Raw genomic sequence first — 72,089 nt, 5'->3', positions numbered from 1 at the left:
ATAATTGCTTGAAATGCAAATAGATTTCACAGTAGACTCTTCTCTATTTAGTAGATGTTGGTAATCTGCCCTTGAAATATAATGGCCCAGGTCTGCTTACAAGCATTCATTATTAATTGAGAATGAATATTATGTGAAGGAGCAAATAAATTCAAACTTTAAGAACATCAAGATAATGCACTGTGTGGTTGGCCATTGTACACCCAATATGGCGTTTCAATATATTATCATGTCTTCTGACTGTTTAGACTGCAAGTCATGGAAATCTAAATGGACAATTTGGGCCCCATATCTGAGGAAGGATGTGCTGGCTCTGGAGATGGTCCAGAGGAGGTTTACAAGAATGATTCCAGGAATAAGTGGGTTAGCTTATGATGAGTGCTTGGCAGCACTGGGCCTCTACTCACTGGAGCTTCAAAGGTTGAGGGGGGACCTCGTTGAAACTTACAGAATTATGATAGGTATAGGTAGAGTGGATGTGGAAATAATGTTTCCACTGATGGCAGAGTCTGGGACCAGAGGTTATAGCCTCAGAATTATAGTAAAGGGCACTCTTTTGGAAAGGAGGTGAGGAGGAACTTCCTTAGTCAGAGGGTAGTTAATCTGTGGAACACATTGCCACAGAGGGCTGTGGAGGCCAAGTCAGTGGCTATTTTTAAGGCAGAAATAGACAAGTTCTTGATTAGAACAGGTGTCAAGGGTTATGGGGAGAAGGCAGAAAAATGGGATTAGGAGGCAGCGATCAGCCATGATTGATGGCCGAGTAGATTCGATGGGCCAAATGGCCTAATTCTTCTCCTATAACTTGGGAATTTATGAACTCGTGAATTAACAATCACTAAACCAATACTCCAAACAACCGGCAGCTGCAAGTTTTTTTACAAAGCTAAGGGTAAACATGAATTATGGAGGATGCAAGCTGTTCAACAGGCTAATGAATGGCAGATACATTTTAATGTTATAAATGTAATGAAAGGCAAAATGTTCTGTAGTTGCAAGAGGATTTATGTACAGCAGCAGGAAATCTGGAGCAGAATTTGGATCTCCTTATCTGCGGAAGGATTTTCTGCCTTGGAAAGAATGTGACAAAGATCTACTAGATGGACGACTGGGATGATAGGGTTGAAAAGAGTGGGTCATTTAAGGGCCTGTCCTACTGTACGAGGTAATTCAAGAGCTCTTCCGAGTTTAAAAAAAAAATCAAACTCGTGGTAAGTACGTAGAATGTACGTAGAGGGAACGTCGGAGCTCGGGACGTCTCTTAGCGGCTCGTAACACTAACGCCAGGTACTCGGGAAACGTGGTAAGCTCGTGAAGATTTTTCAACATGTTGAAAAATGTCCACGAGAGCCCCGAGTACCTACGAGTGGCTATTACCGTAATTCTCCGAGTTCGAATCGGGGAAACTCGGAAGAACTCTTGAATAACCTTGTACAGTGGGACAGGCCCTTTAGGCCTACACTCATTGGGGTATAGACGAATTATGGGGGGTCTCACAGAATGTTATAACATCTACGAGGTCTTGCCAAAACAGCTACAGTGAGGATGTTCCCAATGCATGACGAGTCCCAAACATGGATTTGTGGCCTTTTCTATCATTGAATGTAGTGGAGCATGGGCATATTTCATAATGCTTAAACCCCTGTCCCATGGTATGAGTTCATTCCAAGAGTTCTCCTGTGTTTGCCCTGATTCGAACTCGGAGATTTACGGTAATGACCATTCGTCGGTACTCGGGGCTCTCGATGACATTTTTCATCATGTTGAAAAATCTTCATGAGTCTTCCCGTGCTTACCTGCCGCTAGCAAGTCTTCCCGAGTTCCTGCCGTTAGCGCTAAGAGACGTCCCCGAGCTCCGATGTACCCGCTACGTTCATTCTCCGTGCTTACCACAAGTTTGATTTTTTTTGAAGTCAGGAGAGCTCTTGGAATGAACTCGCACCGTGGGACACGGCTACTAAGGACCAAGTGTTATGGGGCAAGGACATGATAAGAATACTGTAGCAACAGGCTTGAGGGCTGAATGGCCTGCACCTGCACCTATTTGTATGCTTTGGGTAATTTTGTGTCATTCTATTCTATTCAATTGGAGCTGTTACGTTAAATAAGAGACAAAAAAAAAATGTTTTGATAGTTAAAAGCTTTAATGTGGAAAAGTAAACCGTGAGGAAGAGAACATCACACCTACATCACAGTCCTTCGCTAGTTCCCTGTCACAATCTGTGGTTATTACATTTGTGAAGAATGATTCAGTTAAACAGTCGAAACCTGAACTCGGAGACAGACTGATAAATATGCACAGTGTATGGAAGATGTTGCAGGTCACCTTACTTTAGAACACCCGGAAAGTTCAACAGCATTCCTGTCAGGAATGATTAAGTAGCCAGAGAGAATAACACTGGGAATTAGTTTCACTTGCATGGGGAACACATTTTAATGTCAGTCATTGTCAGGTTTATGTGGAGAAGTTAATTTTGACTGGTCTAAGCAGCAACAGGAAAATTAGCATTGACAGCATCTGTAATAATGATGGGTCAGAGACACCGTGTGCGGACGTGGCGCCGACGGACGAGAAGCCGAAGCAAAGAAGTAGAAGCCAAATAACCAAATGGAAACAAAGCCGAAACTTCAAATAACCGAAAGCGTACGACGCCGAAATACCAACTAACCGAAAGGGTGGGACGCCTAAATGCAAACTAACCGAAAAGGTGGGACGCCTAAAATCCGACTAACAGAAAGGCTGCGTCGCCTAAAAGCAACTTACCGATTGGCCGCTCTGCCGAAACGTCACCTACCCGAAAGGCAGCGTCGCCTACAAGCCAACGAACCGAATGCCGCTCAACAGAAAAGTCAAATAACGGACATGACGTTGCCGGGGGCGGGACTTATCAGCGATTGGTCCAGACCCCCACGTCCATCACATCACTGTGGAGGGATGAACATTGTCCCACACCTCCGCACCACCCGACCCACAGCCTGTCACAGTGAGGCCACATGGGGGAGACGAGGTGGAGGGTATCCGTGGGAGAGTCGGGGCTGTCCCAAGGGATGAGCACCTTCGGCCACTTACAACATGGTGCTTGGGTTCACCTATGGCTTGTGTGGGGAAAATGACCCCTACCCTCCTGCCGGTGGAAGGAGCGCATCCCTCGGGACAGCCCCACTCTCCCACTCTCCCACGGCCATGGCCGCTCTCTGCCTCGTCTCCCCCTTGCGGCCGCACTGTGACGGGATGTAGGTCAGGTGGAGCAGAGGTGTGGGACAGGCTGGTCCCTCTGCCCATCCAGAGTCATTGACCGTGATGCACCGCCATCGGACCCCAATCCCCACACCAGGGTGATTCCCCCACCCCCTTCCGACCCCCAGACCCTGACACCCACACCAGGTGATTCACCCCCACCCCGGCCGCGGGGACAGACAGCTCGGGGCATAGTAAATCACTTTTAAATCATGGGGGGACACACACATTCCCTGGCAGGCCGATGACAAGTGTGCATGACAACAAACAATTTTATCCACTCCCCCCCCCCCCCCCCCCCCTTGATAACAAGAAGCACATTTTATTTATTACTGTCTGGTTGCCTGCAAACGCACACAGCGAGCTCCCACGCACAAAACACCAGATAATCTGTAAACTATTTTAACTGAAGATGGACACAAAAAGCTGGAGTAACTCAGCCAAACAGGCAGCATCTCTGGAGAGAAGGAATGGGTGACGTTTCATGTCGAGACCCTTCTTCGGACCTGAAGACTCAGACTGAAGAGTCTCGACCCGAAACGCCACCTATTCCTTCTCTCCCTGAATATAAAGTCAGTTAGCTTTGTACAACCCAGTCAAGTATATAAAAATAACAACTAAAAAAGGCTAGAGTCTAAACAAATATTGTCATGGACTCCCGAGACAAAGCATGTCTGAATGCCGTTTGCCGGGATAGCGACAAGTCAGGTCTCCTTCCATTGTAACTTGGATACTGGACTGGTGTGAGGTGTGGAGGGAAAACAGGGAAGGAGGAAATCACAATTCAGTAATTATTCCATCCTCATGATTCATTGTAGAAATTATAGATGTCACTTATTTCAATGGAAATACTGCCCGAGCAAGCTATCAAGCAATTCAAGACACCTTCTTCAGGAGGGGTGGTGTCTTGGAGAGAGAGGATCTACGAGTACCTCCCTCATCTCACCTGTAAACAGAAAATGCTGGACTGTGAAGTCTGTGTGGAGGGAATTAGAGTTATCGTTTCAAGTCAATTAACTTTCATCAGAATTAAGAAAGGTTAAGTTGCAAAGTAAGGTAATAGTGGTGGGGGGGCCAAAGGGAATACCTCCGTAACAGGATGCAGACAGGGAGTGGATTGGTAAAATGCAGCAGTGCTTACTAAGGGAGAGAGCTGAAGATTTGTGAATCATAGCTAATCTGTCTGGAGGAGGTGTAGCAGGAAGTGAATGAGAGATGAGTGAGAGTGTGAGCGAGTGAGAGTGGGAGAGACAGAGAAAAGTTCAGTTAGTGTTTAATAATTGCACTGGTGTAATAAGTGCTCAGGATCTCAAAACTGTGTTAAAATCATAATTTTAGGGTTGCAGCTCACAACCTGGTATGGCCCAGTGGTATGAATATTAATTTCTCTAATTTCAAGTAACCCCGGCATTCCCTCTCTCTCTCTCTATCCCTCCCCCACCCGTCACACTAGCTTCTCGATTCCACCCAACAAACAACTAACAATGGCCTGTTTCTTTTATCATTGTTACATTTTTGCATATCTTTCATTCGTGGTTCTTTATCTCTCATCTTCTATTTCGCTCGTTTTCCTTATCCCTAACAAGTCTGAGAAAAGATCTTGACCCGAAACATCACCCATTCCTTCTCTCCAGAGATGCTGCCAGTCCCGCTGAGTTACTGCAGCTTTTTGTGTCTATCTTCGGTTTAAACCAGCATCTGCAGTTCTGTCCTACACAAAGTACTGCTTCAAGCAATTTTCATTTTGGTTATAGAAACATAGAAACATAGAAAATAGGTGCAGGAGTAGGCCATTCGGCCCTTCGAGCCTGCACCGCCATTCAATATGATCATGGCTGATCATCTAACTCAGTATCCTGTACCTGCCCTCTCTCCATGCCCCCTAATCCCTTTAGCCACAAGGGCCACATCTAACTGCCTCTTAAATATAGCCAATGAACTGGCCTCAACTACATTCTGTGGCAGGGAGTTCCAGAGATTCACCACTCTCTGTGTGAAAAATGTTTTTCTCATCTCGGTCCTAAAGGATTTCCCCTTTATCCTTAAACTGTGACCCCTTGTCCTGGACTTCCCCAACATTGGGAACAATCTTCCTGCATCTAGCCTGTCCAACCCTTTAAGAATTTTGTAAGTTTCTATAAGATCCCCCCTCAATCTTCTAAATTCTAGCGAGTACAAGCCGAGTCTATCCAGTTGTTCTTCACATGAAAGTCCTGACATCCCAGGAATCAGTCTGGTGAACCTTGTCTGTACTCCCTCTATGGCAAGAATGTCTTTCCTCAGATTTGGAGACCAAAACAGTATGCAATACTCCAGGTGTGGTCTCACCGAGACCCTGTACAACTGCAGTAGAACCTCCCTGCACCTATACTCAAATCCTTTTGCTATGAATGCCGACATACCATTCGCTTTCTTCACTGCCTGCTGCACCTGCATGCCTACTTTCAATGACTGGTGTACCATGATACCCAGGTCTCGCTGCATCTCCCCTTTTCCTAATCGGCCACCATTTAGGTAATAATCTACTTTCCTGTTTTTGCCACAAAAGTGGATAACCTCACATTTATCCACATTATACTGCACCTGCCATGCATTTGCCCACTCACTCAACCTATCCAAGTCATCTTGCAGCCTCCTAGCATCCTCCTCACACATAATGGAGAGTTTGTATACTTTTGAATGTGATATAGAAGCCAAGAGGTGTGACTAGATCTGTGTTGCACGGAAGTATCATACATACAATCATACATAGTATGCAGCACATACTATCAAGGATAGTATCATAAAATGCTGTCAGAAAGTGGTGGAGATTAATTTACAAATATAACAAGTTATGTTGTGCTGGATTACTGATAACACATGCTCTTACTCAGCAAACTCAAATGCACATTAGAGCAAATAGTTTAATTTGTTGATACTGAAAAATGTTGCCAACCTCGATACCTTGAATATCACGCCTCTTAATTAATCTGTGCCTGAATGCTTCCGAAATACTGCTTTTACTATGCTTTATCATATACAGACATATACATGACTAGAATGGGGATGTGTTTCATTGGAAAGCTTCTTACAGTTCTTAAATAGCATTAGAACAGTTCTAGGCCTGCATGTTACACTCCAATGGTTTGTGACATATTTCTCTTCTTAAAACATTTAATGAAGCCTATCAGTTGAGTTGCCTATCATGATGATGTACTGGGTCAGCTTTTCTAATTCTTCCACATTTCTTTGGGTAACTGTCAGAATGACATACATCCTAAGAGCAGACACACCTCCAAGCAACCTAACCTATCCTCTGACAAGAAATCTCCAATAGACACGTGCTTTGCTGTGTGTCTGGAGACACATATAGGTTAGACCTTGAAGGCACTGCAGATTTCCGACCCCAAAGGGCTAAGTAAATCAAATCCGTTTTTACAATAAGCCATTTATTCTGAGACCACTATGTGTTACTGACTTCTTATTCCAGTGCTTATTTAATGAAACCCCTAAATTATCAAGGTGTCATGTTGGGATATGAACTCGTATGTACATAATTCCAGAAATATGAATTCCTACCATTGAAGCTATCAGGTGGACAGTTCATACATTTCCAGGACTATTTATCTTCTGCTCTAATTATTGTTCAGCAACATTATCCCAATGTCTATTATTGTCAGTTTGCAGCAAAGCCTTAGACATGGACCCATGATCGAAGATAATGTTTAATAATGAAGAAACTGAGAGCTTTTACTTTCTGGAACAAAATTAATGGTTTTCATTTTAAGGAGCGAGTGGGATCAAGATTGGATGCAAGCCCATTAAAAGGTTCGGGAACATATGTTGTAATGATAATTTCCACTTTAATTATCCTTTCACAGTGAAATTTGCCTTGAAGTGTTGAAATGAGAAAGAATAAAGGAAGGCGGAGGGAAAGAAATAGGATGAATAACTTTGTAAATAATGGCTAACAGCAGCAGGGGACGCAGCAAGACAAAGGGTGCAGCAAGGGGAAAGGTGTTCAACCACTCAACATAAAATGGCATTGGTAATGCTGGCCAAATTGGAACAGCCAGGACATTAAAATTGAGTAAAGGCTTCCGTGCTGCTAAGCCATTTTGGTCAAGTTAAATGTGCCTTTTGCAGAACTGGGACAAGCTGCTGAATGGTGCCAGTTTGTCTGTGGCTTAGATGAGAGCTGCATGGAAAGAATGGGACATCTGCAGAATCTTACAATAAGGTGCAAATTGCATGGAACTGATTGAGTCAATGCCAACCAGATATACATTGTGCAAATAATGTTGCAAAGCCTTATTTGGACAGTTGTTGATTGGTTAAGATGTTGAGCTTTATCTGGGTTGTCTGAATCCCCGGGCACATCTTGAATAATTCATCTCTGTTAACTTCCATCCAGAAGCTTCATCAGATACATTGTATTAGTTACTGTATTATTGGGTTAGGGAACTGTCTAGCATGTACTGTGTTAATCAATATGTGTTATTGGACTGTATAGAGATCACCCCCATGTGGTTCGGCCCCTCAAGGTTTGGGAACCTATAAAAGGGAGCTCTCACGAGGTCCGATGTTGATCTTCTAGAAGAACGCTTGGGACTGCGTGACCTTTTGGAGTGTTTCTGCTTGCACGAGGCTGGAAGGGCTTGACCAAGCAGATACAAGGATTGAACCTGTGGTGGTTAGGTATTGTATAGGGGAATTTGTGTTGTGTTATCCAAAATAAAGTTTAGTTGTTCAAGTGCTTGATTCAGTATTTTATCGACTGAAACTAGACTTGCGGAAGCTTAGAACAAGCTATTTACAGTATCAGAGATGGCAGGGAATATATAGAGAGAACTGGTACTTATGGAGTTAGGCTTGTAATTCACTGAATGTCTGGGGAATGTTAATGTACATTCAATTGTTTTATTTTAAAGTGTAAAGCCGAATTGTTGTTTTATAAATGCCTGCAGGCCATGTGTGCTACACTTACATGGAGTAATTTTTCACGGGGAAGCTTTGATTTCAGTTCAAAATTCGCGTACTGAAATACGATCCAGGTTAATGAGCAAACAGAAGGCCACATGGACCCAGAAGGCCGACAGGTCTTCCAGACTTCCTTTCACTATTCTCCAAGTGATCATGTAGAAACCTTTTGATGCCACTAAAAGAAGGTAGCATCAAAGAAAAAAAAATCAATGGCACCTGGCACAAAGGGAATTGCAAAGCTAAGTATCAGCAAGAAACAAATTAAAACACTAGAGCCTTGAAAAAGGCACAAAACATACAGAGAAAAGCTGCCAACCTTATAATAAGTCTGCTTTGGTGTAGATTTGCTCGCACAATTGTGCTTTTAGATTGGAAACACCACTCCGGTAAAGAGGGAAAATGATTCCCAGTCAATTTATTCTCATTTCCAAGCAAGATATTGGAATCTGCCATTGGACAAAAGTTACTCCAAACTTGAACAAAGATGAGCTGATTAGAAACAGTAAGCATCGAATTTCCGAAGTTTATTCAAGACTGGTTCATCTTGTTTAAAAATATTTAGACGATACTAATAGGTTATCCATATGGACTGCCTCATGCTTTTGCAAGAAATATAAGCAAACATAAAAAAAAACACAAGGGTTTTGAGATGTCCTTGTGTTGTGGGTTGGAAATTGATTGGAAGACATGGAACACGCTCTAATAGATGCGGTGTCTCAAATGGTATAATCCCAACAACGTTTGAGGAATGTTTGAGGACGAGGGGGGTTGGTGAGAAACAATCCTTTCGTTATTAAAGCTATAAAACGAGAGCAATGAATAGGTTTGAGCACAGAAATGCACGTTGCAAACTGAAACACCAAAGGACATGCCTAGTAGGTCAAGGTGGGTGAACAGCTGAGCAAAGATGCATGATCGGGAGCAGAGAGAGAGTGAGTTGAATAATTCAGTATCGTGACTGTCAGGCTGCAATGGCCTGGGGAGAAGGTCTGTTGTTGTAGCTCCAGATTATGTTGAACTAAAATAAAAGCAGAAAATGTTGAAAAAAAACTCAGTAGGTCAAGCAGCACCGATGGAGAGAGAAACGGGTATTATTTTGAAGTATTAACTGTTTCTCTTTCCACAGATGCTGCCAGACCTGCTCAGTTTTTCCACACTTTTTGTTTTATTTCAGGTTTCCAGCATCTGCAATTTTGTTCTAAATATTAATTGATGTAGGCCCTTGTTGTAACAATGCACAAAGCCACATACAGGCAGGTCAAAGTAGGTGTTCAAAAGGGAACTGCAGATGCTGGAATATCGAAGGTACACAAAATTGCTGGGGAAGCTCAGCGGGTGCAGCAGCATCTATGGAGCGAAGGAAATAGGCGACGTTTCGGGCCGAAACCCTTCTTCAGACTGATGGGGGGTGGGGAAAGAAAGAAGGAAAAGGGGAGGAGGAGGAGGAGCCCGAGGGCGGGCGGATGGGAGGGTGGGAGGAGACAGCTAGAGGGTTAAGGAAGGGGAGGAGAAGTAGGTGTTGGATGGAGAATTAAAGGGACAAGCACAAAAAGAGCACATCACCCCTGCAGGATGAATACAGGTACTCTCCAAACAAGAAAGCACAGATTAGCTGACTGCTTGGTGGAAGACCTGCATTCAGTCTACTCAAGCACAAACAGGAATTAGCAAAAAAATGGTGACCTTGTCCACAATAATCTGAATGCAAATATTCCGTATCCCGGACTCACAGAATGAAATGGTCCAAGGAAGGTTACAGTTTGTGCTGACTTGAGGGTCTCATTCAATTAATCTTGTTCTCTTTTTCTTCCCCCAAGCCAAGTAATTCTTTTCATTTCTGTATTTATTCAAATCTCTTCTGATTGTTGCTATTGAATTTGCGCCCTCTCTCCTTTAAGGTCATGCCATACTGATCACAACAATTCTCTGCACACCTTGTCACCTCTGATACTCTTGCCTATCAGCTTAAAGCTATGTAATCTAGTTACCGACATGTATGCTACTGAAAACAGCTTCTCCTTATTTACTATTTCAAAACCATTTAGAATTCTGAAGACCTCTATTATCCTGTTAACCTTCTCAGCTCAATGGAGAGCCACAGCAGATTCTAAAGCTTCGCTCTTGGAGAGAGCCTCTCCAAACCTCTGCAAAGTCATGACATCCATCCTAAATTGTCCAGAACCGAATACAATGGCCCAGCTGATGTCAAATCCATGTTATATAAAGGTCAGCTTCCTTGCTTTTGCGCTCTATTCCTTCCATAATAAAGCAATGAATCCCATATGATTTTGAAAAGCTTTTAAAACTTTTTACAACACCCACAAATATTCATATGCATTCACCACAAGTATTCCTGCACCTTCTCTAAAAGCATTTGTACCTCTTTGGGTCTTGTTTAGTTCTAACTTTGCCAATCTAATAACTGTGATGTATTTCCCATTCAGGTTGGTGAGCAACTTTGAAAGGAACTTACAACAGGTAATGCTCTTGTGAATCTACTAATGGACTTATTTTGTAATTTGCCTTTTCAAAACCCATCGATTGCATTGTTACTTCAAGAGTTCAAGCACATTAGACGAATGTTACTTACTTAAAAAATCTTACTTACTTACTTACTTAAAAAATCTCTGAACATTCACTTCTTAGCATACTCAACATCCTTAATATGGTATTAATGAGCTGAATAACAGAAAAGACTTGTACAATCAAGCTACATTCAAGAGCACTGGCAGGTTGTGTAGCAGGGACACGATATACTATACACAACTACATGGGGTAACTAACCAGGAAAAAATATGACAGGTGGAATTAAACATGGAGATGTTTAATTTCATTTACGTGAGATTCAAAGAAAGACAAACCGCTTTCATTCCTGAATTATAAAAGTACTAACATGACAGAGCAAAGGGATTCGGGTGCCCATGTACTCAAGTCAATAAGAGCTAAAGCTGAGGTATGATGGGGTCCAGAAGTAATAGAACCTTGGCTTTCATCCTAACCTTTCTTCATAAAACAGTTCCTGTGTGATGGAACCTTCTCTGCTCTGGTTCCCAAGTTAAAGCAATCGACCAAAACATAGGCAGCATTCCAGGTCTGCTATCAAACAACTCCTGCCCTATTGAAATAAAGCTTCTCTGCATTTTCAATGACAAAGTACCAGAATAATACCAGCATGCAAAATTATGGGAAACTGTTACACACAGATTTTTTTGTTTGTTTCCTTAAAATGAGAGGAATAAAGTATGAGGCAAGTTGTTTGAATGATGAAAGAATCTGTGGGTGAATATATTCTTGGTGGAACAGTTGGAAAAGGATTAAAATCAGAGCTGAGCCATTCAAGAGTAAAATCAGGAACCAGGTTCCCACAAAGAGTGAGGGGAACCTGGAAACCAGTTCTCCAGACCTCCAATAGACTGAGACAATTTGACTTTTCAGACTGAGACTGAAAGGTGTTTATTGAGTAAGGTTAAAAAAGGATACGGATACACCTTTGTTAATGATTCCAGGAATGAGTGGGTTAGCATATGATGAGTGTATGACAGCACTGGGCCCTCTACTTGCTGGAGTTTAGAAGGTTAAGGTGGGATCCTCATTGAAACTTACAGGATAATGAAAAGCACAGATAGAGTGGATGTGAAAATGACTCTCCACTGGTGGGAGAGTCTAGGGCCAGAGACTACAACCTCAGAATTAAAGGGCGTTCTTTTAGAAAGGAGATGACGAGGAACGTCTTTCGTCAGAGGGTAGTTAATTTGTGGAACTCATTGCCACAGGGCATTGGAGGCCAGGTCAATTGACATTTTTAAGGCAGAGTTAGACAGATTCTTGATTAGAACAGGTGTCAAGGGTTATGGGGACAAGCAGGAAAATGGGATTAGGAGGCTGAGATCAGCCCTGATTGAATGGCGGAATAGATCCGATGGGCCAAATGTCCTAATTCTACTCCTATAACTTGTGAACCTGTGAACTTGTTAAATGTATGTGCGGCCCAGTAGCGCAGGTGGTCACAGCACCAGAGACCCAGGTTTGATCCTGACCTAAATGCAGTCTGTGTGGAGTTTGCATGTTTTCCCTGTGAGTGCATGGATTGCTCCAGTTTCTTCCCACATCCCAAAGAGGAACAATAAATTCCCCATTAGTGTTTAGGGAGTGGATGCGAAAGTGGCATAACATAGGACTAGTGTGAATGGGTGATCGATGGTCAGCGTGGATTCAGTGAGCTAAAAGCCTGTTTCTATGCTGTATCTCCAAACTAATACTTAAACTAAATGAGGGACTGGCCTGGTTTGGTGAAATAAACCACTGTTGTACGACTCTCAGCCCAGCTTTATTCAGAGAATCATACAACCATGACCTTAGTATCAGTGCTTGCCTGCTTCAATTTTTCATCTGTACATCAGAAGGTTTTATGCTTTATTCCAGAATTTAAACTGACACTTCAGTGTAGCATTAGAAAGTGCTACGTTACTGAAATGTTGTCTTTGAATGTAGTGTTCAATTAAGGTCCTGTACGTTTTGTTCAGTTGAACATAAAAATATCAATTTTACTTTTTGAAAGAAGAGTATTCTTGATGTCTAAATCAATATTCACCCATTGACAATTCTGCCCAAACCAGTTAACTATCTAAACACCTCATAGCTGTTGTGAAACTGACTTGTCACATTGATATAGAAGGCAATTGTGGCTTTACTTCAAAAAATAATTTATTATCTGAGAAGAACTTTGAAATATCCTAAAGATGTAAAAAGCAGCATAATATACAAGCATTTTCTCTTTCGCCCACAGTGCATGCTAAGCGGGTAACATTTTTAGTATTCAAGATCTGTACAGACGTAGGCAAGTATCATGCTGGATAATTATTTGTTAAAGCTATGATGAATAAGTAATACAATTAAAATAATTACAGTTTACTGGATGTTCAACTCAGTAAACTTGTCACATTCGAACAAAAATGACGCCAACGTGAAATGTGTCACATTGATAGGGAGAAACATATTGTCTTTGTCCTTAAAATTTTGCTTAGTGTTTATCCCTCAATGTCATAGTTAGATTTAATTAACATAGTAATTAAGATGCTCAGTTGGCACCCATGTATTGCCAATTTATTGACACTAATATCTGTTAGCCATTTCTTTTGAAACATAGGAATGAACAAATTGTCCCTGAATATTGGAAGGGTATGTACTTTAACACTCGGTTGCATTTAAGAACAACTCATGTAAAAACTTCCAGCATTAACTTTTTAATGTCACACTATTTGCATTGATTTTTGCCATACAACCTCTGCTTTAAAAAAAATTTACTTTGCCTATGAAAAAATATTACTGGACGTTAACACCTATATTATTTATTTTTATTTGCTTTAGGAAATAAATTAAGAAGTGTGGGTGAGTGGGAACTGAGCACTTTATCTTTTAGTTTAGTTTAGAGATACAGCACGGAAACAGGCCCTTTGGCCCACTGGGTCTGCGACCACCAGTGATCCCTGCATAATTTGAATTGAATTGAATTGAATTGATTTTATTAGGGGCAGTGCATATTAATAAACATTTGCATGTAATATGCAAGATTGTAGCCAGTAGCTAATTTCCATCTTTTGTCCCAACACAAGGTAAACACATTCCAAACAAGGTAAAAACAAAAGACAAAAATAAAAACAAAACAAACAATAAAGTAAAAAAATAGCAATTAAAGAGTACCATAGGTTATTTTTAATGTAGATTATGATTGCAATTTTGATTTTGCAATAACCATGTTTTTAGATGTTTGTTAAATGAGGTAAGGGTTGGCAGATCCCGTATGACGCATGGTATCGCGTTCCAGGTCTGCGACACTCGATATGAAAATACTGACTGCCCAAAGACACCTTTCCTAAACGGGACTATACAATCACCCCTGGAGGCTGCTCTTGTCGACCTATTTGTGTTTTTCTTTATGAAGTCCTTTAACGGAGGTGGGGCTAGTCCACGGAAGATTTTGTAAACCAAAATCGAGTCCGAATATTTTATTACGTTTTCCCAGCTCAGCAGATCAAATTTCTTCAGGATGCTACAGTGATGGTACATTCTGGGCTTTTTGTCAAGAGTTTTTAGGGCTTGTTTATAAGCAATTTCAACAGGCTTTAGTGTGGACTTACATGCCAGTGACCAAGTTGTTATACAGTAGGTCATGTATGGCACAATCATTGCATTAAAGTATAGTTTGGCTGAATCAATAGTTAAATTATTTCTAATATATCTAAAGTTGGACAAATTAAATGTTATTAAATTTACTGTTCTTTTCACCTAATAACACTATCCTACACACACTAGGGACAATTTTTACATTTACCAAGCCAATTAACCTACAAACCTGTATGTCTTAGGAGTGTGGAAGGACTGACCATACAAACTCGGTATAGACAGTACAAATAGTCTCACTTCAAAAACTGCGTTTTGTGATAGATTTAATATACAATGGCACATTATTTTCGAAGGGAATGCTTTGACCAGAGAAAAACACTTTTTTTTTTCAAATCTGCCATTGACTTAACCACCCATTAATTATATCTACACAACTACATTAATCACCTCATGGAAAGTTCTGCAACATTTATTTCTAACAATGTAAGGTAGTAAAGGCAGCTCCACATATATATATTTCCTTTGTTCAATTCTGCAACTTTGCCCTCCTGTTTCTCCAGAGAAGACATCTACGTGTTTCCAATAGCATGAGAACCATTGTATTTAACGCATTTAATCAACTCTGTCTGTACCTCTAACCTTCAATTTCATTCTGCTTTTGAAGCAAATAATGAACTGTCTTTAATTATATTTGCCGTGTTTTTACTCAGCAACACATATTCAGTATGCTGCAAGAACAAAAGCATCCAGAATCTAGTTCAGCTTGAGGCTTGCTGACTCACAAAGACAATTTACGAAGGCTCATTATGTCATGAGCTATTGAACAAAACCAAGGTCTTGATGTCATATGTTTTGCCATTATTGAGTGCAAAGATTGGGTAAGTACTGAATCTGGGTTCTGAAGATGCAACAGAGAAGATGCGTTCAGGGCCGATTCTATTACAGTGTATGTATGAATTAACCTCTGCCTTAATCAGTCAGATAGATGAACAACATTGAATAAAAAGGATAGACAGGCCCCAATTGTACCCGCTGCTCAATCCGGGTGTACCAGACAGTTTCATGTTAAGCTTGCAATGACAGCTCAGAATCTCAACATGTGAGTAGTGTGTGTGCTGTCTCAGAAATCAAATCCTTTTCATATGAAACATAGTCTCAAAATGCTGGAATAACTCAGGCAGCGGGATAGGCAGCATCTCTGGAGAGAAGGAATGGGTGACGTTTTGGGTTCAGAGTCATTCTTGATGTGTTCTTAATGTGTGATTTTTTTATACATGTTGTTTCAATGCATTTATGAAGACATTCCAGTCTTACTTTATTCACATGTGATCATGGCCTTGTATCTAATTAATTTGCAACATTTAAATGTGACCATGTACTTTGTGGTGGATTGAACTGTTCATTTTCACTGAAGTGCAATGAACAATTTCGGATGAGTTGTTTAAGTACTCATACCATCGATTCTTACAAATATAATCTCAGTAGCCTGACTTGTCATGTATTAATAATCTAAATTTTCTATGTTTACATGTACGGATTTCATAATTACAATTTAAAACTTTACATTGGTATTACTTAGGAAAATCTTCTCAGTCCACAAAAAGCGAAAAGCTATTCAAATTCAGTGCCATAAAGTGCAATTCAACAAAGGAAGCAATTCATTTCTTCTATAAGATATAATTATATCTTACACTCTTGATTTTAATGAAGTAACCAGAATGAAATGAAACAATTTGAATATGTGCCTCTGGCTGCTTTTTTGGAAAGGAATTAAGGGAATGGTGACTATGATGAAAAACACTGTTCTCTGTTGCAATGATTAGGTGGCATCGTATTCTTGTAATCAGGTTATATTTTGGGTGGTGGCAGGATTTTCAGCCTGTTGGAACATGATCTGCTGGTAAGTATAGCTGGTGAAATAAGTGTCCAAATCAACACTGCCCTCAGTTCTTTGCCATCATACTTCTGGGGGGTTCATAGGAACTCATTCTCAGGAACATAAATGCACAGAACAAGAAAATATAGCAGGCAATAACATGCACTTTTCTTTTTCTAACATCAGTCAGAATCAACAAGAGGCCAAGTTTTCAGGGTCCCACCAACCCCACAAATTTCTTATTCAAGGCATTGTGTTAATCTACTCCATTGACCACAATGATCAACTGACATGCAGCCATGTAAATATCATGGTAACAATGCTCTCTTGATCTCCTACAGTTGTACGGTAGAGCACATATCGATAGGTTGCATTTCAGCCTGGTTCAACAACTCAAATGCCCAAGTACAAACGAGATTGCAAAAAGTGGAGACACTGTCTGGTCCATCATGGGTACTAACCTCCCCACCATCGGCGGGATCTATAAGAGGCGTTGTCTCAAAAAGTCAGCCAGCATCATCAAAGAACCACACACCCTGCTCTAATGTCACTCCAGCCATCAGGAAGAAGGGTTAGGAGCCTGAAAACAGTAACAAACAGGTTCAAGAACAGCTTTTCCCAACAACCATCATTGAACATAATTAACTCCAACTAAACTACTGACTACCTGGATTGCACTAGGGACTTGAGGCTTTGTTTTGTTTTTGCACTAAATTGGGTGTATATTTATTTTACTTTTTGTTTGTTTGTTGTTATATTATCTATTGAGTATTGTGTTCACAAACCTTTTGTGCTGCTGCTGCAAGTAACAACTTTATTGTTCCGTTTTGGTCCATATGATAATTAAACATTGCCTCTTTCTCTCAACTGAATTCTATGTCTGGTGTGCAATCTGAAGAAGGGACTCGACCCAAAATGTCACCCATTCCTTCACTCTTTAGATGCTGCCTGTCCCGCTGAATTACTCCAACTTTTGTGTCTGGCTTCGGTGCAATCTTCCTTATCTGCACAGAGACAATGAATACTAAATCTAAAAGTGGTCAATGTGACTCACAATTAACCCAAACGATGGAGTACAAGGAGAAAGCCCGATGAAGCATTAAACATGCACTGGCAGGCTGAATGTGCACCCCAATGGGTCCTCATAGATCTGGAGGAACCCTTCAATGCCTGCACCTGCACCATCCAGGATGGTTACAGTAGGCTAAATGTTTAGGAAGGAACTACAGATGATGGTTTAAACCAAAGATAGACACAAAATGTTGGAGTACTTCAGAATTCTGAAGAAGGGTCTCAACCTGAAATGGCATCCATTCCTTCTCTCCAGAGATGCTGCCTGTCCATTGAGTTACTCCAGCATTTTGTGTCCATCTTTTGCCACAGTCAGCTGTTTTGCACAGCAACAAGGCTTGCATCCACAAGGAGGAGCAAGTTATAGCATGTAGAGACAAGCCAGAGGAGGTGGAGCAGCACAATGCAGCCAGTGTATACTCAAGTCCAGCATCCCTTCTTATTGACACCGTGGTCAGATCCAAACAGGTGACAATTACATCCAAAATTCCCTCCCAACAATCTGCATTCCTGCAACACAAAATACACCTGCAAACAATCAAGAATTAAACCATCTCTCATTGATAAAACATATAACCAATGGGAAAGTCTCGGAATTAGAAGGATCGGGGATATGTACGAAATGGGAAACCTACTATCATTCCAACAATTACAATTAAAATTTAAACTGAAAAACAACCAATATTTTAAATATCTTCAGATTTGCGATTTCATGAAAAAATATATACAAGGATATCAAAAAATAACTCCTGAATTATTGGAAGAAGCAATGAATATTGAAGCTGACTCACAAAAATTAATATCATATTCTAAATATAGACCTACCATCGACAGAGGTACTTAGAGAAGAGTGGGAACGGGAACTAATGATAAAAATTACGAAGGTCATAGGGGAAATGTATTTGATATATATTCACAAATGTTCGATTAATGTAAGACATAATCTAATTCAATTTAAAATTTTACATAGATTATATTATTCAAAAACAAGATTGAACAAATTTTATCCAAATATATCCCCCATTTGTGATAAATGTCTATCCCAAAACGCAACTATAACACACTCCTTAGTCTCCTGCACAAAACTTTATAGATTTTGGAGTGATATTTTCGAAATATTTACAAAATTATTCAAGATAAGAATGGAACCTAATACTGAAATGATTATATTTGGAGTAATGGAAGATGGGAATAAATTGAACACATCTCAAAATTTATTTTTTAACTATGGTTTAATAATAGCAAAAAAATTAATACTTAAATTTTGGAAAAATACATCAATACCAACGCTTAAAATGTGGATTGCAAATATGTTGGACACCGCACATCTAGAGGAAATGCGATTCCTCCTAATGGATAAATTAGACCAATTCATAACGAGTTGGTCTCCATTTGTCGTCTTCTTGGAATCATATGGTGCAACACAATTGTAAAAACTAACTGTTTCAGGACTGGACGAGGTTTGGTCAAGATTATAAACAATAATCTCCTCTTTTTTTTCTTTTTTTTCTCTCCTTTTTTTTTTTTTTTTTTAATGTCTTATTCTCTTTTTTCTATTTCTTTTCCTCAACTTTCTTCACTCATTCTTCTTTCTTCTTTTTCTTCACACACTATATATCTCACGCTTTTCTATCCTTTACTATCTAATTTCTTTTTCTTATTCTTTCTTTAATATAACAACAACAAAAAAGGAAGTTGTACATAAAATGTATTATGCAATATATATTAGGCACTTTGGTGCCATATGATTGTACTTACTTCTAATAAAATAAAATTTAAAAAAAATTTAAAAAAAACAATCAAGAATTCCTTAAGCAACATTCCACCACTTCCCCAACTTTCACCTACTTTCTTTTAATTCATTTTCAAGATCTGGCTGATGCTATCAGAGTGAGCACAATGCATGCCCCCAATAGTTGGTTGAGTTGGTTGCACGTCATATTTTTGACCTTTTCACAGTCTTTCTAGTCAAAGAGCCATAGAGTGATACAGTGTGGAAACAGGCCCTTCGGCCCAACTTGCCCACACTGGCTACCCCCCCCCCCCCCCCCCCCCCCCCTCCGGCTATACTAATCCCACCTGCTTGTGCTTGGTTCATATCCTTCTAAACCTGTCCTATCCAAGTAACTGTCAAACTGTTTCTTAAACAATGGGATAGTCCCAACCTCAACTACCTCCTCTGGCAGCTTGTTCCATACACCCACCACCCTTTGTGTGAAAAAGTTACCCCTCGGTTTCCTATTAAATCTTTCCCCCTTCATATTGAACCTATGTCCTCTGGTCCTCGATTCCTCTACTCTAGGACGACAGATGGCACAATGGGCTAAGTGTTCGGCTGGCGACCGGAAGGTAGCCGGTTCGAATCCCGCTTGGAGTGCATACTGTCGTTGTGTCCTTGGGCAAGACACTTCACCCACCTTTGCCTTTGTGTGAATGTGTGTGAATGATTGGTGGTGGTCGGAGGGGCCGTAGGCGCAGATTAGCAGCCACGCTTCCGTCAGTCTGCCCCAGGGCAGCTGTGGTTACAGAAGTAGCTCACCACCACCGAGTGTGACTGAGGAATGTATGAATAATGCGATGTAAAGCGCCTTGAGTATTCTAGAAAGGCGCTATATAAATCCCATCCATTATTATTATTATTACTCTGGGCAAGAGCCTCTGTGCATCTACCCAAACTATTCCTCTCATGATTTTGTACACTTCTATAGGATCACCCTTCATTCTACTGGGCTCTGAGGAATAGAGATCCAGCCTACTCACTCTCCCTTTAGCTCACACTCTCTAGTCCTGGCAAGATCCTCATGAATCTTTTCTAAACCCTTTCAAGCTTGACAACATTTTCCTATAACAGTGTGGCCAGAACTGAACACAAATTTTATAAATGCGGCTCACCAACATCTTATACAACTGCAACATGACCTCCCAACTTCTATACTCAATACTGATGAACGTTAATGTGCCAAAAACCTTTTTAACCACCTTATCTACCTGTGACTCAACCATCAAGGAACCATGCACATGCACTCCTAGATCCCTCTGCTCTACAACACTCGCCACATTTATTGTGTAGGTCTTGCCCCTGTTCGGCATCCCAAAATGCAGCACCTCACAGTTCTCTGTATTACATTCCATCAAACATTCCACTGCCCACCTAGCCAGTCAATCCAGATCCTGCTGCAATCTTTCACAACCACTTCACTATCTGCAAAACCACTCACTTTTGTTTCATCAGCAAACTTGCTAATCTTACTCTGTATGTTCTCATCCAAAATATTTATGTAGTTGACAAGCAGTAACAGGTCCAGCACCGAACCCTGAGGCACGCCACTAGTCACAGGCCACCAGTCCGAGAAGCAACCTTCTACCATCACCCTCTGCTTCCTTCCATGGAGCCAATTTGCTATCCATTCAGCTATCTATCCTTGGATTCCATGCGATCTAACCTTCCAGAGCAGCATTCGTTGTCGAATGCCTTACTAAAATGCATGTACACAACATCTACAGCTCTGCCCTCATCGACCTTTTTGGGCACATCTTCAAAAAATCAATCAGATTTGTGAGACACAACCTCCCACATACCGACTATCCCTAATCAGCCCTTGCCCATCTAAATGCTTACATAACCTATCCCTCAGAATACTCTCTAGTTAACCTTCCAATTACAGATGTTAAGCTCACCGGCCTATAGTTCCCTATTCTCTCTGCAGCCTTTCTTGACAAGAGGCACAACATCTGCCACACTCCAGTCTTCCGGCACCTCTACTGTATTTGAGGATGACTCTAAATTTCAACCAGGGCTCCCGCAATTTGCTCTCTAGATTCCTGCAATGTCCTCGGAAATATTTGATCAGGCCATGGAGATTTGTCTACCTTCATACACGATAATACCTTCAGTCCTTCTTTGACGGTAACGCTGACTGCTCTCTAAACACTTCCATTGACTGCGCCATGTTCCTCCGTCCTACTGTCTTTCTCCTCGGTAAATACAGAGGAGAAATACTCACTGAGGACCTTGCCCATCTCCACACAGAAGTGACTGCTTTCCTGTCCCACTCTCTCTCTAGAGACCCTTTCCCCTCTTTTGTATTTATAAAATCTTTTGAAATTGTCCTCAATGCTACCCGCCACAGCTATCTCCTGGCCCCTTTTTGCCCTTCTGATCTCCTTTTTCAGTTTACTCCTTAGTTCCCGAAATTCCTCCAAGGATTTACTTGATCCCAGCTGCCAACACCTGTCCCATGTATCCTTCTTGTTTTTGACCAATGCTGGTGAGTCTAGTTCCACAGTCCGCATGGGAGGGAGCTCCGCAATTTATCTCCAATGACGATGAAATGTTGTCTCTCCATTTCCCTCCACAGATGTGACCTGACTGGCTGAGTACATACAGCACTATTTTTATTATTCCCAAATCAAGATTGTGTACAACTTGGAGTAGTTGCAAATAGTGGCCCATGTTCTTCTTGGGGGTAGAAGTTGCAGTTTCAGACAATGTTAGACTAGTAACTTCAGTTCATTTTAAAGATGGCAAGCACTGCTGCTACTCAGCAGTTGTGGTTGAGGGAATAAATATCTGTGTTGTTATTTTGCGGTGCCAATGAAGTGGCCCATTTTGTTCCACATGGTATCAAGTTTTGAGAATTGGAGTTGCATTGATGCAGGTGAATATAGGATCTTATGTCATGCAGACTCATGTGCTGGGATTTTGAGCAAAGAACAAATTGCTGGAGGAAGTCAGCAGGCCAGGTAGCATCTGTGGAAAGAAAGTTTATCCTGAGACCCAACCTAATCTGAAATTTTGCCTGTCCATTTCCCTCTACAGATGCTGGCTGGCCCACTGACTACCTTCTGTGGTTCGTATCTATCATATTCCTGACACATACCTGTGGGAAGTCCCTGTAGGGTCAGAAAATAGGCCACTTGTCAAAGGAAACTCAGCCTCTGGTCTGCATGCATAGCCACAGTATTTATGTAATTGGTCCTGTTGAGACTTTTCATGACCCAGAATGTAATGGTGGGAAACTTAACAATAGCAATGCCACTGCATGTCAAGGGCAGATGTTGGAAATGGTCGTTGTCTGGTACTTTCACAGGGATGATGTTATTTTTAACTTATCAGCATATTCCTTAAGGCTTTCTAAGACTTGCTGCATGCAGACATGGGCTGTTATATTTGCTGCAAATGGAATAGTGCATTGCGTTATTGACTGAAATCAACCCAAATTCGGATTTTATCATGACAAGAAGATCACAGATTTAGCAGCCACAGAAAATTGGCGTTATAACTTTGTTAGATGTTAAATTACAATTCCAAAAGACCATTTGGTAGCCATTAATCAGAAAAGGGCAAAGCAGGAAAAGGGAGGAAGGAGGTAATATTTATATGACTCAGAAATTAAACAGAAACATAAGAATCCTCAGGTGTGTGACAGTACCATGTCCACGACCTTTCTCGTTGTATGGATGTCCATGTGATTCAAACCCTTTGCTGCAGCTGTAGTGACAAATGGCCAACGTCCAGGCATTATACAGTTAGTTTAAGTTATCATTCCTTGTTTATAATCCATTATAAGTTATTGGCCAATAAATTCCCAAGCATTGAACCAACTCCAGCTACATCTTCTTTCACTGGTGGAGTTCTTCCTGCAATCAGAGCTTCCTGCTTCCAGAATCACATGACCTTTAAACATCCAAACAACTTCCTGCCAATTCATTCCACTCTGCTTCAGTTTCCCGTTAAAATTGGGGACAAAATCAACTCATGTGGGACATCATCACATTTTCCCATGCTAATTGGTCAGGAAACCTGGACATTATATGACTGTAGGTTAAGGAGGCGTTGGCAAAACAACAGTTCTGGGTTTCCCAAGATGTGCCGTGTGTATAGATCATTCCACTGCTCGTGCTTCAGCTCATTCTCATTATATATTCCAACTTAATGTTGCCCACTATATGCCATTTACAGGAAGATAGTTACTTGCTAATAAGTATCTCATAACAACTAGTCGGACTTAAGTGTTTCCTATGAAAACAATCTCCCTGCAATTGTGTGTTTTTTTCACAATTTGTGTTCTGACTACATGATGCTATTGTTTTGAACTCAGTAAGTACATTTTTATCATTTAAATGTAACACTTCATGCAGATGTAATGAAGCTGAAATGTTCTCATGTGTGTATTTATGCAATAACTTGTCCTGTAAGCACAAGCGATTCTCCAAGACATTTTACATGTTTTTTGCCTCCTTCAGCAAATTGGTAAATATCATCACAAACTGGATAATGTTTTAAATGCTTAAATGCTATATAAAAAAGGCTTAATGGAGATGTGTCAGCACTCAAGTTCATTCTTCATAGAATTTTGCTCTGTAGATTTAGATGGGAAAAAAACAAGTTTATTAAAAACTGAATTGCATTAAAAATAATACCTATCCTTCCATTATATTGAATTAATTCAGAAAGATTGTACCATATTTCATTTCTAATTCCATCGTACATTTTCATTCCAAATGTTGTAAAAGACAGGAACCAGCTTAATAGGTTCAAAATGACTGATGTATTAATTTTAAGCCTTAAAATGCAGTACATCAATTAAGGCAGTTCCTTGCCATTTTCTGCTTGGATTTTCTTTTGCAGAATAACATCCAGCTGCCTGCTAGCCAGTTATTATTTCCTAAGCATAGATTAATAACATTCCAAAAGCCATTCACCATTATGCATGTAACTGGGAAAATAACAGTATTCCTCTTGAGGTGCTGGAATCTTGAGGAAAAAAAACAAAGTGCTGGAAGAACACAATAGGTCAGGCAGCATGTATAGACGGAAATGGACAGACAATGTTTTGGGTTGGGACACTTTCTTGACTGATGGAATAGGGTTACAAAATTTACAGGAAGATAGTTTTACAGGAAGTATTTTTTAATGTTGCTGTTTTACCTGCTTTTAACTATTTATACTGTTTCATCAGGGACTGGATTGTTTTTGCTGTTATTATGTTTGAAATGTTCTAAGTTTCATGTGCGATGCCCTGGGAAACGTTTTCTCATTTTGCACTGTACAACTGTTGCTTTGCAAGATGACAATAAAGGTTGATTGATTGATTGATTGAAAGCTGGAAAAAAGAGGTGGGGTCATGCAAAGTCTGGCAAGCAATAGGTAGATAAAGGTGAGATGAGTGGGGTAAGTGACAAAGGCTAGTGGTGAAAAAAAACCCAAAAGAATATCTGACAAAGAAGAGGAGGAGAAAAATGTAAAGCTAGTGATTGGGATATGGTGGAAGGGGATAGGGAGATCCCCTTACAGAGGAGGGAAAAGGAGCAGGGTGACTGGGCATGGTGGGAAAAATGTATGTACACCAGGATGAGGGTGCGGGGTGGTGGGTCGGGGGTATTACTTGAAATTGGACAATTCAACTGTTGGGTTTTAGGTTACCTAAGCAGAATATGAGGTGGTGTTCCTCCAGTTTGCATTTGGCCTCACACTGACAACGGAGGAGGCTCAGGACAGATATGGAAATGAGAAGGTGAGTTAAAATGATTAGCAACCAGGAACTCCAGCAGGCCTTTGCGAACAGAGCACTAGCGTTCAGTGAAACGGTTGCCGAGGTTATGCTTGGTCTCGCCAACATAGAGGAATATTTCTTGCTAATCCTCCTGTCAATCAAACCCTTTTGAGTCTTGAAGTTGATTTGTGAGCAAATTAAGAATATTTAACAAAGCTACCATTTGTATTTGTGTTACCTAAGATTGAATAAGAAAATGTTCCATGACTAATTTGGTGCCATTGAAGGAGCATTAATTGGTGCACAGTGGGACCAAGTATTGTTCAGTTTACAATGCCATCACATCATGTTTCAGTTACACATGTGATTCAAAGCAGGTGGCTCAGTGGAGCAGCTGGTAAGTTGACTACCTCACTGTTCCAGTGACCCATCTTCAACCACAACCTTGGGCACTCATGTGTAGATTTCTATGTTTGTATACTAGTCAGCATAATACAGGTTTCTTTACTCCAGTGTTCTCCAATTTCCCAAAGATGTGTTGGTTGTTTGTTTGTCCTATTAACTGCCACACTCTGTCTTGCCTTTTCTCTCTCCTAGCTCCCACCCACCCCACAGAATCAGTCTGAAGATGGGTCTCAATCCGAAACATCACCTTTCATCTTCTCCATAGATACTGTCTGTCCCACTGAGTTACTCCAGCACATGCAAGTACAAGAGTGCAATGATTCTGGCACCAGCCCATTTCCAGTTTTCAGTAAAATATATTATTAAACACATAACGCGACATATTTGCGACAAAGTTGGTGAAGCACTTTGATGGAAGGTATGGAGTGCCATCGCCAGGAGGGTCAGTAACTGGATCATGCAGGTTATAGATAATGGATGGGTTTGGAGAGTGATGAGAACTGTTTTCTATTCAACCAAGTGTTGTAGTTTGGAACGCAATGCCTGGAAATTGTGCTGAACAGTTCTGAACAGGAAATTGGATACATAACTCAAAAGAAGAAATTTCAAGCATTTGGAGAAAAAAGGAGTGAAAGGGAGTGAGATGAATCAAATCCGTTTTAAAAAGCTTACTTGGCAGAATGGACCAGATGGGGTTTTTTTGGTTAAATGTTGTTTGTCTCATCATTTAATATTTCATGGATGTCCGTTCACTGAAGTAACACATAGCGCTGTCTTTGTTGCATGTTATTAAATGTTGCTAATTTGTTGACCCATTTTAAATTCAATGTTGTTTCACTCCAAGAGTATGGTATTACTGCAGCTAAATTACTGGAGCAGTACCCATTCAGTTCAGGACAATTAAGGAATAACAATAAATGCTAGCCTTGCATCCCATGATTACACATATTAGATTAAATTAGTGGCACGAGTCACTGTCCTGATTGCTCTGATTTATTGGAATGCACAAGATCAATTGTATCCTCCCAAGTTCAGTTTAGATTAGTTTTGAGATACAGCGTGGAATCAAGCCCAGCGGTCCACTGAATGCACGCTGACCTGCGATCCCCACACACTAATGCTATCCTACACACAATAGGGACAATTTACAACTATGCCAAGCCAATTAATCTACAAACCTGTAAGTCTTTGGAGCTTGAGAGAAAACGAAGATCCTGGGGAAAACCCATGCAGGTCAAAGGGAGAACATATAAACTCCGTACAGACAGCACCCGTAGTCAGGATTGAATCCGGTTCTCTGACATTGTAAGGCAGCAACTCTACCGCTGCTCCACCATGCTAACCACCCTGCTACTTTGCTTTTGTGGTAGGAAGCTTTATTTGGATATATAGCATTTTGTCACTGTTAATTCAAGGAAATCTTCCTCATGGCAAACTTAATCAATAATGTAAAATTGAGATGACATTGTTCTGTGCACTGAAATAAATGACATAAAATAGACGATAAAATGAATTGAAGGAAACTTTCAAATAAAAGTGAGTTATTACATTTCTCATTTCACAATTTTCACCATTTAAGTATTTCAACGAGGGAAACGTTTTTTAACAGAAAGTCAGTTTGCATTTGATAGGATCTGAGATTACTTTTAATGAATGGTATATTTTTACACCTGTGAGCCTCATTTGATAATATAACCAATCTAACACAAGTGACTGCTGTCCAGCAATAGAAATTTAGAGAATATAGCAAGTCAAGGATTAATTTCAAAGAAGCCACAAGATAGTCCTTAAGCAGTTCAGCAGATAAATCTCGTACTGAATAGACACATTTGTAGCTCTTCTTTTGAGCCTTGCCGTACTTATTAAAACATGTGTTTCATGGAAGATTGGAAGTAACATTCACAAAATGCTGTAATACACTAATGAATTGTAATAGCGGAGCTCCAGTCGTAGTAATATATGGTGGATGCATAATATTATGAATGAAGCCTCGATACTCCAGCTGGTTTTGTAATGTTTTGCTGGAGCCACTGCCCTTCCAATGTCAGACCGTCATAGCTGGTTTTGTAATGTCATAAGTGAATGATCTGATGACCTGGAAAGTCACCTTTTCCTTTTCTCCAGAGTTGCTGCCTGACCCGCTGAGTTACTCCGGCATTTTGTGTCTAGCTTCGGTGTAAACCAGCATCTGCAGTTCCTTCTTACACAAAGCTCAATGATCATCTGTCCTTGGAGAATGCTATAGCTCAGACTAAGCCCCCATCCATGGACTTCTGGGAAGATAGACACAAAAAGCTGGAATAACTTAGCGGGACAGGCAGCATCTCTGGAGAGAAGAAATGGGTGACGTTTCAGGTCGAGACCCTTCTTCAGACTCTTCTGCTGGGAAGCTGAGACCCAACTGATCAGCAAAACCCAGCATAATGAAGAATCAGACCCCAGTCACAGGGAATTATGGTGTCAAAGCAGTTATTGTGCCTGACTGTCTTTGCATGACTTCAACGTTCATAAACATTCAAAAGCACTCAAAGCTACTTAAAAATAAAAAAGACAGTATAACATGAAAAATATATCTGGAAACATTATAAATGAACACACTTGAAATTAAATATAGCAAATTAATGAAGAAATTTGCACTCTCTTCAAGTCCTCCCATTAGAATCAGTGCCGCTAACATTGAGTAAAGTTTAAAGATTCAGTGGGCATATTTCCCAACGAAAGTGCTGGAGAATCCGCGGACGTCTGCACTTAGGAGCCCTGATCTTCTGCTCAGTTAAAGTCAGCAGAACTGTTGGATTTTAAGTGGAAGATAAGTCTAACATATCTGCATTGTTTCTACCATTCATGTATGAGGCATGAAGTCAGCAAATATGGGTCATACCTATACCTCATACCATTACCTTGTTATATTTTAATTCATCTCAACACGAGATTGGATACAATTTAAATTACGAATGGCTTGGTGAGGAATACCACACTATGGAGTTGGTACACATTTGTAATTGTTATTCAAGGGGGCTAAACTCAAGAGACTGACAAGCCTTCTGTTTTAATCTCTTTGCAATAACTAAAATGTAGTATTTAACCAGTGCAAGATTTTACATATTTAATCATGTACTTGGAAATAGTGAAATGCATTTCAAATATTTCCATAAATACTAACCTTAAAAGGAATAATTTTAATTCTGCTGAAGAAGTTTTGAAATAACAGTTTTTTTTAAGGATGGATCTAAATCCCTATTAGATAGACCTGGAAGTTAAAGGCCCAAAGTTGTGCATTTGATTTTGATAAATGCAGTGTGTGCAAGTACTCAATTTAGAAGGTTGAAATATTTTTTAGTCCAATTTGCTCTGGTTTCTTTTAATGGCATTAAAGCAGCAATATGAATCACCTGAATGCTATTTGTAAAGGTGCATTATGAACAAGACTTTCAGTGGAAAGATGCACAGAACAGCTCTGTTGGGTTTCTCTGTATAACATCATTGAGATATTAACAATTGGATGTTTCACCATCATATTTTGCAAGTTCTACCTCTTTTCAGTATTTGACACCACAATAGATGCAACACCCTTTCAGCAAAGGAAAGCTCTGTCTCTGAGTGAATAACTGGTGCGTGATGGAAGGCGTTTAGTTTAGTTTAGTTTAGTTTAGTTCAGAGACACAACTCCGAAACAGGTGCTTCGGCCCACCGAGTCCGCACTAACAAGCGATCCCCACACATTAGTGCTATCCTACAAACACAAGGGACACTTTTTTTACATTTATACCAAGCCAATTAACCTACAAACCTGTACGTCTTTGGAGTGAGGGAGGAAACCGAAGATCCCGGAGAAATCCCATAGGGAGAACGTACAAACTGCGCAGACAAGCACCCTTAATCAGAATCTAATCCGGGTCTCTGGCGCTGTAAGGCAGTAGCTCTACTGCTACGTCACAGTGCTGAGTTGTGGGAGAGTTTTCCACAGACTCAGAGGGAGTTCAGTGGGCTGGTAAAGAAACAATGGTTGAAGTAGACATGTTTGTTTTTAATGTAAAGGTGACGTGAACATTCCTTGTGGCAAGAAGATTCATGCAAGATCATAGTGCAATTTCTGAATGCCAGGTATTTGGGGTGTCTGAAACGTGAGAAATATCTATGCCTGATCTGCTCATTCCTGTAGCCTGAAGGAAAAAAAATCTCCTTGAATATTGTTTGCTGACTTGTCTAATGCAGCATGAGCTACAAATATTGAGATGTGGTGAATAGCAGCCAAAGCCTGGGATGTCCTTGGAAGCTGAGAGTTACTATGACCCCAATGTTCATGTGCAAAGGCGCACACACATATCAGGATCTGTGTATATTGGAGCTCTCAGAGGGTCACTGATATTAGTTCTGCCAAAATGTGCAGAATCTGGTTTCTTATTTTTTAACAGGAGCTTTACAAACACATTTCAATCATTCACATCCATTTGAGTTTACTTCAGGCTTAAAATAAGCTATAACTCTATAGTTTTCTAATTTGGTGAGGTTGAATTTATTAATATTACTATATTAAAACTAGGTAGTCAATAATTGTATGAATACTGTGGCTTTAGCTTTGGAAAATGCCCCAAGGAACTTCACATAGGTGAAAACAAAACAAATTCGACATTACAGATTTCTAGCAATAGAGCAAGTCTTTATGGAGAAAATCAGTTGCTAGCTGGTACATTGGCATATCATAATCAGTAGCATCATCATACTCCTCAGATTGTAACCAATAAGTAACTCTGTACACCTTGTTTTTCCTAAACTTTTCAATTTTGGCATTGTAAACTACAAGTTTTTGCTCTTCAAACCACACATGACATGCCTTTCTGCCCACTACTTTCCCATTAAGAATGTCCTGTAGATTCCATTTCTTAAGAAAAGGATAATTTAAAAAAATAGCCTAAGTATCCAAATAACAAGCTAATCCCATTCACACAGGAATTCACAATATAACGTGATTTTTAAATCTCACTGTCATGAATTTATATGCCAGATGGAAGGAATTTAATGTTTAATTCACATAAATTAATCTAAAAATATAATCAAAATTATTGTTTTTTTGCACAATACGTGACTCAAACTGTTGTGAATTTTTAGTTTAAAAATAATGAGCATGGATGCGGTGAAATTGAACTCCATATCGGCAGGAAAAACACTGCCGGTTCGTATGGGGCCCAAATAACATTTTCGCAACGTAAAATTAGATTAAAGCCATCCCAAGAAGCAAGATTATAGGTAAAATAAACGATTTACACTTTGTTTCATCCCGTTCTTGCGATCCGTCACGTTGTAGGCGTTGAGGGCGTTCGAAGTCGCTTTTTATTTTAATCCAAATATTAAACTGTCCAGCTATTTTTATTTTAAATATAGCACGAACGGGAGTCGGATCGATTATTCTTCAGCAGCTAGCAGCCCGAGGAAGTCCGCCTCCGATAGGCAGTACAAAATGGCATTTTAATCCCGCCCCCCCCACAAAGGCGGCAAAGTCGCGCAAACGGCCAGTGGCATAACTGTAGTGCCACTGAAGGTAAGTATTGTAACATCGCTATTTCAATAATTTCAAACCACCGTCTTTTTTACCAGTTAAGATGGTAACCTGAGCGCTCCACCTGTAAGTTTGTTTCTATTCTAATTTCTGGCTCCCCCGGGACATAGGCTACGGTTGGAGCCAGTGCGGAGACCGGGGATGGTCTCCCAGCTCCAGCACGCTCGCTGGCCCCCCCTCCAGCTACAACACGCTCGCTGCCTCCTCCCCTCCAGCTCCAGCTGGCTCACTGCCTCCCACCCCCCCCGTCCCTCCCCCCCATCCCTATCCCCCCTGCCCCCCTCCGGCTACAGCACGCTCGCTGAATGAATATAGATTGGGCGGCACAGCGGTAGAATGCAGCGCCGGATAAATTAGTTTGATCCCAACTATGAGTGCTGTTTGTGACGGCGTGAGTTTTCTCTTGAGATCTTTGGTTTCCTCCCACTCTCCAAAGACGTATAGGTTTGTAGGTTCATTGGCTTGGTAAATGTAAAAATTGTCCCTAATGCGTGTAGGATAGTGTTAATGTGCAGGGATTGCTGAAAAAAAAATCACTTCCTACTATTGTGTGACTCCAAATGTATTCTCCCATGCCTCACCTTCACTTTCTGGGTGTCCTGTCATCCAATTGCCAAGTCTATTTCTGCATGTCACAGTGAGGAATAAAGGTTTCTGCGACCAGGTTAGATCTGGCTGGGATTGATGAGTCATGACAACCACACAACAAGTATGGGTTTTCCATGTATACTTTTATCATGCAAAAGAAACGAGAAACAAATGATGGACCAAAGGAGAGTTCCATGAGGAAACAGCAGCCTTATCGCATTATCTCCTTCACCGTTTCATGGAATATCCACACACCATAATATCCACACAACATATCCAAACAGCATTAATCAAGCACAAACCCCTCGTAGTTTTGCATCAAAATAATGTTGCAATATCTGTGGTATGCTGCCAGAAGACCCACAGATGGCCTACAATTATCTACTCCCACAGCTCTTTCAACAGATAGCAATTGTCCACCATCCTCAAGTTCAGTGTATTGGAATCTTTCAGTCATTTACCAGCAACATCTGTGACATTATCCAGGGAGAAAAATGACATGTACTGCAGTTATTGAAGATATTGATGCCTTATGCATAAGATTAACTCCATCGTAACCTCGGCAATTAAAAGATGTAAAAAGACAAGTCCGTACATGCGTATCAAATTGCTCTCTCTCTCTCCCGAGAGCCATGGTGCAAGCCTGAGACCAGAGAGCACACAATAAGAAACATGAAGGAATGCAAATCCATCAAAGTCCAGATACAGCAGGTACAGAAGACCAAATGCCCAACCAATGTTATGTGGTGCTTTCATTTAGACCTTTATATGGACAAGCGTCTAAACAATGCATTGCTTCTGGGTGTCAAAGCAATCATCTTGCTCACATGACTAAAATAATTTTGTCTCTAACATTTCCAGACAATGTGTAAATGAGAATATAATTCCAATACCAAATCTCTGCTTCCATTGTTTTAAATGTTATCATCAGTGTGCAGGATTAGTTCAGCATGCCATACATTCAGTACATTTGACTGAGTGACTTCAATCTGGTATTCTGTGAAGCTAATTTGATGTTCTTATGCATGTTTGCTCTGTCTTATAACACCTTTAAGTACCCAATTCTCTCTCTCTCAACTGAAGATTGAAACTAAAAACACATTAATTAGCTAGAAAATCAGATTATATCATCTGTTGATAAAAGTCTTTCAAAAACATCTCCAGTTCTGACATTTAGTAAGAACATAGACACAAAATACTGGAGTAACTCAGCAGGACAGGCATTTAGTAAGTTGTTTGGTTCATCTGACTAATTGCATAATGTGTTATAATGAACCTGCTGGATATAACAATTAATGGCATGAACAATAAATGCATAAAGGGCATGTCCCACTTCGGCGATTTTCTCGGCAACTGCCGTCAACTGTCAGTCGTAGCAGTCACCGAAAAAGCAGCTACTGGACTCCCCCTACAACAATGTGTATGACAAGCTACGACAACCTACCACCTAGTCGACCACAACCTACGACCACACAGGCGACAACCAAGCAACGACAACTTAGATGGCTTCAGCGACAACTGAAGACAATTCAGTCGCCGGTACCTGTCGCCGGTTGATGTAGGTTGACAGAGGTAGTGTAGGAAATGATCAGGCTCACACATAGTGATTGGAATCCATAGCCTTTTATTAGCAACTCTGTAGAGGAAACTCAAGGTGATTTCATCTCCCCATGCATACAGCTAGTCTGCTAGAGAGAGAGGGAGAGAGAGAGCACTCCAATAAGTCTGAGGATGGACAAATAGTATGAGCGACACTAATCTACATCCCCTTAAAGAATTAAATACAATGCAAAACTACTGAATACTACAAAGAATTAAATGCAAATGTATACTGCTGACTATATAAAGCACACATAGTATGTGGCCATACATAGTTCAAACATAGCCCGGGTACTTTACGGTGGGCTTACAAACACAACCAGCACGCGTACTGCACAATCCTGCATCTACTCCCGACACCGGGAACACACTCGGTGGTGAAATAGGTGTCGGAGATTGAAACGGCACTTCCGGGACAAAACAGGAGACTTTGGCACAGGTGGCGGCGGCGACATAGCCATCGGCAAAGTAACCGGATCAGAAACATGTGGTCGTGCTGGTGCAGTCGGGCCGATGCCGCTGGATGTGGATGGAAGTACACTTGTGCAGTCAGGATAGTACGGAGGTGGTGCTGGCTCCTTCACAGGCAGGATATGTTGCCTGTTACTTCTGTAGGTGCCGCCATCAGCACTGACCAAGTATGAACGTGGCTCGGAGGCAGTTCCAGAAATTACACCGATGCGGTCATGGCCTTTGTCGGTGTGCAGACGCACCACTTGTCCCTCGGCTAGTGGTGGGTGGTCCGCTCGTTTTGTCATACCACCCTTTCTGAATGTCACACTTTTATTATGGTCTGGACTGGACTTCGGATGGTGGGACCACATGTGGAACTAGTGCCTGCTTCGCCACAGACAATGTGGCTCGGGTCAGCCTTGACATCAGACGCTGAGCGGGTGAACCCAATATTGGGTCGCGGGAGATGTTGTGCAGGTTAAGCAAGTCCAGGTACACATCGAATTTTGCTCTGTTAATTGTTTGGCACTCTTGACGGCACGTTTCGCCAGTCCATTCGACTGAGGATATTCAGGGCTGCTGGTGATGTGACGAAAATCTCAGCGTGCAGCAAAGTCCTTGAAGTACTGGCTGGTAAATTGACTGCCATTATCAGATAATAGTTGACATAGAGCTCCATGGTCAGAGAATGGAGTGCCAGCTTCTGAACTACCCCATGAGAAGTGAGGCTACTAAGAAGATCAATGTCAAACCAACCGGAATACGAGTCGAAAAGAACCAGGTATTGTTTGCCATGCAACTCAAATATGTCAGTTGCCACTGTGGACCATGGAAGGGCAGGAACTGAGTATGATAGAAGTGGTTGCTTTTGTTGATGTGGTGCCAAACTGTTGCACACTGCACAAGATTCCACTTTCTCGTGAATTTTCTCGTGAATGCCAGGCCAGTAAAACATGTTTTTTGCTCGCAGGAGAGTTGCTTCTGCGCCTGGGTGTCCCGCGTGGACAGCATCAAAATACTTGTTTTACGATGATGCCATCGTGTTATAGTTCATCACAGACAGCAAAGAAGGGCCGAACTGGAAGTGGTAGATTGTATTTCTTGTCAGGCCAACCGTGTGTAATGACAGAGGAGAGCAATCGTAGGGTATTGTCAGCGGCAGTGTAAGCAGTCAATGGAAGTCATTAAACTTCTCGCATGTGAAAACGACCGCTAGCAGCTTTTCAATCTGGGTGTAGCGTTGTTCTGTGTCTGTCATGGTGCGTGAAGTATAGGCAACAGGCCTGTTGCCGTTACCATCATCTTGGAAGCAAGCTGCTCCTAAACCGTACTGTGAGGCGTCACAAGTCAGTGTGACCGGTAATTTAGCATTAAAATAGGCAAAAGTGGGGGCACAAGACATCTGTTGTTTAAGAGTGTCAAACGCCCTCTGCTGTTGCTCAAACAGTGACTTTAAGGGCCTGTCCCATTTGGGCGTCCTTTGCACATTATTTATGTGACAAGCCTGTAGTGACTAACACGTGACAGTTGCTCGAAAATCGTCTAGCAGTACGACAGTAGCGCGCCAAGTGCTATTGAGGGCCCTGCTTCTTTTGGGAGCCATTTGCGATGTCATTCGTACTTAGTCCGATCTCCGTGGCAAGAATTTTCCCAGTGAAAATCAAAGATACTATGGTGAAAAATGTTCAAACTACGCGCGCTTTATATCCGGGTGGTCACGTGGTACGTCGCTCAAATGATGCGCAAATGGCACACCGATGGCGTACGACGGCACATGGTTACGGATGTTGATGCATGGTGACGCATAATAAATTAGCATAGGCAATGTTTGTGCCTCACCATGCATAACCATCCATCTTCTTCTTCTTATCGAGTCCACACACAAGATTAGAAGTTGTTCAGCCAGAGCTGAACACACTTCTCGGCATCTGCACAATGGTGTCTGTCTTGCACTTCTTGTGCGTCTTGTGCGTGGTGGTGGAAAGATTGGTTGAAACAGGGCCGCGACGTGAACGCTCTTTCCTTGACCCCATAACCATCCATCATCACGCGCTACATGAACGTCGTCAGTACGTCAGCATACGCCATCAGTACTTCAGCGTGCGCATGGGATACATCACGCACTGCAAAATCCCGAGACGCCGTGCATTACCACGCATCACTGCATACGCCACCAGGTCTCACCACACGCCATGCGCACGTTACGACGCCCCAACCAATTTTTAGCATGTCATGTAAATTATGCACAAATGACGCCTGGGCCTGTCCCACATGACCTCTGTAGTTCACCTCATTAACTCTGAATTTGCACTTTAGAGGGTTGAACTTGAAGTTGATTTCTTTAGCGCGATCCAGAACCTTTTTTTAATTTGTGTCATGTTCTTGAATAGTTTGTCCAGCAACAAGAATATCATCAACTACGATGGAGCACGGGTAGCCTGCAAACAATTGTTCCATAGCGTGTTGAAATAGTAGAGCTTATTCCGAATGGCATACGAAGAAATTTGTACCGTCCAAAGGGTGTGCTGAAGGTGGTTAACTTGGAGGAGTTGTGATCCAGGGCAATCTGCCAGAATGAACTCTTGGCATCTAGTACTGTGAATACAGTCGCCTAGCCCAGCTGTGCTGCAATCTCTTCCACTGTGCGCACGGGATAGTGTGGTCGCTTAATGGCTGTGTTTAAATCTTTAGGATTGATGCAAATCCGTATTTCTTCCTTATTCTTTTTCGTTGATATGACCATGGTCGTGACTCAATCTGATGGAACAGCGAGGAGGCCAATCACTCCCTTAGTCACCATTCTGTCAAGTTCACCTTGTACACGGTCCGCATAGCATGGGGAATCCGGTGTGCCGGACGGACAACTGGGAGTACCTTGCGGTCAGTCGTGATTGTGTACTTGATAGGTAACCTGCCCAGCTTGTCGCCGAACAGACTTTTGTTTTGTGTCAGGATTTGTTGTGTGAAGCCACATGTCGCAGACAGTTGATAGACAGGTGTACTGAAGGTGATCAGACCCAGGTCGTTACAAGCTTTAATGCCTAGCAGAGAAGACACATTTTCTCGGACAATAAAGAAGCTCAGGCTGTGGACACGTGAATCAAGGTAGCATCGTAGCTCGAATTGACCGATAGGGTGCACTACACCTCGTGCTAATGGAAGTAGAGTGGCAGCCGTGTGATTGATGATCTTGGTTTTTCTAATCCTATTGAGCTCAGATAAGGATAAAACGTTGCAGTGAGCTCCAGAGTCTAGTTTAACAAAAACTTTCATTTTGTTAATGAGGTGAGTGACCATGGGATCTTGATGTTTAGTGAGATAAATCCGACAAAGAATGTATGTTGATATCAAGATTCTCGTTAGCAGACAGTATGTCCTCGTTAGTCAGAACAGCTTGCGTGGGAGCCATATGGGAAGGCCTTGGATCCAAGCTCTCACGTTGGAGCAGATTGACAGATTGCTTTGTCTGTACTCAATTTCCAAGTGAACGGCAACAACGAATAAAGTGATTCCTGCATTTACAGAAGTGGCAAAGTCTTCCATAAGCTGGGCAACGTTCACGAATGCCTGTATGCAAACCTCCACAGTTCACACAATTATTAATGAACTTAACATCAGACCTGCCTGGCACCTGTGAAAACTGGCGTTGGGCCTGATAAACCATGCCGGCAACATTAACATCATAGGCAGAATGGGGACCATGCCCCAAAGATTTGGTGTGAGAATCTGTCATTTCTGCAATGCGACAGCGATTTTCAGCATTCTCCAGAGTGAGATCAGTATCACGTAGAAGTTCATCTTCAAAGATGTGGCAATGCTCGGCGAGGTCACCATCAAACACTAAAGGTTCGGGCTTGCGAAGAGAAACGATCATTGTAAAAACACAAACTGATCAAAGAAACAAACGAAAATAAACGTAAACCAACGAGGCGAAGAGAGGGTCCAAAATATCTGACACCATGTAGGAAATGATCAGACTCACACATATTGATTAGAATCCATAGTCTTTTAATTAGCAACTCTGTAGAGGAAACACAAGGTGCTTTCGTCTCCAAATGCACACAGCTAGTCTGCTAGCGAGAAAGAGCACTCTAATAAGCCTGTGGGCGGACCAATAGTATGAGTGACAGTAATCTACAGGTAGTCTCCAATGAAATTCACCAAAGTCAGCACCCGGCGACAACCAACTCACCTGGCGACAACCTGCGTCATCCTGGCATCAACCTACGACAGCACCCACGACAGGAGAAGACAAGCTACATCAAGTTGCCGAAAAGTTTTCAACATTTCAAAATCCAGCGGAGACCAGAAAAACGTTATGACTCTGTATGCAACTTGAGGAGACTACTCACGACCATACAGGCGTCACCCCGCGACCATGTGGTGACAGCCTAGTCGCCTGTAAAAATCATCTAAGTGAGAAAGGCCCTTAACTGCTCAAAGGTACCCACAATAGGAAGGTTTAATTTCACAAGCACCCAATTTCTTAGAAGGTCAGCATGGTGGCGCAGCAGTAAAGTTGCTGTCTTACAACCAGAGTTACTCCAGCATTTTGTGTCTATCTTCAATTTAAATCAGCTTCTGCAGTTCTTTCCGACAATAGACAATAGGTGCAGGAGTAGGCCATTCGGTCCTTCGAGCCAGCACTGTCATTCACTGTGATCATGGCTGATCATCCACAATCAGTACCCCGTCCCTGCCTTCTCCCCATATCCATTGACTCCGCTATCTTTAAGAGCTCTAACTCTCTCTTGAAAGATCCGAGAATTGGCCTCCGCTGCCTTCTGAGTCAGAGACTTCCACAGATTCACAATTTCTGGGTGAAAAAGTTTTTCCTCAATTCAAAATGGCCTACCCCTTATTCTTAAACTGTGTCCCCTGGTTCTGGACTCCCCCAACATTTGAGATTTAAGATCATTGCACCATTACTAATTCCAACTTCAGTGCTGTTCTCACAGAGCCCTGGTGCCATTGACTCATATGGAACAGATGAAGGCCCTTGATCCTACCATGTCCATACTGACCATCACGTATCTATTTCTTCTTTTCCTTGCCGATTCCACTGCTCATCCAGGCGCTTTTAACATATTGTGAGTGTGCTTTTATACACGGCTGCCACAGTCAATGCATTCCATTTAGAGCCACCCTCTGGGTTGAAACAATAAAACACCATCAGATTCCTTCTGAACCACTTACTCCTCACCTTAAGCCCCTGCCTTTTGGTTTTAGGCATCTCAACAATGGGGAGAAGTTTTTCAGAATGCTCCCTATCTACGCCCCTGATAAAGAACAACAGAAGCGCGATAAATGAAATGACACGTTTGCCTGCACTGAAAGAGATAAACATTTGCTTGGAATACTTCCATAAAAGGGATTTTATATTAAATTTGATTTGATTATGTATCCTCGTCCTGTTCGGAATTAGTCGACAACTATTACCACATTACAACACACGAGAACAATGCATTTCCCCAGGCTTGAAAATCACTATTAGTTTTGTTTTGTCACATGACTCTTAATAAAGGTGTTGCAAATACCAAAGCCTGACATTATTATAATAAAATGTCACAAAATTATTTCTTATTTAAAATTAGTTCATTATGATAGCATATTTTCTTTGTTGTCATTTGTGCTGAAGTATTTGTTTCAATATCTTGGGATTACATAAAGTCAGATGCACAGAATGTCATTGACATTACTATGCATGACTGAAGGCTGGTGATATTTTCATATCATGCATTATCCAAAAATCCCAAAGGACAAGACAGAAATAAAGAACAAGTCTGTGGAAGAATGCCATGCTTATTTCCTGATTAATTCCCCAGCTCGTGAACGCTGGTCAGGAATAATTGACTTCAAAGTCTGCGGTAATTTCATGTGGCTTTCACTTTCCTTCTTTGGTAATGCACTCACGTAAAGCTGCGAACATAACACTGTGACACTCGTACAAATACAAACAGCCATTCTGAACACACCCGGGCAGAGCACCCATTGCCCCAAACCTGCTGCACCGTCTGTCCCCAATGCCGTACTCTGTACCAGTATCTCCCTCACCACAGGCTCCCACAGTGAGCCTGGACTCCCAGTATTCGAATGTCACTCAGTGGAATGTTGTTTGGGGCAAGGGGGGGGGGGGGGAGTTGGGGTGGGGGGGCTGCTTCAGTGCAAACATGTTTGCACAATTTCAATGGCAATTTGAACAGCTCCAACCCCCACTTAGGGTCTGTCAAAATTGTCAGTGTGTCACTGAAGATTTGTGAAAGTTCCAAAACATACAGTAACACTTGAGGGATGGAATTATTTCATTTTGTTCACCACATTTACAAATGCATCCCAGAATGCTACAAACCAATATAAACCACTGAAATCAACTTAAATAAGCTAAAAGAGCCAAACTACCTCTCTTTCTGCTGGGAGAGTGTGCTACTTCATTGGAGCATTGGAGCGGCCCTCGTATCAGGCAGATGATGCCTTCAGATCAAATTTAGTGCTGGGTACAGGGGACCTTCGCAGAGAAATGTCAGCAGCATGACAGATAATCTGTCTGTGCTTCTGCAAGTAATGTAATGTTCATTATTTTCTTGAGTTGCGGATTGAGTCTCGGCAAGCTTACACCACCAAGCATTTCATTATATATTACAGCCTGTAACTCTGGGTGATTTGTTTTGGCACCTGGGAGAAGGCATCATCCTATACACCCCACAGTCTATAATCATTTTAAAACAGAGCTTAACTGTAACTGAAACATTGGGCCAAATTATTCAAGTGGTGGCTATTAGTTCCAAAAGGGATTGCAATGTGCAGCTGCAAGCAAGTCCAGCCTACTGCATGGTACAAACGCAGGAAACTACTCAGTAGAAACCTGCTCAGTAACAAAAAGGAAACTCTATTCAGTACAAACCTATTCATTACAAATGCAGCATGTAATGGGTACATGCCTTGGGTTTTAGATTCCAGATGGAATCTCAGCAGCAGAATCTGATTGTAATACCCAAACTCTGCAAGCTTACCAACACCCAGTAACTCCAACCAACACAATTGTTGATTCCAATTTTCCCACAAGACCTTGGAGTTTGTACCTTCTCCCTGTGACCACTTGGGATTACTCCAGGTGCTCCCTTTTCCTCTCACATTCCAAAGAGGTGAAGGTTTATTGGTTAATTGGCTTCTGTAAATTGCCTCTAGTGTGTAGAACATAGAACTAGAACATATTTGGGTAATCAATGGTCGGCATGGACTTGGTGGGCCGAAAGGCCTGTTTCCATGCTGTATCTCTAAACTAAACTGACTTTAGAATCTTTTACAAACCATGTTTTCAAGCTTAAAACCAGTCAACATCTTGACAATATACTTAAAAGAGACAATAAAGCCTTAAACCAACATTCACTCTCTTCTCTGCCCTTCTGTTGTGACATTACCCAGAATATCAGGCAGGAACATATAATGAAATCCCTGATGCCATAGCAAATATTATAATTATCTTGCAGAAACCTTCCATTATTACAGCAATGAACCTACCTCTATGATCCCGCCCCAGTCACGAATAGTCATAATTCAGGGGGAAATTAATTTTAGCGGAGGAAATTAAGAAAATTCAGCATCTGTAGGCAGATTTCTCAGTGTGATCCCACATAATTCCATGGTTAAGTAGAGTGGCAAAGGCCTCAGCATCTCTGCATATCCTGGGCTAATAGTGCAGCTACTTATGTCAAGGACTTGACTCCCCTGAGAGTGGATGAATGCTGGTGGTTCACCTTTGAACCACCAGCCCGGCCAGTTGCACTCAGCCATTGAATTTTGCAGACAAGCTGATTCCTCCACTTTCTGCTTGGATACATGTTCACACTGTGGAACATCTGTTGTCAGTGGACTCGTGATGGATAACAGACTGTCATTGCTCTCCTGCCATTTTACCCAAGCTCTCAGTTATACACTGCAAGGCAGATTTGTTGGACTCAAGCAGCAGATTTTAAGATAATTAGTTAGATCAATCTGACAGACTAAAATCCGTTTTAGTCCTGGCTTAATCCACATGCAACTGAGATTAAATTTAGAAATTCAATATAAATGCAATCTACACTCTCTCTTAAATTATAAATGCCCACATCCAACATAATCATTATCTTGTAATAACCTTCTATAATCACATTACAATACTAATATGCTATCAGCATTTAATTATTGATGATTTAGAATCCCTTCACAATGACACATGGTGCAGTAGGCATTATATCTTGGTTTAATACTTTTTGCTCATAGTTCTCTTAGAGATTCAATATTTAAAGAAGGATGACTATATCTAAGACTATTTTCATTTCTGCAGTGCTTCCAAAGGTAGCACCATCACAGTCATGCGTACTGCGTTGATAAATCTTTGCACTTCCGTCAGAGAATTGCAGACATGGTATATTAGAAGAAATAGAGGGAGCTCTCGCCAGTGGAGAAGGGGGCTCCATAATATTACCACCAGATCACTGAAAAGAATGATTCAATCGGTTTTTAACATAAAGGTTCACGTGCACTTCTCAAAGCACTTGACATAATCAACTACTTTGAAGTGTGCTGCCTGCAACAGTTGTTCTTCAAACACAAAGAATCCATGAAGATCAAAGAAATGAATGACCAAGTATTCAGTTCTTGATGAAAATGATTGCCACAGGATTATTCCGGCATGTCATCATGAAGGCTTCTCAACTTTCCCCAAAATGTTACAGCCATGATATAATACCCCAGACCACTGGAAACAGACACCATTTTCATTGAACAAGTCCTCTGCACAATTCCTCCATTATATATTGCCAAAGATGATGTTACATTTATTCAGTACTGCATTGAAATGTCAACTAGTATTTAATATTAAGTGGAGCCATAAGCAATAACACGCTACCTGAAACAAGATGCAAAGATTTCAGCCATGTTTGTGTCTTTAACAGCTCTTATTAGTCATAATCATATCAGCTTCTACTGTTACTTCTAATTCCCCATGGGAAATGTATCAGCTTGTCTGTATCTGCTGATAAGCTAGACAGTATTCAGGCAACAAACTGGTTTTGCTAATTGTTGGTTGGCTTCTTTCATTCAGCAACACTTGTAACAGAATATCCTATGGCATGGATGGTTACAAATCACAGAATCTGTGTTGAGTTTGCTGAGCTCTTTAATTATTGACATGTTCTGCCACTGTTTCCTTTGCCAACAGAAACACCTTACACAGTCCAGCCCTTGACAAAAGCACATAGCCCTCTGCCAGAAGTAGAGGTATAGTGATGCTGGCAGGGTAAAGAACACATCCAGTAATATATAGTTGGAATATAGTTTTTGTTTCAGACCTGAGCTGCTGGTCCACATAAAGCAAGAATGGAATGCATACAATGGAAAAAATAAATTACCAATACAACATTCAAGGTCTAATCACATCAAATGGTAATGCTGAACAGAGAGTGTTAATAATAATTAAGTGAACAATGTTCTGTACATCCAGTCTTTATTGCCTGTACTAGCGCAGTGGAGGCATATTCCTTTACTCCTTGTAGAAACAAGGAACTGCAGATGCTGGTTTACGAAAATATACACAATGTGTTGGAACAACTCTGCAGGTCAGGCAGCATTGATGGAGAATGTAGACAGGTGATGTTTTGGGTTGAGACCGTTTAGTTTAGTTTAGTTTGGAGATACAGCCCACCAAATCCACGCCAACCAGCAATCCCCACACATGAACACTATCCTACACTCACTTGGTACAATATACAAGCCAATTAACCTACATAGCTATACATCTTTGGAGTGTGGGAGGAAACCGAAGATCTTGGAAAAAACCCACGCGGTCACGCGGAGAACGTACAAACTCCGTGCAGACAGCACCCGTTGTCGGGATCGAACCCGGGTCTCCGGCTCTGCAAGCGCTGTAGGGCAGCAACTCTATCGCTGCACCACCGTGCTACCCTTCTTCTGAAATGTCACCTATCCTTGTTTACTCCTTACTTGATGACACTAAAACACACTACTGTTTTCACTTTACGCATTTCTCCAACACCCTCAAAGTACAGTTGACTTCGGCCAATATGAATTCCAATTACTAAGAACAATCAGAAATTAAATCCTGAGACAAAGGGCCGAGGCAGAAACTGGAACTTGGGAACAAACAGACATCAGGCCTCAAACTAAAAGAAGTAAAGGGCCTGTCCCACTTACGTGTCCTTGGCACGCAAATTACGCAACCTCGTGGTCGCGTTGAGCCGCGATGATCCAGCGAAGGTCGAGCTCGATTACATGCATACGCACAGCCGTCTGGAGCGCATGACGTCATTTGAAGATGGACACAAAGCTGGAGTAACTCAGTGGGACCGGCAGCCTCTTTGGAGAGAAGGAATGGGTGATGTTTCATGTCGAGACTCTTCTTCGGTCTGAAAAGAAGGGTCTTGACCCAAAACGTCATCCATTCCTTCTCTCCAGAGATGCTGCCGGTCCCGCTGAGGTACTCTTGCAATTTGAGTATATCTTCAATTTTCTTGGCCCCGCTCTGGGAGTAGAAGTGGGGGCGGATCCGGACCGCAACAGCCGTGAGCCCCAGGTCGAGTTTGACGATCGTTTGCCTGCTTCTGCTGCTGTTGAAGGTGAGACATTGCATCGCGCCAGGGTCTTGGGCCTGTCCCACTTTGGCCGTCAGTTCCGCAACAGGCCATTGGCACGCGAAGATTTCGTTCACTACAAAAGTTTCGGAGCCCCGTGCAATGTCGCGCACAACTACATACCCCTCCGCGCTTCTAAATGGGACCAGCCCCGCGCGGCCATACGATGCTCGTGCGCCTCAACACGACCACGAGGTCGCGTAATTTGCGTGCCAAGAACACGTAAGTGGGACAGGCCCTTTACTAATCATCAGTGCACAACTGTCTCCAAAGTAAGAGCAAAAGTTAAACAATATCATCAGATACCTCACTGCTTGTTCTCACCTCAGAGAGAATGCTTCCAATGTAATTATTTTCCCAATAATATTAATTTAAACCAATTGGCAACCCCATGCATTATATTTAATCTGCTATTCATTTGCCAGTAGGTCTGACAAAGACAATCTCCAAAAAAATTGCCATCTAGATCCAACAGCACTATGTATCTGGTGTTATTTATAGTTCTAAATCTGCATTTCAGAACACCAACAAGAAGATTTTTACCGTGTTTGAATGACAACACATTTTGATAAAATGAATTTCCGTTGGCTCCAATTTTGATTATAGAAAATGATAATACAGTTGACCAGTCTCTTATGAGCTCAACGCTCTTAAGACAGTGGAATTGATTGTAGACTTTAGGAGAGCTCCCCCTCCCTCACCCCATTCACCTTCAACAACACCATAGTCACATCTGTGGAGTCTTTTAAGTTCCTGGGAGCATCATCTCCAAGTACCTTAAATAGGAGGTCCATCGACTCCACAGTCAAAAAGGCACAACAGAGGATGTATTTCCTGCGGCAGCTGACGAAACACAATCTGCCACAGGCAATGATGGTCCAATTCTACACAGTCATCGTAGAGTCTGTCCTCACCTTCTCCATCATGGTCTGGTTTGGCTCAGCCACCAAGCGCGACACCCAGAGGCTGATCAGCTGAGAAGGTTGTTGGCTGCAACCTTCCCTCCATTGACGAACTGCACACTGCAAGGACCAGGAAGCGAGCAGGTAAGATCATCTCTGACCCCTCTCACCCTGGCCTCAAACTCTTTGAATCACTTCCCTCTGGAAGGCGACTTCGGACTGTCAAATCTGCCACAGCCAGACATAAAAACAGTTTTTTCCACAAGTAGTAGCTCTACTCAATAACCAAAAATCTGTAGCCTCCTTTTGCTCTGACATTTAATTTAATTCACATGTTTAATCGATAATGTTTCATTATTAATGTTTAATATTTTATGTGTCATTCTTAATTGTCACTGTATGTCATGTTGTCACTAGCGAGCGGAGCACCAAGGCAAATTCCTTGTATATGAACATACTTGGCCAATAAAAGTATTCATTCATAAACTTATTCATTCATTCATTCATAAATTATCTACAACTGTTTGTGAACAGTAAGCCACGCTTGTTTTCATACTACTAATTAATGATTAATAATGTTGCTCAGCTTTCTTTGTAGATTACAAATATTGCACATGCTGGCAACCAAAGCAAAGTTCTTAAAAGGGAAAACAAACAAGTGTCTGAAAGCAGTCACCGTAACAAAAAATAATTGGACAACACTTCTTGAACCACTTCCCAAATTGCAGGTTATTCAATTATTTTAGTCTTTTGTTATTCATAGCTTGCATCAGGCATTTAAACTACAACTAGACTAAGTGGGACCTGTTGGGTCCCAGTCACACGGAAGGCCTGGTCCCCTAAAGCAACCCATTCCCCAACGCAATATTCCACCACTCACCCATTCCCCCAACACAACCCATTCCCCCAATAGTCACTCACCTATAGCCCCTAACGGCGCAAACGCTGCTCATTTCTCCTCATCCCCAAGCATTCCCTCCCCCTCCTCTTCATGTGTGGAAGGGAGGAGGGAAAGGGGGGAGGGAAGTGGAGCGTGTGGCGGGTGGGGGGTTGTGGGGTGGGAGGGGAGGAGGGGTGTGTGTGGACGAGGAGGTGTAAGAGGGGAGGGAGAGGGTGGTGTGGGGGGAGGGGGTGAGGGGGAGTGTGGGAGAGGGTGTGTGGTGGGGGGTGTGGGGGGAGAGAGGTGTGTGGGCGGGGGGAAAATGAGCCATGTGGAAGATGTGGAAGAGCCATGGGGGAGAGGGGGGCATCATGGGGGAGGAGCCAGCGAGAGGGGCCCAGAGGGGTAGTGGCTGGGATTGGCAGGGCAATATGGACTCACAGCGGGCGCTGGTCGCTGGTCGTACTTCTCCGCCAGGATCAGAGTCTCCGCTTTCTGTTTGGCGACATCTCCGACTCTGGGCTGGGCTGGTTCTCCCATGCTGGGCTGGGCTGGGCTAGGTCGGGGCTCCAACGCTGAGCTGCTGCTTGGGGTGGGGCTGCTTGGGGAGGGGCTGCTTGGGACTGGGCTGCTTGCAGCTGGGCTGAGCTGCTTGGGGCGGGGCTGCTTCATGGGGCGGGGCTTCTCCTTGGGGCTGGGCTGTTTGGTGCTGGGCTGTTGCTTGGGGCGGGGCTGCTTCGGGTCCCTCCGAAAGTCCGATTGGAAACCTCCGCCGGCCATCCTCAGCTCCAGTAAAGATGCAATGGCGCAGGAAGGGGCGGACTGTCCCTTGGAGTGACAGGGGAAGAGACCTATCCACGCAGCGCTGAATGGCAGGAGAAGAGATCGATCTGCGCACACACGGTTTTTAAGATTTTTACACCTAGCTAACATTTACGACATTGAACCGATCGGAACGAAACTTGGGGCACTCGCAGCATAGGAAAACGGCGAGTGAACCGGCGAAAATCGTAGCACTATCGCAAATCGAAAGACTGCCAAACCGGAAGATAATGCATAGATATTGAACCTTGAGAGTGGCAGTGATAATTTGGAAAACAGTAATGTGTGAACAATTATTTGTTAATGTCTCAATATCCAGGCACATTTTGTTGATGTGAATGGTTAAAATGTACCAGGAAGATAAAACAATTTTTCCAACAAAATAATTTATTACAAGGAATAACGTTTTGCTGCAGCTCAGATAGAAATTGGATTTCTTCTGATATAATGTTATATTTTCCTCTAGTCATTTACCCTTGAATTCCTCTGTGCAAATTGTCTATGCTTTAACGATGTAACAATCTTAATTTAAGATTATTTTGCTTGCCATGAATATCGGCGTATTCTTTGCAAAAGACATCACAATATTAACACAATCGGTTTCAAAATTATTTTTTTTCCTAGGTGGTGAATTTTCAGAGAGGATTGAAATGTGGTTTGAAAAATAACCACCATCATCTAAAGCACTTGGAATATTAATGCAAGAAATGCAGCAAACTAAACCCACAGGAAGAATCTCGAATCTTGTTAATGCAGCCAGGTTTTGAGATTTAGGTTCTTTGCACAACTCAGCTTTAGAGACTCACAGTATTATCACGGAATAGAATACCATTTGGCCATTGAGTCTCTGCTGACTCCTGACAGATTAATCACATCAAGCCCATTCTCCTGCTTTTTCCCCTCAGCCCTGCAATTTGCTCTCGTTCAAATTCCTATCCAATTCACTTCTGAAAAGACCAATTGATTTCATTTCAATGTACAAATGCAGGAAGCAGAATTACACAATGTGTTCTTTCCAAGGGATTGTTATCAAAACAAATTGTAAATCATTTTAAATCATTTTCACATCGTATTGTTCAATGCTGATTTATGCTCTATAGATTCCCGGTAAATTTTAAATTCCTGATAGCATATAGTGATTCAAAGATAAAGATTTGCAACATAGCTTAACCTTCAGTGAATTCCAGATCCTGACTACACTTTGGCTTTCTTTTCCACAGATACCATTGTATCTATTGTTAAAATTGATACATTTATGATCCCTGGTCTTTAAAACATCTTCTAATGGGAATTGCATCCCTCTATTTACTCTGCCTAAACCAGTCAACATCTTGTAAAGCAACCTTGATCTCAGTGAATGTCAGAATGTGCTCTTGGGAACTAAAGCGCTGCTCCTGCTCTTATGCCCTATGTTCCTTTGTTTAAATATAATTTCATGAGGACATATTCTCCTGTCTTGTTTTAGTAAATTTATTTTCTATCAAAAATCTGTTTTCAGGTGGGCAGCACAGTGGCACAGAGTTAAAGTTACTGCCTCACAGCGCCAAAGACCTGGGTTTGATCCAGACTGCGGATGCTATGGAGTTTGTATGCTCTCCCTGTGACCATGTGCGTTTTCACTAGGTGCTCCGGTTTCCTCCCACACTTCACACATACGGGTTTGTAGGTTAATTGGCATCTATAAATTGTTAACTTTCCCTAGTGTGTAGGTTAGCACTAGTGTACAGGGTGATCACAGATCGGCACGTACTTGGTGAGTCGAAGGCCCCGTTTTCACGCGGCATCTCTAAAGTCTAAAGATTAAAGACTAAAGTCTAAAGGTCATCACTGCTCCATATAACCAAGGTAATGAGGTAGGAATTATCCAAGCCCTATTTACTAACTGCATGTTTACATTGAACTCTGATTCCAATACTGAATTTGAAGCAATTACTGTATATGATTTACAAGATGCACAGACCTCCTGTACTCAAATGTACTCAATAAACATTTCCACGCTACCATTAGAGGGACAGTGTTCTTATACTGAAAATAAATGTCCATAAAAGTCAGTATCAATGCCCTTATTGAGCCGGTTTAATGTTCCAGCAATAGTTGTTAGCAAGAAATTGCAACTCTAAGACATTGTTTTCCATTCCAAGATCGTAATCTTAGGATTACTTTGGTCTACCATGTTGAGATGAAATAGCCAGATCAAATATGGCTGAAGGAATGGACAAACTCTGGAGACACAAGGAACTGCAGATGCTGGAATTGTGAGCAAAGCACAACATGCTGGAAGACCTCAGCAATTCAGGCAGCATCTGCGGAGGGAAATGCACAGGCCATGTTTCATGTTGGGATCCTTCTTCAGATGCAGGAGTTCCTTTAACAAGGAAATTCTGCCTGCAATTCCACTTATACGCTGATGTGACATAGTACACTACATAAAGATGCTCGATATTCCATATTCAAGATGATGGAACATCTGGGAAGTTCATAAATTATAAACAAATTTGAGTTAGTAAACAGAATGTCTTACTAATATAATTTACAGGTACTCTTTGAGGGAGTGAAATAGCAACATGATAACCACAACGCAGTGGTTGTGTGCTATTTGGATTTACCACAAAACATTAATCTAATTAATTCAGTGTGATTATTCTACAGTGCTTATGTTGACTAGGTTGACCAGTAGAATCCATGGTTCACATCATTTTCAGACATTATTAGTGACGTTCTACAATGGTCTCTTGGGAGATGTCTCTTTATTAATATTTTCTCAAATGACCTAGAGTTAAGACTCTCAAGGCCTGAATTGAAATATACAAATACGACAAAGCTATCAAAATTAAAGAAGATAATTTACAGAAAGTGAATATACTCTGGAATTAGGAAAGATTCAATCTAAAATAGAGAGTTGCAAGTGGGGACAAGAGCACTCAATCAGGAATTAAGTCTTCAATGGAAATTAAGTGGTGAATTAGTCATTTGAAAATTAGTCATTTGACTAATTGAACTGAAAATTTGAAGATACTCTGAGCCATTCTGTAAAATCAACTTTTAGTAAGCTTTGAAGGTACACAAAATTGCTGGGGAAACTCAGCGGGTGCAGCAGCATCTATGGAGCGAAGGAAATAGGCGACGTTTCCGGCCGAAACCCTTCTTCAGTAAGCTTTAGCAGGCACCATAAGCTACAGAACATGGGTGCCCATTTTATTGTAGATTAACAATTACCATTGCATGTACATCACACAGGCGGCACTGTGGCGCAGCGGTGGAGTTGCTGCCTCACAGTAAATGCAGCGCAGGAGTCCTGGGTTCGATCCTGACTATGGGTGCTGTCTGTACGGCGTTTGTACGTTCTCCCCATGACTTGCATGGGTTTTCTCCGAGATCTTCGGTTTTCTCCCATACTTCAAATACGTAGAGGTTTGTAGGTTAATTGGCTTGGTAAATGTTAAAAAGAAATTGTCCCTAGTGGGTATAGGATAGTGTTAATGTGCGGCGATCGCTGGTCGGCGCGGACCCGGTGGGCCGAAAGGGCCTGTTTCCGCGCTGTATCTGAACTAAACTAAATAATGGTGTCGCAGTTTATTTGTAAATGTGACTAATGTGTGCACTTAATTACAAATGTGCCATAATACTTCCCTTGCCTGAAAACGTGTTTCACTTGCGCACAATATTTGCAGCTGTAGTCTATTAATGGGATTTACCAGATGACTGGATCTTTCTAAATGTCTGGAGATGGAGTTTTTTTTATATGAAGAATGTGAAGCACTCTGACCCAATTCACTGTTGACCTGTGTGGCTGACGAAAGAATATATCGACTGGTCTTATTTGCACTGGAATTTAGAAGGATGAGTGGGTATCTTATAGAAACACTAGACCAAGGGGGGCCAGTTAGGTCCTGTCCCCTCAATGCGTGGGGGAGGGGGGAGGGGGCGGCCTGCAGCGTCACACACATGCACAAACCAACCCCCCACACACACACAAACCAACCCCTCACACACACACAAACCAACCCCTCACACACACACTAACCACCCCCCCCCCACACACACACACACACACAAACCAACCCCTCACACACACACTAACCACCCCACCCCCCCCCACACACACACACACAAACCAACCCCTCACACACACACTAACCACCCCCCCCCCCCCCACACACACACAGCCATTGATATTATATTAATATCATTCATTCACTCCTTTTACCCCATCCCCCACCCTATCCACTAACGCATAGCCCCCAACTCGCAGGCGTGGCTAGAGAGGGAGGGGGATAGAGAGAGAGGGACACAGAGGCACAGAGAGGGACACAGAGGCACAGAGAGGGACACAGAGGGACCCAGAGGCACACAGGGGACACAGAGGCACACAGAGGGACACAGGGGACACAGAGGCACACAGAGGGCACAGGGGACACAGAGGCACACATAGGGACAGAGGGACACAGAGGGACAGATGTACACAGAGGGACAAAGAGGGACCCAGAGGCACAGAGAGGGACACAGAGGCACAGAGAGGGACACAGAGGGACCCAGAGGCACACAGGGGACACAGAGGCACACAGAGGGACACAGGGGACACAGAGGCGCACAGAGGGCACAGGGGACACAGAGGCACACATAGGGACAGAGGGACACAGAGAGACAGATGTACACAGAGGGAAAAGAGGGATCCAGAGGCACAGAGAGGGACAACGAGAGGGACACAGAGAGGGACACAGAGAGGGACACAGAGAGGGACACAGAGCGACACAGAGGCACAGAGCGACACAGAGGCACAGAGCGACACAGAGGCACAGAGCGACACAGAGGCACAGAGAGGAACACAGAGGCACAGAGAGGGACACAGAGAGGGACACAGAGGCACAGAGTGGGGGGGGGGGCAGCGAGGGAGTGGGGGGGGGGGGTGGGGGCAGAGAAGGAGGGGGTAGAGTTTGAGGGGTGGGTGGGAGGCACATCATCACAAGGGAGGGGCTTGTTCCCAAACGTATTAATCCCTCACTCCCGGCTGCAAAACCAGTTGCCCCCACGGGAGGCAGAGAGGGAGCGTGAGTGGTGCAGATAGGGAGGGGGTAAAGTTTGAGGGGAGGGGTGGGCATCATCAGAGGGGAGACCAATTCACTGTTTGTTTTCAAAACATTGCCATAGATATAGCTCTTAGGGCAAACGGAATCAAGGGATATGGAGAGAAAGCAGAACTAGTTGACTGATTTTGGATGATCAGCCATGATTATTTTGAATGGCGGTGCTGGCTGGAGGGCCGGAATGGCCTACTCCTGCACCTATTTCCTATGTTTCTATGTTTCTCTTTCACAAAACTTTTGATATGAATATTATAACCAACTGACAAGGTGCAGACTTGAAGTGGGCAAGGAGGACGGGCCAAATGGGATGGGGTGGGTATATTGGGTTGGAAAGGCCACGGAGAGCATTAGCTGCACAGTGTAGACCTCATTGTGGACCTGTGGGCCTTCTGTTATCATTGGCAACCTGTTGCTGATACCAGTTTTAAAGGGATCTATTTCAAGGGATCCAAAGCATGCATGTCTCTTTAGCACAAATATCGGCACCGTGCTGAGAAAACAGTGAGAACTTTAACTGGAGTCAGTTGCCACATACACTGTCATCCACACAATGGTTAATACAGTCATTAAATCATAAGGAATAGGAGTAGAATTAGACCATTTGGCCCATCAAGTCAACTCTGCCAATCAATCATGGCTGATCTATCTCTCCCTCCCAATCCTATCCTTCCGCCTTCTCCCTATAACATCTGACACCCATACTAATCACAAATCTGTCTATCTCTGCCTTAGAAATATCCACTGACTTGGTCTCCACAACCTCTGTGGCAAAGAATTCCACAGATTCACCACACTCTGACGAAAGACATTTATCCTCATCTCCGTCCGAAAAGAACATCCTTTAATTCTCAGGCTATGACCTCTAGTTCTAATAGACTCCTGTCTGGATAGTTGTCAGTCTGTCCTTCGACTTGGGGATTGGGGCCAATGCAGATTCTGAGTAAATTATTAGTTCCGAATAAAATAAAAGTCGAGATATTTTAAAATGCATTTACATGAGTCATGCCTGCAATAAAATTATTAACTGAGCAGAAAATATTTTTCAAACAAATAATTTACAAAACCATTCCACCAATTATATTTTCACCACAAAGAGGAAATGCTGCAAATACACAGCAGGCCGGTAGCATCTGTAAGAAGAGTCAATGTTTTGGGTCAGGTTCCTTTCGTCAGAACATTCTGACAAATAATGTCCAACCTCAAGTGTCAAGAGTCAAGTCAAGAGTGTTCAATTGTCATAAGTACTGACCATGGAACACTGACATTCCTACTGCGGCAACATATGCGTCCCCTATTGCAATTCATTGCCACACACGGCTGTGGAGGCTAAGTCAATGGGTACCTTTAAGCCAAAGATAGATACTGTAGATTTTTGATTAATACAGGTATCAGGTTTTATGGGGAGAAGGCTGGAGAACGGGGTTAGGAGGGAGAGATAGATCAGCCATGACTGAATGGCGGAGTAGACTTGATGGGCCGAATGGCCTAATTCTACTCCTATCACTTATGAACTTATGAACACAGATAATATGTAATAAACAAAAAAAAGAATCAATCAATGAGTGTCCACAATACTAGTCAAGACATTGATCTTCTAGACATTCACCAGCTATCCATCAATGCAGCACCCAAAGCCTTGCCACATATCACCAACCACTTATTCATCATAGGCTTTTGGTGCCACATCATCCACCAACCCAGGCCAAGATCCAACACAATCCAAGAGGAACATGAAGATGCCCGTGGCTGTGAGCTTCCCTATTATCTGAATCTTCATCCTATTTCATATGTTGACAAGTCATACATCTATTTCTTACAATTATAATCTGATAATTTTATGTCGTGTAATTTCTTCATGAAACAATAAAGAGATACATTTTTGCTCCATCCAGATGGATTTCTACTCACTGAAAAAGGCTCAGACCTGTCAAGCTTTGTAGATTAATAGAGGCTGTGTGTACATGTGATTTTGTTTGCTTGAATAATTCCCAAAGGTAGAGTGGGGTGCATGTGTGCAGTTCCTGAGAGGGTATTGATGAATTTAAATGATAGACTAGGGAGAGAGACTGGAGGTGTGTGAGTTGAGTAAAGGTGAAATCCAAAATAATGACATTGGATGACACCAAGGGAAACTGATAAATAGCTGGGAGGAAAAGTTTGGTAAAACCGAGGTGAAAGATATAATTGAAATCATTGGCGGATGTGGTGCAGTTTGGAATGTGTGCTTGACGAACTTGCCAAGGGTGTTTCAGCAACAAAACATAAACTGAAAAGGAAAACTGTGATAAACTGTTGCTCCAAGGCTTTATCTGTGAAAAAAAACCAGAATGGTAAAGAAACTATGGGAAGCATGTGGAATTAGGTCCGTAAGTGTTTAGTTTAGTGTAGGAAGGAACTGCAGATGCTGGTTTAAGTCAAAGATAGATACAAAAGTATCTGAAGAAGGGTCTCGAGACGAAACGTCACCTAGACATTCTTGCCATAGAGAGAGTACAGAGAAGGTTCAACAGACTGATTCCTGGGATGGCAGGACTTTCATATGAAGAAAGGCTGGATAGACTTGGCTTCTACTCGCTAGAATTTAGAAAATTGAGGGGGGATCTTATAGAAACTTACAAAATTCTTAAGGGGTTGGACAGGCTAGATGCAGGAAGATTGTTCCCGATGTTGGGGAAGTCCAGAACAAGGGGTCACAGTTTAAGGATAAGGGGGAAATCTTTTAGGACCGAGATGAGAAAAACATTTTTCACACAGAGAGTGGTGAATCTGTGGAATTCTCTGCCACAGAAGGTAGTTGAGGCCAGTTCATTGGCTATATTTAAGAGGGAGTTAGATGTGGCCCTTGTGGTTAAAGGTATCAGGGGGTATGGAGAGAAGGCAAGTACAGGATACTGAGTTGGATGATCAGCCATGATAATATTGAATGGCGGTGCAGGCTCGAAGGGCCGAATGGCCTACTCCTGCACCTATTTTCCATGTTTCTATGTTTCTATGTTTCTATTCCTTTTCTCCAGAGATGCTGCCTGTCCTGCTGAGTTACTCCAGCATTTTGTGTCTATCTTCGAGCATTTAGTTTAGTTTAGAGATACAGCATGGAAACAGGAACTTCGGCCCACCAAGTCCGCATCTATCAGCAAACTCCCCTACAATAGTTTTATCCTACACAACTGGGGACAATTTACAGAAGCCGATTAGCTTACAAATGTGCATGTCTTTGGAATGTCGGTGGAAGCCGAGCGCCCGGAAAAACCCACCAGGGTGACTGGGGGAATGTAAAAACTCACTTTAGACAACACCCATAGTCAGGATCAAACCCGGGTCTCTGGCACTATGAGGCAGAAACTCTACTGCTGCACCATCGTGCTGCCATAGAATCAACCCACTTCACAGAATCTATCACAATTTATCACTCGAGAGATATTTTAAGATGCAAGAAAGAGCCACTGGTCATGCATAGGGGAGGACCAAACAAAATGGAAGGTCCGTTATAGGTTCAGCATATCTTCAACAACTCTTTCCAACTTCCATTCCTCAGTCATTTCTAGCCTCTCTCTGTCCTTCAGTGCACTTCATTTAAAAACCTTCCCCTTGTTTATGGATGATTTATTTTGCAATATCCCGCAATTAGAATTCACATCCCATACCATCTGCTTTTCCAATTCTGCCATGTCCTTTCAACTTGCCAATTCCCCATCTATAATAGAGCCTGCAGCACTGGTTAAATAATTCCTAACCTAAATTGCTTACTTTGGTGGATTCTCTTTCAGCAAAAGTACCTGACCATTGCTTCAGTAATCTCTCCCAACCCTTTCACTGCTGCATACTATCAATTTTACTTCGGAGTCACGTGAGTGACTTCGTGAAGAACCCCGCCTACGGCGCATGCGTGTCATATCGCATACACGCATTGAACGTGTCGGACCTGGGGAGGACGTCCCCTTGAACGGGAGAGTTGAAAAGCCGGTCGACGGCAGGTAAGTGATTCTGCATTTTCACCGGTTTTTAGGAATGGATAGAGGACGCAGAAAGGCTGTGAAGAAGCTGCAGGATGTCGGCGGTAAAGGTGCCGGGGACCCGCAGCAGCAGCCGACGGCACAGGCAGTTTGCGTTGAGCCAGCTGTGCCAGATTCAAACCCCGCGCCGGGAAAAACTAATTCTAGACCGGGCGGGAAGGCGAAACGCAAAACGAACCGCTGGGAAAGTGAGCCCGAAAAATCGCCGGTAAATACTTACTTGTATAGCAGTGATGATGACCAGCTGCAGGGCATAGAGCAGCCGGCAGCGATCGCATCTGCAGAGCTCGGAAAACAGTACGAGTGGCTGCAGCATGTGGGGCCGTCATCTATCTGTTTGGAGGAGTACCGGGACGGCGAAAAAACGGCGTTTGCAGCGGCCGGGAGCAACCAGAGCCGGTAGGCATGGCGACGAGTTGCGATTTAAACCGCGTGCGACTAGTGCCCGAGGGCACGAAAGTCGGCAGGAGCGGTGGGCTAAGAAGAAACACCCGCGAGCGACTAGTGCGGGAGAGCACGAAAGTCGGCTGGAGCGGTTGTGGGAGGAACATCTCCATAGTGTCAGGCTCCAGAAAATGGATAAAAGCCGCACACATACAGGTGTAAGTCCCTCAGAGCATGGCCAGAAAAGGCTGCTGGACATATCATCCTCATCTGAAGAGGGTGTTCAAGGGCTGCCTGACTCGGACTCTGAACAAGAGTCAGAGCCACGTTCCCATATGGAGGATGAGGGAACACAGTTGCTGGACATGGTGCACACATATTTCCAGCAAGAAGAAACTGGAAAAGACCTAGAGGCCAGGATGGCGGCCAGCATTGATTATATGACGACCCATCACCTCAAAACTGATACCTTAGCTGAGGTATGGGCAAGACATTTACCTCCGCGAAATTGTGCGGCTCTGAATGTACCCAAGGTGAACCGAAGCATTTGGAGACACGTGGGGCAGGATATTCGGAGTCTGGATATAAAAATACAGAATGCTAGTAAAGGACTCTCGGCGGGTATAACAGCTTTGGCCCGTAGGCTGGAAAATGTGGATATGTCCAATGACATGAAAGACGCTTTAGCACTGTTTTGCAATGTTCAATTTGAACTGAACAACATCAGGAAAGGGGCTATTCAGCCAACGTTAGACCCAAAATTTGCAATCCTGTGCAAACAGAAAGCCATAAAACCTCAAAATTTGTTGTTTGGGGGTGACCTATCAAAACAGGTCAAAGATTTGGAGGAAGAGGCCAAAACGTTGGGCCTAATAAAAGCGACCAAAGGATATGTCGGAAAACGGTATCATCCTTATGGGACGACTAAAAAAGCAAGTACTAGTATGTATAGTACGAAAAATTGGAGAGAGGCCAGGGGAAACCAGCAACAGCGTCCTTTTTTAGGGGTTGGCCCGGGACGCCCACAATGGAAAATGCGGAAGCCTCCACTTCAACATTTACCCCACTTTCAACCTCAAGGCCCTCCGCAACCTCGGTTAAGACCAAGAAAGTAACACCACCGATAACCATGGAGGTAGGTGGGTCTGTGCCTCAAAAATTAATAAGGAGCACAGAACTTGGAGGGAGGTTGCAATTTCATTTGGAAGCATGGTGTAAGTTAACTGTGGATAGGTATATCCTTAGCAGTATTAAGGGATATCTTATAGAGTTTATACACATACAAGAACCTCCAGTACAACATACACCGGACAGAACTTATATGCTTACCAAATTAGACCGAGCTAAAGCAAAAATTGAAATACAAAGGTTGTTCACGAAAGGAGTAATTGAAAAAACCAAACATGAACAACAGGAATTAGTCTCAAATATATTCATTAGACATAAGAAAGATGGGGGTTGCCGGATAATTATTGATTTATCAACACTTAATAAGTTTGTACAATATGCTCATTTTAAAATGGATACTTTTAGTACTGCTACAGAGCTAGTGTCGGCAGGCTACTTTATGGCAAGTATTGATCTGCAAGATGCTTACTATACGGTACCCATCAGAGAAGAACACAGACGGTTTTTGAAATTTAATTGGATGGGTCAGCTTTGGCAATACAAGGCGCTACCAAACGGGCTAACGTCAGCCCCTAGATTATTCACAAAAATTCTTAAACCAGCTTTGGCATTTCTTAGACAACAAAACTATAGAGTGATGGCATATTTGGATGATATCTTGATTGTGGGGAAAACTTATGAATTGGCTAGTAGAGCAGTGGTTGCCACAAGAAAATTGATGGAACAGCTGGGATTCATTATCCATCCAATTAAGTCAAGATTAACACCTGCAACTAATATTGATTACTTGGGGTTCACTATTAACACACTTGATATGTTAGTGACTTTACCTATAGGGAAAGCCACTGAGTTCCAAAAGGATTGCACAGAGCTTATTAATACCGTTAAACCATCCATTAGACGGGTAGCCAGGATTATTGGGAAAATTATAGCCACGTTTCCTGCCATTCAATTTGGACGATTGCATTACCAAAATTTACAGAGAGAAAAAATTAGAGCACTAAAAATTAATAGAGGCCATTTTGATAGGCCTATGGAGCTAACAATTAGAGCTATAAAAGAACTACAATGGTGGGAACAAAATGTTATATATAGCTCCAACCCAATAGTTATTCCAAACCCATCTGTGGTATTACAAACAGATGCCAGTGCACTGGGTTGGGGAGCAACGGATACCATCTCGAGCTCTGGAGGGAGATGGAATATACAGGAAACTAACCTACTTACCACAAAGGGTATAAATTACTTAGAAATGTTGAGTGCTTTTTATGGTTTAAAATCTTATTGCTCGGGAATGATTAACCAGCATGTTAGATTGCAGATAGACAATACCACGGTGGTGGCATATATAAATCATATGGGTGGAAATATATCAATATCCTGTGATGAATTGGCAAACCATATTTGGGAATGGTGTATCCAAAGGAATATTTGGTTATCGGCTACGTATCTACCAGGGATACTTAATTCAGTGGCAGACGCCAGGTCACGAAAATTTAATGAAAATACGGAATGGATGTTAGACAGAAAGATATTTGCTGATATCACAGCAAAGTACGGAAGGCCGGATATTGATCTTTTTGCATCCAGGTTAAATCATCAGTTACCTAGGTATATATCATGGGAACCAGATCCTGAGGCAGAAGCTACAGATGCATTCTCTTTGCACTGGGGGAAATGGTTCATTTATGCATTTCCTCCTTTCTGCCTCATCCATCGGGTACTACGGAAAATTCAGCTAGACTCGGCATCTGGGATTCTCATAGTACCTGATTGGCCTACCCAACCATGGTTCTCGGTGCTGCAGGATTTGGTGCTTACACCATATATTACTTTAAAACATAGTCCTCAGTTGCTGGTGCATCCGGTGACTGGGGACAGCCATCCTTGCCATAATTATCTAAATTTATTGGTTTGTAGACTCTGAAGGAACCATTTCGGCATATGGGTTTATCTGATAGAACTGTGGACATGATCACAGCAGCACAGAGACTTTCCACTCAAAAACAATATTTATGTCATGTCAAGAAATGGACTAAATACTGCCTGGACAACAATCTAGACCACAGAAAGGTGGATATTCCAGCTGTCCTAGAATTCCTCACAAGCCTGCACTTTGAAGGACTCAGTTACAGCACGGTCAATAGTGCTAGGAGTGCCTTGTCCAGTTATTTATGGGAAGGCACAGAAAGACAGGGTGTCGGCTCACATCCTCTAGTAATAAAACTGCTACGAGGCATCTTTAACACTAACCCACCAAGGGCTAGATATAGCCAAATCTGGGATGTGAGCGTAGTCCTAAAAATGTTACGGAATTGGTCACCGGCTACGGCATTACCGCTAAACTATCTAACTATGAAAATGGTTATGCTTATGGCGCTGGTCACAGCGCAAAGGGTCCAGTCATTACAGAAGTTAAGATTGGATAACTTGACGGAGGCGACAGGAAGGCTGATTTTCGTGATCCAGGGCCTTATTAAGCAAAATAGACCAGGATCAGCGGGTCAGGTGATAGAGTTCATAGCCTATCCACAGGATGAACGTCTCTGTGTAGTAAAACACATCATGTTATATATGGACAGAACGAAGGCTATCAGAGGCAATGAAAAGGCTCTTTTAATTAGCCATAAGAAGCCATACCATAAAGTCTCGACTCAGACCATTTCACGGTGGCTGAGATATTGCTTAGTTCAGGCAGGAGTGGACACTAATGTATTCAAATCTCACTCCACCAGGGCTGCATCTACATCAGCAGCTAATCGCCTGGAGGTACCGATGGACAATATCCTCAGAACTGCAGGATGGTCATCAGAGAAAACGTTTCGCACATATTACAACAAACCAGTTAGAAAAGAAGAAACGTTTTCGGGCAAAATTTTGAGTTCTATTTAATTTACACCTGAAGCTTATAAGGTTTATAAATTGATTTAATAAATATTATTTACAATTTTTGCTTACAAATGTTGGTATCATTGTGTTTTTTTTTAAATACCAGTAACAATTTCTCCCAAACTACCAAGGCAGTTGTGAAGATTGGACTCGTTCCACGGCATGAGGTCACAGAGCTTTGAAGTCTTCACGAAGTCACTCACGTGACTCCGAAGTAAAATAGTAAGATTAAACGAGAACTTACCAGTTTGAAGTTTGATCTTTATTTTATGAGGAGGAACGTTGAGGGAATACGTGCCCTCCGCTCCCACCCTTATATGGTCATATCTTAAACTGGTATCTCTTTAATAATCTTACTATCTTAGGTCATTATTTTCTATCTGTGACCTCACACCGCTGCTTTGAAGAATGACACGCATGCGCCGTAGGCGGGGTTCTTCACGTATTCCCTCAACGTTCCTCCTCATAAAATAAAGATCAAACTTCAAACTGGTAAGTTCTCGTTTAATCTTACTATTCTCTCTAATTTGAGGCCTTGAGACTCTTTACTTCATAAAAGTTGTATAAAGATGAAAGTTGATGTCTTCAATTACCCCAACAATGCTCTGGCTTAAAACCAGAACATTTTCTATTGGTATTCAAGTGACTGTATTTATGGGCTGTCTAGGGCTAACTTTGAGAATCATTCAGTACCGAAACAGGCCCTTCAGCCCAACACATCCTTGCTGACCATGATACCCCAAATAAGCCAGCCCAATTTGTCTGTGTTTGGTCCACATCCCTCTAAACCTTTCCTATCCATGTACCTGTTGAAATGTCTTTTAAATGTTATTATAGTATCTGCCTCAGCTATATTTATTCAGCAGCTCATTCTATTTACCCACCACTCGTTGTGTAGGAATGTTGTCCTTCAAATTCCCATTAAATCTTTCCCTTCTTACCTTAAACCTATGCCCTTTAGTTAGGTATGTTGCAAAGCGTACCTGAAGCGTCGCTGAAAATCTGTCCCAGCCCGTGTGCGCGATTTTGGCGCCGTTTAGAGGGGGGCGGGTTTAAAACCCGATTTTCTCTAGGCTGTTCAAATTGAGGATGTTCAGCTTAGTTAATTATTAACTAAAATTCGCTGGTAGATTCCGTCGCTTGAGCTATTATTAGTTTTAAGAGCTTTAGCTAATTGTTATAGTAGTTTAAAAATTAACCTCTAAACCCCCGACGGCCGGCAACCGGCCGGATCTCATACAGGGGACAACAGGAGGTAGGCTGTTTATTTTTACATTAAAAAGGGCTTCTTAAGATCCCTTTATACAAAGTTTAATGTTGCGAGTAGCTAATTTTGGGCCCATTATATCCCGCAGTATTTTTCTGGGCATTTGAGGGCACAAATCTACCGCAATGTGAACGTTCTAAACCAGCGCGTTCACAGGATCCCACTAGAAAGCTGATTTAAATGGACTTTAATTTACAGCAATTGAACACTAAATTCCTTCCATTTGGCCTATAAATTAATGTAAATGAGATTTAAAAATCATGTTTTATTGTGAATTATTTGTGAATATTATTTGGACACTTAGGCTATTTAAAAATGTTAATCATTTATTAAGAAATGGATAGATGTTTAGATCTAGTAATTGAAGTTTGAAATTAGCTACCATTGGGTAACTAACTAATTATATGCTTTAATTTCAGGTCATCAAAGTAAGATTATTTTATATTTGTTTCAGAATGGTTCAATCTATGATAACTGAAAATTTCATTCAGTTCTCTTAATTTTTAAGAAAGTTATGGGCTTTTGACTGTCCACGATCACAGCTTTTTTGTTATGTCCATAGAAAATCAATAGGGAACAAGATGCTAATTTCCGAGTATGAAAATGGCCATAACTTTTTAAATACGTGAGATATGAAAGTGAATTAGGTGTCAAATTAAACTTATTTTTATGCTTTATCTGATGGGATAAATTGCAGACTTGATTTTTAAAATCTCAAAATTTTGTAACATTGCTACTTTAGTTCTTGAATCCCATACCCTGGGGAAACAACTCTGTGCATTCAACTTATCTATTCCCCTCTTGATATTATGCACCTCTATAAGATCACCCCTCAGCCTCTTTGGCGCACTTGCCCAGCCCATCAAGATCCCGCTGTATTTCTTGATAATCATCTTTGCCGTCTATGATAACACCTATTTTTGCATCATCTGTAAATTTGCTAATCATGCCTTGTACAACAATTCTCATCTAAATTGTTGATAAAGATGACAAACAGCAATGAGCCCAGCACTGATCCCTGAGGCATATTACTTGTCACAGGTCTCCAGTCCAAAAACCAACTGTCCACCACCACCCTCTGCTTCTTACATGAATGCAAATTCTGTAACCAGTTGGCCAACTCTCCCTGGATCCCATGCAATCTAACCATCCAGAGCAGCCTTCCATCTGTAAACTCACAAAAACCTTGCTAAAGTCCTTGTAGTCTAAATCCACGGCCCTGTTTCCTTTGAGTAATATTCTCTTTATATACCAAGAAAAGAAAATGTTTAATGATTTTGGCAAGATATTTGAAAGGAGTAAACATTTCAGCATGAATATTTCCTTTACAGTAAGCATGTGTTCAATGCATAGCAAGGTATAAATGAAGGCTGCTTTTTCCAGAATAGATAGACTTGTACATTCAAAGGTAGAAACAAAATGTTAAAGTAACTAAGTAAGTCAGGCAGCATCTCTGGAGAGAAGGAATGGGTGACGTTTCAGGCCGGGATCCATCTTAAGACTTGTACATTCCCTTTGTTTAATTCAGTTGATGCAAAATAAACAACTGATATATTTTTCAGCATTAATTTAGAGCTGCTACTGTCTGCCATTTATTGACATCTTGCTTTGATGTAAACACTTCCCCCTTGCAAGCAATTTTTGGACCCATATCTAAGAAAGGGTCTGAAGAAGGGTTTCGGCCCGAAACGTCGCCTATTTCCTTCGCTCCATAGATGCTGCTGCACCCGCTGAGTTTCCCCAGCAATTTTGTGTACCTTCTAAGAAAGGATGTTCTGGCTCTGGACAGGGTCCAGAAGAGGTTGACGAGAATGATCCCAGAAATGAATGGGTTAGCATATGACAAGTGTTTAATAGCACTGGGCCTCTACTCACTGGAGTTCAGAAGGATGAGCGGTAACCTTATTAAAACATACCGAATAGTGAAAGATTTGGAAAGAGTGGATGTGGAGAGGATGTTTCCATGAGTGGGAGAGTCTAGGATCAAAATTCAGAATTTTGGAAGGAGATGAGGAGGAATTTATTTAGTCAGAGGGTGGTGAATCTGTGGAATTCATTACCACAGAAGGCTGTGGAGGTCAAGTCAATAGATATTTTTAAGACAAGGTAGATTTCTTGATTAGTACGGGTGTCAGGGTTTATGGGGAGAAGGCAGAAGAAATGGGGTTAGGGGGGAGAGATAGATCAGCCATGATTTATGACACAGCTCATTGCTGTTTGTCATCGTTATCAACAATTTAGATGAGAATTGTTTTACAAGGCACGATTAGCAAATTTACAGCCATGGAGTAGGCTTGATGGGCAGAATGGCCTAATTCTGCTCCTATCACTTATGAACATGAACTCTTTGTGATCTTCTGTACATCTATGAACCATTTTTGAAAATTGTACAGGCTTTGTGCTTTAACAAAGTTTTGCTTTCTGACTAAGCAGTCTATAGCCCTGTCACATCTCACTGGGATTAACGGGTCCCTTTCAGAATGGCAGGTTGTAACTAGTGGGGTATCGCAAGGCTCGGTGCCGGGACCGCAGCTATTTACAAGATACATCAATGATTTAGATGAAGGGATTCAAAGTAACATTAGCAAATTTGCAGATGACACAAAGCTGGATGGCAGAGTGAACTGTGAGGAGGATGCTATGAGGATGCAGGGTGACTTGGTTGGGTGAGTGGGCAGATGCATGGCAGGTGCTGTAAATGTGGATAAATGTGAGGTTATCCACTTTGGTGGCAAAAACAGGAATGCAGTTTATTATCTGAATGGTAAGGTACACAAAATTGCTGGAGGAACTCAGCGGGTGCAGCAGCATCTATGGAGCGAAGGAAATAGGCGACGTTTCGGGCCGAAACCCTTCTTCAGAATGGTGTCAAGTTAGGAAAAAGGAAGTATAAGGGGATCTGGGGATCCTGGGAGTCAATAAAATCCGGGGGTCCTGGGAGTCAATAAGCATGCAGGTACAGCAGGCAGTGAAGAAAGCTAATGGCATGTTGGCCTTCATAACAAGAGGAGTTGAATATAGGAGCAAAGAGGTCCTTCTGCAGTTGTACAAGGCCCCAGTGAGACCACACCTTGAGTATTGTGTGTAGTTTTGGTCTCCAAATTTGAGGAAAGACATTCTCGCTATTGAGGGAGTTCACAAGATTAATTCCCGTAATGGCAGTAGTCATATGTGAATAGATTGGAGCGGCTGGGCTTGTACACTCTGGAATGACACACAGCTTATTTATTTATTTTACTTTTCTTTTTCATCGGTTGGAGCTGCATACTAAATCTCGTTGCACTGACGTGCAATGACAATAAAAGATATTATTATTATTATTATTATTATTATTATTATTTAGAAAGATGAGTGGGGATCTTATTGAAACATATAAGATTATTAAGGGATTGGACACGCCAGAGGCAGGAAACATGTTCATGATGTTGGCGGAGTCCAGAACCAGGGGCCACCGTTTAAAAATAAGGGGTAGGCCATTTAGAACGGAGATGAGGAAAAGCTTTTTCACCCAGAGAGGTTGTGAATCTGTGGAATTTGCTGCCTCAGAAGGGCATGGAGGCCAATTCTCTCAATGCTTTCACGAGAGAGTTAGATAGAGCTCTTAAAGATAGCGGAGTTAAGGGATATGGTGAGAAGGCAGGAATGGGGTACTGAATGTGGATGTTCAGCCATGATCACAGTGAATGGCAGTGCTGGCTCGAAGGGCTAAATGGCCTACACCTGCACCTATTATCTATTGTATTTCACCTCTTTTGCATGGCTCCTTCATTGTTAAAGCCTCCTCATGAGTAGTATACTAATTCTATAAAAATTGCCATCTTTCAATTCCACTCTCAGAGATTCAACAGTGTGAACTCAAGGGGGACCAATATCCTGGCGGGGAGATTTGCAAAGGCTACTGGGGAGACTTTAAACTAGTATGGTTGGGGGGAGGGACTCAAATTGGGAAAGCTAGCAGTCAGTGTGTGAAGCAGGGGGCAGAGAATGGTAGCACTCTGACCCAAAATGTAGGGGAGAGAGAAGAAAAAGAAAATAATCAGAGAATAAGAGAGGGTGGGTTTCTTAAATGTGTATATTTTAATGCTAGGAGCATTGTAAGAAAAGTGGATGAACTTAGAGCCTGGATTGACACCTGGAAGTATGATGTTGTGGCGATCAGTGAAACATGGTTGCAGGAGGGCTGTGATTGGAAACTAAATATTCCAGGATTTCGTTGCTTCAGGTGTGATAGAATTGGAGGGGCAAGAGGTGGAGGTGTTGCATTGCTTATCAGGGAAGATATTACAGCAGTGCTTTGGCAGGATAGATTAGAGGGCTCGTCTAGGGAGGCTATTTGGGTGGAACTGAGAAATGGGAAAGGGGTAGCAACACTTATAGGGGTGTATTACAGACCGACAAATGGGGAGCGAGAATTGGAAGAGCAAATATGTAAGGAGTTTGCAGATATTAGTAGTAAGCACAAGGTTGTGATTGTGGGAGAATTCAATTTTCCACACATAGACTGGGAAACACATTCTGTATATGGGCTGGATGGGTTGGAGTTTGTAAAATGTGTGCAGGATAGTTTTTTGCAACAATACATAGAAGTACCTACTAGAGAAGGAGCGGTGCTGGACCTCCTGTTAGGAAATGAGATGGGTCAGGTGGCAGAGGTATGCGTTGGGGAACAGTTCGGGTCCAGTGATCACAATACCATTAGTTTCAATATAATTATGGAGAGGGACAAAACTGGACCTAGGGTTGAGATTTTTGATTGGAGAAAGGCTAACTTTGAGGAGATGCGAAAGGATTTAAAAGGACTAAATTGGGACAGTTTGTTTTATGGGAAAGATGTGGAAGAGAAATGGAGTACATTTAAAGGTGAAATTTTAAGTACAGAATCTTTATGTCCCTGTTCGGTTGAAAGGAAATCGTAAAAATTGTAAAGAGCCATGGTTTTCAAGGGAAATTGGACACTTGGTTCGGAAAAAGAGGGAGATCTACAATAGTTATAGGCAGCATGGAGTAAATGAGGTGCTTGAGGAGTATAAAGAATGTAAAAAGAATCTTAAGAAAGAAATTAGAAAAGCTAAAAGAAGATATGAGGTTGCTTTGGCAAGTAAGGTAAAAGTAAATCCGAAGGGTTTCTACCGCTATATTAATAGCAAAAGGATAACGAGGGATAAAATTGGTCCATTAGAGAGTCAGAGTGGCCAACTATCTGCAGAGCCAAAAGAGATGGGGGAGATATTGAACAGTTTCTTTTCTTCGGTATTCACCAAGGAGAAGGATATTGAATTATGTGAGGTAAGGGAAACAAGTAGAGTAGCTATGGAAACTATGAGGATCAAAGAAGAGGAAGTACTGACACTTTTGAGAAATATAAAAGTGGATAAGTCTCCAGGTCCGGACAGGATATTCCCTAGGACATTGAGGGAAGTTAGTGTAGAAATAGCAGGGGCTATGGCAGAAATATTTCAAATGTCATTAGAAACGAGAATAGTGCCGGAGGATTGGCGTACTGCGCATGTTGTTCCATTGTTTAAAAAGGGGTCTAAGAGTAAACCTAGCAATTATAGACCTGTTAGTTTGACGTCAGTGGTGGGCAAATTAATGGAAAGAATACTTAGAGATAATATATATAAGCATCTGGATAAACAGGGTCTGATTAGGAACAGTCAACATGGATTTGTGCCAGGAAGGTCATGTTTAACTAATCTTCTTGAATTTTTTGAAGATGTTACTCGGGAAATTGATGAGGGTAAAGCAGTGGATGTTGTGTATATGGACTTCAGTAAGGCCTTTGACAAGGTTCCTCATGGAAGGTTGGTTAAGAAGGTTCAATGGTTGGGTATTAATGGTGGAGTAGCAAGATGGATTCAACAGTGGCTGAATGGGAGATGCCAGAGAGTAATGGTGGATGGTTGTTTGTCAGGTTGGAGGCCAGTGACGAGTGGGGTGCCACAGGGATCTGTGTTGGGTCCACTGTTGTTTGTCATGTACATCAATGATCTGGACGATGGTGTGGTAAATTGGATTAGTAAGTATGCAGATGATACTAAGATAGGTGGGGTTGCGGGTAATAAAGTAGTGTTTCAAAGTCTACAGAGAGATTTATGCCAGTTGGAAGAGTGGGCTGAAAGATGGCAGATGGAGTTTAATGCTGATAAGTGTGAGGTGCTACATCTTGGCAGGACAAATCAAAATAGGACGTACATGGTAAATGGTAGGGAATTGAAGAATGTAGGTGAACAGAGGGATCTGGGAATAACTGTGCACAGTTCCCTGAAAGTGGAATCTCATGTAGAAAGGGTGGTAAAGAAAGCTTTTGGTGTGCTGGCCTTTATAAATCAGAGCATTGAGTATAGAAGTTGGGATGTAATGTTAAAATTGTACAAGGCATTGGTGAGGCCAATTCTGGAGTATGGTGTACAATTTTGGTCGCCTAATTATAGGAAGGATGTCAACAAAATAGAGAGAGTACAGAGGAGATTTACTAGAATGTTGCCTGGGTTTCAGCAACTAAGTTACAGAGAAAGGTTGAACAAGTTAGGGCTTTATTCTTTGGAGCGCAGAAGGTTAAGGGGGGACTTGATAGAGGTTTTTAAAATGATGAGAGGGATAGACAGAGTTGACGTGGATAAGCTTTTCCCACTGAGAGTAGGGAAGATTCAAACAAGGGGACATGACTTGAGAATTAAGGGACTGAAGTTTAGGGGTAACATGAGGGGGAACTTCTTTACTCAGAGAGTGGTAGCTGTGTGGAATGAGCTTCCAGTGAAGGTGGTGGAGGCAGGTTCGTTTTTATCATTTAAAAATAAATTGGATAGTTATATGGATGGGAAAGGAATGGAGGGTTATGGTCTGAGCGCAGGTATATGGGACTAGGGGAGATTATGTGTTCGGCACGGACTAGAAGGGTCGAGATGGCCTGTTTCCGTGCTGTAATTGTTATATGGTTTGTTATATGGTTATATGGTGGTTTAAGTCAGGCATCTTAGCACATGCTTACTGAGATGGTTAATTCCATGAACTTCTGTCATTCAATGACAATCTAAATGTTCTTGTGGTGTAAAGGTAAACTGCTGTGGATCAAAATATTAAGTTTAAGGCAACCAAACAAATAAGAACTTACTATAGCAGCTGTCAGCTCAATATCAGTGTTACTCAGTTTCAGTTTCAGTTTAGTTTATTGCACGAGTACCAAGGTACAGTGAAAACCTTTTGTTGCATGCTAACCAGTCAGCAGAAAGACAATACATGAATACAATCAATTCATTTACAGTGTATAGCTACATGATAATGGAATAACGTTTGGTGCAAGATAAAGCCAGTAAAGTCCGATCAAGGATCAAGGATAGTCCACGGGTCATCAAAGAGGTAGTTGGTAGTTCAGGACTGCTCTCTGCTTGTGGTAGGATGATTCCATTGCCTCATAACAGCTGGGAAGAAGCTGTTCCTGAATCTGGAGGTGTGCGTTTTCACACTTCCATACCTTTTGCCTGATGGGAGAGGGGAGAAGAGGGAGTGGCCAGGGTGCCACACGTCCTTGATGATGCTGCAGGCCTTGCTGAGGCAGTGTGAAGTATACATGGAATCAATGGAAGGGAGGTGGGCTGGGAAAGTCTAACCATTTTGATTTATTGTTCGTGATTTTAAATCAATCTATTCAACACATAAACACACATCCACTTTAACAGTATTGAAGCTATTCTATTATAAATAATTGGTAAAATAATGGCATTAATCATATGAATTTTATCAAAAACATGAACATCCAAAGTGTATTGTAGTGCAGTAATTTAATAGAAAGCCATGAGATATTACTAATCGCACCAATTTAAACCTGCTAAGCAAACATCTAAATTGTTGATGGATGAAAATTCACAGAAGGTTTTATGTCAACTTTCAATTGAGACTTACAAGCCCTGATCAAACCCATTACAATCATTAATGATAAAATATAATTATGCCTTGAAATGTGCTTTATTTACAAAATAAATAACATTAACCTGGTGAAAGAGGATAATAAAGATGAAATATATAACCTTATGAACCACAAATGTTTAAAGGTAGATCAGAATGTCTGTAGGGGGAAAAAACATTTTAGAGGTTGAATGGCATTTGTGAAATTGAGAGAATGGAAGTTATGTCATATAGATGTCATCTACTGATTGATGAAAGTATAAATTAGCTCCTTGCCAAGGGAAGAAGCTTTAAATTACTGTGTTTCAAAGGTGTATGGTTTCAAGGCAATTAATGTGTCAGCTGTCGGTCAGTATTATTTAATGTGCCAATAATAACCGGGTAATTGAAGCTGGCGTATTAATGAGCACATCACAGTGTCACCCACCAGATAACCCTAGTAATCCACCACTGCTTGCCAGTATTGTAAGTGGTAAAAAGAAAGAGTCGCTGTAAAAATAGGTCTTTTTCTGAATCTGCTTAATTTCCCTGATTTGCTCACTATGTGGCGGAACAATAGTAACCTGTTACAATGGCAGATTGGAATAGTATGATCAGTGGATGGATTTGAGAGAATTGTCCTGCCAGTCTGCTTTTTAGAGAGCAATAGACTAAGGGGGGCGTTGGGTCCCAGTCACTCGGGATGCCTGGTCCACCAACGCAACTCATTAGGCAACGCAATATTCCACCACTCACCCATTCCCCCAATGCAACCAGTTCCCCCAATGCAATATTCCACCACTCACCTATAGCCCCTAACTGCGCAGGCGTGGCTCATTTCCCCTCATCCCCAAGCACTCCCTCCCCCTCCTCTTCATGTGTGGGAGGGGGGAGGGAAGTGGGGTGTGTGGCGGGGGGTGTGGGGTGGGAGGGGACGGGGGATGTGTTTGGGTGGGCAGGTGTAGGAAGGGGGAGAGGGTGGCGTGGGGGGAAGGGAGGTGTGGGGGAGGGGTGTGTTTGGCAGGGGGGTGTGGGATGGAGGGGAGGTGTGTATGTGGGCGGGAGTGGTGTGGGAAGGGGAGGAGGGATGTGGGAGGGGGTTGTGCGTGGAGAGGGGTTGTGGGGGGAGGGGGGGTGTGGGCGGGGGTGGGTGTGGGAGGGGGTGTGTGGGTGGGGGGTCGTGGGGAAGTGTGTGTGTGGGTGGGAGGGTGTGTTGGAGGGGGTGTGTGCACAGGGGGCTTGTGGTGGGAGAGACATGTGGGTGGGGGGGTTGTGGGCGGTATGGGTGCGTGGGAAGGGGTGTGCGGGAGGGGGTGGGTTGTGGAGGGTGTTGTGGGGGGGGAGGGGTGTGTGTGGGCAGGGGGTGTGTGAGGGGGTGTGTGTGGGCAGAGGTGTGTTGAGGGTGTGTTTGGGGTGTGTGAGGGGAGGTGGGCAGGGGGGCTTGTGGAGGGAGGTGTGTGTGGGGGGGTAGACGGGGGAGTGTTGTGTAGGAATGGGTGGGTGGGAGGGGGGGTGTGGGAGGGGGTGTGTGTAGGTGGGGGATTGTCGGGGGGAGGGGTGGGTGGGGGGGGGATTGTAGGGGGAGGGGTGTGTGGGCTGGGGGGAGGGGTGTGGCGGTGAGGTTGTTGATGTGCGGGAGGGGTGTGGGGCAGGGGGGTATTGTGGGGGGAAGTGTGTGGGGGTATCGTGGGGGGAGGGGGATTGTGGTCTGGGGTTTGTGGGGGAGGGGTGTGTGTGGCCAGGGAGGGTTGTGTGGAGAGAGGGGTGTGTGGGCGGAGGGGATGGGGAAGTGAGCTCGGAGAAAAGACAGGGGAAGAGCCATGGGGGAGAGGGGGGTATCATTGGGGAAGGGTGTAAGAGGGGCCCAGAGGGGTAGGGGCTGGAGCTAACTCACTGATGGGGATTCACAGCGGGCGCTGGTCGTTGTCCTCAGCCGGGATCAGAGTCTCCGCTGTCCATTTAGCGACATCGGCGACATCTCCGACTCCAGGCAGGGTTGCGTCTCTGACTCTGGGCTGGGCTGGACTGAACCTCCGACTCTGGGCTGGGCTGGGCTGGGCTGGGTCTCCGACACTGGGCTAGGCTGCGCTGGGCTGGGTCTCTGACGTTGGGCTGTGTCGGGTCTCGAACATTGAACTGGGTCTCCAACACTAGACTGGGTCTCCGAAGCCGGGCTGGTTCAGGCTGGGCTGGTTTGGGTTGCTTCGGGTCCCTGCGAAAATTGTGTCCGGTTGGAGACCTCCGCCGGCCATACTCAGCTCCAGTAAAGATGCAATGGCGCAGGAAGGGGAGTGACAGGAGGAGAGACTAATCTGCGCAGCGTTGACTGGCAGGAGAAGAGATTGATCTGCACACGTGCTGTTTTTAAGATTTTTAAAACTCGCTAACTTTTACAACATTCAACCGATCGGAACGAAACTTGGTGGACTTGTAGCACAGGAGAACGGTGAGTGAGCTGCTAAAAATTGAGTGCTATCACGTACCGTTTTTACGCAAATAGAAAGACCGCGCTAACTGGAATATAACAAGATCAGAGTTTTCGTTATTTATAGATAGCTAGATAAGGGATTCAAGCAATAAATAAACTGAATACAATCCATCCACCAATTTCAAGTTTAAAATTAATTACTTCTCCTTGCATACTCTTTAACTTTTGCAGAGGGAGAGGGAGGGAGAGGGAGGGAGAGGGGAAGGCAGGGAGAGGGAGAGAGAGAGAGAGAGAGAGAGAGAGAGAGAGAGAGAGAGAGAGAGAGAGAGAGAGAGAGAGAGAGAGAGAGAGAGAGAGAGAGAGAGAGAGAGAGAGAGAGAGAGAGAGAGAGAGAGAGAGAGAGAGAGAGAGA

The sequence above is a fragment of the Amblyraja radiata genome, chromosome 21, assembly GCF_010909765.2.
Source record: "Amblyraja radiata isolate CabotCenter1 chromosome 21, sAmbRad1.1.pri, whole genome shotgun sequence".
NCBI lineage: Eukaryota > Metazoa > Chordata > Chondrichthyes > Rajiformes > Rajidae > Amblyraja > Amblyraja radiata.
This window is presented reverse-complemented; position numbering follows the sequence as displayed.